Source organism: Sturnira hondurensis, unplaced genomic scaffold (assembly GCF_014824575.4).
Source record: "Sturnira hondurensis isolate 20B ecotype Veracruz unplaced genomic scaffold, ASM1482457v3 Scaffold0006805, whole genome shotgun sequence".
Taxonomy (NCBI): domain Eukaryota; kingdom Metazoa; phylum Chordata; class Mammalia; order Chiroptera; family Phyllostomidae; genus Sturnira; species Sturnira hondurensis.
In genome coordinates this window covers 254344-325778 of record NW_028079436.1, presented here as the reverse complement: position 1 = coordinate 325778, position 71435 = coordinate 254344, and the positions used below count along the sequence as shown (strand labels likewise).

Below are 71435 nucleotides of genomic sequence, written 5' to 3'. Positions count from 1 at the left end.
AAAATTCTTTTTTCTTTTTGTTGTTCTGATTGGGTGTTTTTTTTTTTTTGCTTCCTTATGTTCCAAATCATTGATTTGATTCTCAGCTTTATTCAGTGTATCCTTTGTTTCTGACCAGTTCTTTTTTATGCTGCTGAGATCCTCACTAAGTTCCTGGAGTATCCTTATAACAAATGTTTTGAACTCTGTACCTGGTAGATTGCTTATCTCCATTTTGTTTAGTTCTTTTTCTGGAGCTTTGTTCTGTTCATTCATTTGGGCCATGTTTCTTTGTCCCCTCATTTTGGCAGCCTCCCTGTGTTTATTTCTATGTATTAGGTAGAGCTATGTCTCTCTGTCTTGGTATCGTGGACTAATGTTGTAGGTGTCTTATAGGGTACTATGGCACAGCCTCCCCTATCACCCAAACTGAGTACTTGATGTGTGTGTGCCTTTTGTGGGGGCTGAGTACACCCTCCTCTTGTAGTTGAGCCTTAGTTGCTATTGGCAGGTCAAAGGAAGGGATTTATCCAGGCCAGCCAGTTGCCAGAATTGGCTGTTACCACCGACCACCAGCCTCTGCCCTCCATGGAGGATCAGCAGGGCCAGAGTGGCAGTGTTCTGACATGGTCGGTAGTTGTCTACTGGGTGCACAGGTCCTGGGGGTTCCCAGGTGGCATGGTCCAAGGTCATCCCCAGCCTGTATTTTGCCTGGGGCACCCTGCCTGAGTTATAAAGCAATCTGATATGGCTGTTGTTAATGGCTATAAGTTGGGTGGGCTAGAGTCTCAGGAGATCTGCAGGGCAGGGTCAAACAGTGTTAGCCAGTCTAATAGTCTCAGATATGGCATCTACCTGCCAGCTCTGTGGCTCTGTCTGCCTTTCTGTCTGGAATAAAGCTGCCTCTCATATTGATGCCAGCCACTTCGGTTCCTCCCTGTATGCCACTGGTGCCTTTCAAGCTGCTACCCAAGTGTTGGAGCTTAGAGGGAGTGAGTCTGAGTAAGTTTGTGTGTGAGTTCTTTAAGAGGAACTGCTTGGGACTCCAGAAGTTTCTTCCACTGACTCATCCCTGCTGGGTTTTACAGCCAGAAGTTGTGGGGACTTATGTTTCTGGCACTGGTACCCTGCGTTGAGGGGCCTGGTATGGGGTTGGGACTCCTCACTCCCAAGATATTCTTCCCAAATTTTTATCAGCCACATTTGTATGTGGGACCAGCCCATTCCGAATCTCCACTTCCTACCAGTCTGGATGGATGTGGTTTTTGTAATTCTGGAGTTATCAGACTCCCATTCAACTCAATTTCTGCTGGTTCTAAATGATGGTTGTTCTATAATTTATTTATAATTTGGATGTGGTTGTGTGAGGAGGCAAGCCATTTTTGCCTATGCTGCCATTTTGACCAGAAGTCAGAAACATAAATATCTACATATATATTTGGTTAGGAAAGGTCTATGAGTATATAAATATAATCCAAAATGTTAAAAGTAATTTTTTCTGGATTATGGGAGTTAGGAAAATCTTAACTTATCTTTTTTGTTTATCATGTATTTCTACTTTTTCTATAATCATTGTGTATTGTTTATATAATGAAAATTATGAAATAAAGAAAAGGAATTAAACTGAAAATATAGTAAACAAATCTGATCCTTAATAAACTCTAGTTCTCTCCAGGTACCAATAAAATATTTTTTTCCCTCAAGAATAGTCTTTAGATATTATGTATCATATGTTCAAGTTTATCTAAATAACAGCAAAGACAATTAACACGAACAGCTTATTAAGGCCCCGTGCTCTGAACATTGCCTCATTTAATTCTCCAGCCCCAGAAAATAAATATTGTTAAATGTTGTTTTAGCCCTGACCGATGTGTCTCAGTTGGTTGAGTCTCCTCACCCTGCAAAGTAAGAGGTCACCAGTTTGATTCCCAGTCAAGGCACATCCCTGAGTTGCAGGCTGGTTCCCAGCTGGGAACATGTGCAACTGATTGATATTTCTCTCCCCGTCTTTCTCCCTTTCTTTCCCTCTCTTTAAAAATAAATAAATAAATAATCTTTAAAAAATCAATGTAAAAAATATTGTATAGCCCAGTGGACTGAGGCACTGAGGTTAAGTGACTTGGCCAAGTTTACAGAGCTATTAGTGGGAAAGCTAGGTTTTAAATGTAGTCTTTGGGATTCTGGAGTCCCTTCTTACAAACACTACAGTATATTTGATTTGTAATTTAGGTAACCACTTTTTTTAAGTGCTATATATTAGAAATAAGACAGCTTAGTTGATGCTGGGAAATTGGCTGGACAGAATGAACAGGAACAGCTACTTTTCATAGTAAAGTCTCTTATCTTTCGTATTTTGTACTAAGTGTATTCGTATATTTATTACCTAGTTTAAAATGAAGTTTAAATTTTGAAATAATTTAAAATTACTATAAAATGTGTTTTTTCCTCTCCAATTGAAGGTGCACATGTATTTTGGCATTGGCATGTCTCCAAGCAATGTTACAACTGCAGGTACCAACACCTGTAGATACCTGAGGATGCCACTGTACACGGGACAGATCCCTAACTTGGGGAGAGTGATTACTAAAAGGTGGTGATAAACAAGTAAGTCCTTAGCATTTTCCCAGTTTATCACTAATTATCATTAAAATTGAGGTAAACTAAAAATAATAAACAAGATTATACTAGAGGGCTTTCAGTTCTAATAGTCTATGAATTTTACTTTCTCTGAGCTAACCACAAAGACAAATACCATTACTCTACAAATCCTTTTAGAATTTCATTGAAGTAATACTCTAAAACTACATTATAATTTATGCAAATTTCCCAGAAATAAGTCCTTAATCTCGTAACATACATGAACAGCATCTGCCAACAATCCATTTAACTTTGGGTACTTTTTTCTTGCATTTTTGGGGTGTTGAACTTGCGGAAGGATCACTCCAGCAAAAACTGGACTCTTGGAAAAGATATTCTGCAAATGAGGTGTCAAATTGCCTGAAAAGAGAAAAATATATGAGAGAAATTAGCCTACAATAAAAATAATCAACCCTAACTGGTATGGCTCCATTGGTTGGGCACTGTTCCTTAAGGCAAAAAACCACCGGTTTGATTCCTGGTTGGGGCACATGCCTTGGTTGCAGGTGCATCCCCAGTGGGGCCACATATGGGAGGCAACCAATCAACGTTTCTCTCTCATATCGATGTTTCTTTCCCTCTTTTTCCCTCCCTTCCCCTCTCCCTAAAAATAAATAAATAGTATCTTCAAAATAATAATCAAATTGCTATGTGTTGTGTATTAAGTTACTAAAAAGAAAGAATAACATTTACACTTTTTTAATTTTTTAAAGTTGAACAAGAAACTATCTTAATATAGCATAAAAAATTGAAGTTTCCCCAGTAATCTGTTGGTAGCACACAGGCACTAGAAAAATGTAAAACAACCAAGCTTATTTTCCTTTCCCAAAATATAATACATAATATATAATGCTATCAGGAAAATAAAATACAAACCTTTACATATTTCCATATGAGTATCTAAATGGCTTAACTAGCAAGCATTCATCAACAAAGCCTTATTCAGAATAGCTAACATATTAAAATTATTTAGAAACAGAAATACTGCAAAGAAAAAACAAGGCTAAATATTAGTAGCAGAATGGAAAGGATTATAAATAGGAGTGAAGAGAGCTAAGTTCTAGTACTAGTTAGTACTAGTTTTGCCATACAACTAGTTTTGTGACCTTGGGCAAATCTCCTCCCTGTCTGTGCCATGGTTTCTTCATCTTTAAAATAAAAAAAGAATGATCCCACCATCTCTATGTTTTCTTCTAACATTAATCTTATAACCAAAACTTTAAAGATGACACAAAAAATGTGATGCTTTAAGGCTCTGAACTATATCCTTAATCAATATTTATCCAGATTTCAGCCCTATCTGGTATGGCTCAGTGGATTGAGTGCTGGATTGCAAAGCAAAGAGTCATCAGTTTGATTCCCAGTCAGGGCACATGCCTGGGTTGCAGGTCAGATCCCCAGTAGGAGTGCATGAGAGGCGACCACACATTGATGTTTCTCTCCTCTTTCTCCCTCCCTTATCCTCTCTCTAAAAATAAATAAATAAACTCTTTAAAAGAAATATTTATCCATATTTCACAGTTTTTGTAGTTGTTTACAGTACTTTCCTCATGATCCTGTAATTATGTGTTTATGTATAGCTTCCCCACCACAGAAAGGGCTCCTCCAGCTCCTCACTCATATATATAGGTACACATTGTATTTAAGCTGTGTGTGTGTATATATATGTATACATGTATATATAGACATGGTATATACACACAATGTGTATACATATATTATATACATACAATGTGTGTATACACATACACACAAATTCCATGAGCAAGGCTATCCATCAAAATGTTTGGGTAGTCAAAGCAGATAATCAATTTCAGCTTTCATTGAATATATTTTTGAATAGGTTATTTAGCTATTTGCTTATCTACTATGATAAAAAAGTTTTTTGCAGCAAATAATTGACTTTCTATGTCCATGTTATTTTAAAAAGCATAATAAAAGACACATAGATCAATGGCACAGAATGGAGAGCCCAGAAATAAACCCACACCTTTATAGTCAATTAATATTCAACAGAGGAAGCAAGCACATACAATGGGCTAAGGATAGTTTATCCAATAAATGGTGGTGGGAAAACTGGACAGATAGATGCAGGAAAATGAAACTAGACCACATTCTTACATCATACACAAGAATAAATTCGAAATGAATCAAAGACTTAAATATTAGACCTGAAACCATAAAAATCCTAGAAGGAAACATAGGCAGCAAAATCTCAGACATTACTTGCAGCAAATTTTTATTAGATATACCTCCCCAGGCAAGGGAAACAAAAGAAAAAATAAACAAATGGGACTACATCAAACTAAAAAGTTTTTACACAGCAAAGGAAATCATCAACAATATAAAAACACAACTCACAGAATGGGAGAGCATATTCACCAACACATCTGAGAAGGGGTTAATATCCAAAATTTATAAAGTACTTATAAAACGCAACACCAAACAAAAATACACCACAATTAAAAAATGGACAAAGGACCTGAATAGACTCTAGGCTCTACTCCAAGGAGGACATACAGATGGCCAATTGCCATATGAGAAGATGCTCAATGTCACTAATCATCAGAGAAGTGCAAATTAAAACCACAGTGAGATACCATCTCACATCTGTCAGTATGGTTAGTGCCAATAAATCAACAAGCAACAAGTGCTGGCAAGGATGTGGAGAAGGGGGACCACTTTTGCACTGTTGGTGGGAATGCAGTCTAGTGCAGCCACTCTGGTGGAAAGCAGTATGGAGATACCTCAAAAAATTAAAAATGGATTTGGCTTTGACCCTGCGATCTTGCCGCTTCTGGGAATATATCTGAGGGAACCCCAAACACTAATTCGAAAGAACGTAAGTGCCCTTATGTTCATTGCAGTGTTATTTACAGTCACCAAGATATGGAAGCAGCCCAAGTGTCCATCAATAGATGAGTAGATAAAACAACTATGGGACATTTACACAACAGAATTCTACCTGACCATAAAAAAAGGAAAAGTTTACCCTTTGTGACAGTATGGATGGACCTGGAGAACATTATGCTAAGTGAAATAAGCCACTTAGCAGAGAAAGACCAGTACCATATGATGTCACTCGTATGTAGAACCTAATGAACAAATTCAACTAACAAGACAAACAGAGACACTCAGATGGAGAGCAGACGACAGCTAGTGGGGTGGGGTTAGGTGGTGGACAGATTGAGCAAAAAGGAAAAAGGGCTCATTGACACGGACAACAGTGTGGTGATTGCTGGGGGCATGGAAGTATAAGGGGACTAAAGGGTAATGGAAAAAATACAATAAAGATGAAATAAAATACAAAAATCCATAAATTAAATATATAATTTAAAAGTCTTCTTTGAGTATGCAAATATTAGTAGAAGCCAAAATTTTAAAGCAACTTTCAGATCAGTTGAAGAGGATTCCTACTGTACCATTTTTTCTTATTATCATCCATCAACATATGGCTTAGCTATTTGCATCCTGGCGAGGAAAATATTATTTGTAAAAACAGAAGAGAATTTTCTGCTTTCTTTATCAGATCAAGGCTTCCATCTGCTGCCATCTATCCAAACAAGATGCTTCCCTATTCTTATAATGAGAAAACCAAAGTTGAAAGTCAAGTAAAATTGATCTGGAAACATTTGTTTTAGGCACTTCACACTGTATTTTAGTAATACCTACCTACTTTTAAAACAATTTTATGAAGTAAGTCCAAATCAGAGCTGCTAGGAAGAAAGGGATTTCCAGTGGCCATCTCAATGATCATACAGCCCAAAGCCCAGATATCCACAGGCCTGAAATAGGTGAGAATAAACCACTTTTTCATGGAGAGATACATAAAATATATTGTCTAAGAGAACTTTTAAAATACAATTAAGGACAAAGAGACAGGAATGGCTAAGTAGTATTATTTATAAATTTTCACCATAGTATATCATATGCAAACTTTAGGATATACACATATATTAACTATTTTCACATGTAGCAATTGAGATAAAAAGTAACTATAATTATAAAACCATTTCAGATACTTACATAAGAACATTATGGTAAATAGTTTATGAATTAGAATAATTGAACACTAAAATCATCTTATATTTAAAAAGTATATATTAAAAATCTCAAACATTAATCACTTACATTTTATTTATTTATCTTAACACATTGTGAGTCACCCATGATTCAAACGTTTTTCCTATGTAATTAGTTTTTTAAAAATATTTTATTTCTTTATTTTTAGAGAGAGGGGAAGGGAAGGAGAAAGAGAGAGAGAGAAACATCAGTGTGTGGTTGCCTCTCACATGGCACCCACTGGGGATCTGGCCCACAACCCAGGTATGTGCCCTGACTGGAAATCGAACCACAACCCTCTGGTTCACAGCCCATGCTCAATCCACTGAGCTACACCAGCCAGGGTTCATAATTAGTTCTTTTTTTTAAGATTTATTTATTTATTTATCTTTAGAGGGGAAGGGAAGGAGAGAGAAGGAGAGAAATATCAATATATGGTTGCCTCTCGTGAGTCCCCTGCTGGGAACTGGCCTGCAACCCAGGCATGTACCCTGACTGGGAATCGAACTGCGATCATGTGGTTCGCAGGCCCGCACTCAATCCACTGAGCTACACCAGCCAGGGCGCTAGTTTTTAAAAGATAGTTTATATCACTGGGGCCTTTAAGTAGATTAAAAACAATCTACTTTTGTTTGGAGATGGAGATATGATTTAGGGGCAAGGAATAGGGATTGGGGATGCCCTACTTTTGGATGGCTAGGGAAACAAATACTAGCTTAATTCCAGTGATATATATAAAGAAAAGTTATTCCTATATTAACTCTAACCTGTTTCCCTTTTCTGTGGTATTTTTGCTGTACATAGTATATCTATTTGTTATAAACCAAACAATACATTGTTACAATTATTACTTCATAATCTATGATATGTTACTTATATTTCCTGAGCCAAATATAATTCAGCTCGTCCCTACATTCTTTTTGCTGTTATTGGCAGATATACATATAAAATATACATTTATATACTTATATGTTTATAGGCCCAACAATATACTGTGTGTGTACTATTTCATATAATTGCCCTCAAAATTAAACAAGAGAATAAGGGATAAAGATATGAACATATGCTACCATATTTTGCCATGTATAATGTGCTCCAGTGTATAATACACACCCTCATTTTTGGCCCAAACTTTCAGGAAAAATATCTTTCATTTTAATTTTTTAATTTATTTATATTTAGTAACAAAACCAATTACCATATTCCAGGGCATTGGACTTTTGCATACAGATATCATTATTGCTTTCTGGAATTACACTTTTATGTTTTAATGCATAAACATAAATAAAATAATTAAAAACATGTGTAAAGATACAGAATTAGTACTACCCATGTATAATGCGCACCCTTAAAATTTTGGCAAAAAAAGTGCTCATTATACATGGCAAAATATAGTGTCTTTTATAGTAACATAAGTACCTTTACCTGTGCTCATTGCTTTTCTTGTGGATTCAAATTACTCTGTGGGGTTACTTGTTTTCAGCCTGAAGCACTTCCTTTGGGAACTCCTGTTAGGCAGGAGTGCTAGCAACAAATTCTGTTTTTGTTTATTTGGGAAAGTCCTTATTTCACCTTCGTTCTGTAAGATAAGTTTGCTGGATATAGAAGTTTGGGGTAGTAATTTTTTTCTTTACCTATTTTGAATATGTTGTACCACTACTTTCTGGCCTACATTGTTTCTACTGAGAAGTTAGCTGTTATTCCTATGGAAGTGCCATTGTAAATGATGAATCACTCTTCTCTTGCTGTTTTTAAGATTTTCTTCTTGTTTTTAACTTTTGGCATTTTTACGATGCTATGTCTGTGGGTCTCTCTGACTTTATCTTACTTGGAGTTTGTTGAGCTTCTTGGTTATTGCTTTTCAATAAATTCTGGTCCTTTTTCATTCATTATACCTTCTAATATTTTTTCTTCTCCTTTCTCTCCTCTCCTTCTGGTACTCACAGCAGAGAGGTGGTCCAGTAGGACATCAGTGGTAAGTACAGTAGAAAAGGTACTATAGAGTGACTTCCAGCAAATTGGCTTACCTTTCTGTGCCTCAGGGTCTTATTTAGAGTGAGGATAACAACAGCACCACTTTCATCATAGGGTTATTGTGAACATGAAATGATTTAATGCATATAAAGCATTTAGAACAATTTCTGACACAAAGTACTCTTTAATATTAGAAATTCATATATATAAACAGAATAATGATTTCTAGAAAAAGCATGCAAAAATCATCCCTCCTCCATTACTTTCTAAAATTTAAAACAAATTTTATTTATTTATTTTTAGAGAGAGGGGAAGGGAGAGAGAAAAAGAGGAAGAGAAATATTGATGTGGGAGATAAACACTGATTGGTTGCCTCTTGCACACCTCCACCTGGGGACCCAGCACACCACCCAGGCATGTGCCATGACCAGGAATCCAACTGGTGACCTTTCACTTTGAAGGACGATGCCCAGGCCACTGAGCCAAGCTGGTCAGGGCACCCCCTTCCATTTCTTGTATTATCTGTACAATGTGATCCCTTCATGTTCTTTCAGACTTGTTATTTGTATACGAGGTTGCTGTTTCATGTACTGTACTGTCCAGTGCTCATCTACTGTTTCACAATAAACTGAGACCACGCTACTTTTTGAGGCACCCGTAACAGTATAATTTAACAATTATTACTTGCCAGTCTTTGCAAAGAGAATGCTATATTCCAGAAAATGGGGAACTTGACAGTCTCTATAGTAACACTGGCAGAGAGGTAAATTATTTCTTTAATTTTTATTTATTTTTTAGAGAGGGGAAGGGAAGGAGAAAGAGAAGGAGAGATACATCAATGTGTGATTGCCTCTTACACACCCGCTACTGGGGACCCGGCCTGTAACCCAGGCATGTGTCCTGAGTGGGAATTGAACCAGCAACCCTTTGGTTTGCAGTCCAGTGCTCAGTCTACTGAGCAATGCCAGCCAGGACAGAGTGAGGTAAATGATTTTTAAATTCTTTGCAGAATGTAGAGGCTCAAGATAAGCAGAGAAGGCAACTCTGCCAAGGATGGAGCATTAAAGCAAGCATGGATACAGCCTGAGGGGTGTCTCCATAGATCTCCGGGAGATGGGGCCATTCAGCCCCAAAGAGCAAGCACAGGAATGTCTACAGCGAGCGGGGCAAGTGCCTATGGGGCTTCTCTGTTCTATGTGGAGGTATCTCTTTCTTAACTCCAATTCAGATGCAGATGGCAGAGGGTGTCCGTAGTAGGGGTGACAGATTCACCGAAGGAAAAATAGAGATTGATAGGAAAGGCCAGGGACATCCCAAAATATACATACTTTCCATAACAGGTATCTTTTAATACTAGTTCTGGAGCTCTATACCAGCGTGTGGCCACATAGTCTGTATAAATGTCCCCAGGAGCTGCTAGCGTTCGTGCAAATCCAAAATCACAGAGTTTAGTAATTCCTGACTGGGATACTAAAATATTCTCAGGTTTTATATCCCGATGAATGATCTAAAAAACAAACAGAAGATGCAATACATTAAAATGAGGTTTCATTACCCAGAGAATCTCACAAGTTATACAGAGAAAATCCAGCTAATTAAGACAGCAAAGCTATTTTCTTACCACATACAAAGAATTAGCCACACAATGCAAAACCTAAAATTGTACATTTTCAATTCTTGCCCCATTCAGCCTCTTGTGATGAAAGAAAATCAAGAAAACAAGTATAGACCCTGGCTGGTCAGCTCAGTTGGTTAGAGCATCATCCTGATATGCCAAGGTTCTGGGTTTGATTCCCTGTCAGGGCACATAAAAGAATCAATAAATAAATGCGTAAATAAGAGGAATAACAAATCTCTCTCTCAAAAAATGAAAAATTTAAAAAGAAAACAAGTATAATGCTAAAAAGGTAAATCACATTCCTCAAAGGAAAAGTAGACAAAAGAGCTTAACAAAAAAAGTTGAACTTTTCCTTCAGCCCATGTTGCAGCCCAGCCCTCCCTCCGCAGCTAAGCCTCTTGCGGTCATCACCGTCATCCATTCTTCACCTCACGTCCACTCGTTCACTTCTCAAAGTAATGTAATCTGTTTTCTGCAGCAATGTTCTGTTAACTGGCCTGAGCTAATGTCGACAACTTAATTGTTGCTGTAGCAACAATTAAGAGATATCCCTCAACACAAGTATAATGCTACCTTACTTAATATTTTAGTGTCAAAGTACTGCCAACCACTCCCCCGTAACTGATTCCAGTCTCAGGCTCTCTCCTCTCATACATCATGCTTCCTGAACAATCTCTCCTGCTTTTTTCTTTATTTTTTGGACCACTTTCTTCACTTGATTATGGGGTCACCATACTCTCTCGGGCTTCTTCTCACCCATCGGCTACTCCATCTCAATCTCATCTGGTTTTATAACTTTAGTAACTATCCATATGCTTATGATTTCCAAATTTCTATGCCTAATTTCTATTTCTAGACATCACCCTTGGTTTCTTCAAGGAGTGGAATTTCATAAGAAATCCCACTCAGCAGATCCAAAGCTAAACACATCATCTCCTCCAAACTTACTTGTGATTGATAGTCCTTTAGTTCAGTGAATGGAACCAACAATGACCCGTGTCCATGTCTCAAGACAGAAACCAAGGTACTTTTCTGTCTCATCTCCCATCTACTCTTAACCTATCTCCTTCTCCCCCCAGTTCAAATCCCCTCAGCTCTCTCACTGCAAATTACAAGACTGCTAACTGGCCTCCAATCCACAGTCCATAATGAAGTCACAGTACTATTTTAAAATCACACGTGGTCAAGTTACTTCTCTGTTTAACATCCTTCTAGGATTCCCTACACAACAAATTTGAAACTCTTTAAAATGGTTTGTAAAGCCCTGTGGGATGTGAACCCAGTTCACCTTCTCAACTTCCTCAGCCTCTTTCCCTAGAATATTAGTTTCCCAATTTTCTAGAGTTTGTCTCATCTGTGCATTTGCTGATGCTGCTTCAACTGCCTGGTCAACTATTTCCTCAGGTCTCAGCTTAGATGTTCTTTCTATTTGTTTTCACATCGTCCTGTACTGCCCCTATCACAGTATTTGTTTTGCTATATTATTAATTGCCTGTTTACTTGTTTGTGATTCCCACCAGACTATAAGCTGCATGAGGGCAAGATGGCATATTTTGCTGTATATAATGTGCACTTTTTGCCCAAATTTTTGAGGGAAAAATAGGGATGTGCATTATACACGGGAACTGGTGCCAAAGCAGGGTTACACATTGTATACGGGAATGCATCATATGCAGCGAAATATGGTATGTCTTGTTTAAGCTATATTCCCACTGTCCAGTACAGTGCTTAACACAAAGAAGGCATTTTAAAACTTTATCAGATGAATGAAGATTCATCTGATTTGTCATTACTGAAAAAGTATCATAGCACAAGCAAAAATAGTTCAGCGACGGAAATTCTGAGCTCTTTCCTTGTTTAACTTACTGCTATGGCTTTGGGATTGGCTCTTGTTCTGCCTCAGTGTCCCTCCACAAATGGCCAAAATTTAACTTAGGGTAACGAGCCATGTTACAGGTGCCATCTGTACAACTACATGGATCTATTTTTACTTCCAAAATTTTTACTGAGTGATTACTACATGCCAGTGACTATTCCAAAATCCGAGGATGTAATGTGAACAAAAGTAGACCTGAACAAGCACATTAGGATAACGCGGCACACACTCTGACCACCACACACCCACCTCCCTTCTCCTCAGTGCTCTGGGCGGACAGCAGAAGGAGCCACCAAGCTGATGCCCTAACATTCTCACTCCTTCCAACAACTAACAGCACGACACATGCGGAATTGTGCTATCCTTGAGAACCACGCATTCTCTGAATCGCAACTTCTAAAATTCTATGTTCTGACAACATCCTCCTTGGTCTTCCAAGGTCACAGTGAGACCTCCGTAACAGAATATTTTGTATTTGTTTAGGTCTTCTTTCACTTCTCTCGTCAATGTTTAGAGAGGTTGGAAGTGGCACATCCATAAAGGGCCGGCAAAACTCTAGCACAGTACTGAGAATCAAGGCCACGTGCAGAGCTGAGCACATGCTGGGAAAGACCCAAGATGGTCCTAAACCCTCGCCTCTGGCTGACTTTAAGGGCCTACAAAAGCAGGAAGGTAAGGCTGAGGCAAAGTTTTAAACTGTCTGCCTGAACACTGAAGGCACGTCCCAACACACAGAAAGAGTCCCTCAGTAAATAAGGCTGAGAGACTTACTGGTTTTTGGCATTTCAATAAACCTATGTCCAGCCATCAGCTAACCACTAAGGTAGCTGAGTAGAGATTTCACATGATGAATATAGACTTCACAGAATTAGTTCAGGAAGGTAACTAAACAAACAACCATCCCCCCAAACAGCAACAACAAACCCTGAGAGACAGGAAGCTGATTTTCAGAGTGAATACCACATTAAAGTTATTCTAAGAAACAAGTATAGCCCATACACAGGAAAGAAAAGCTGTCAATAAGAAACTTTTCCTGAGGAAACCTAGACATTGAACTTACCAAAGACTCTAATCAGCTATTTTAAATTTGTTCAAAGCTAAAGGAAACCATGTTCAAAGAATGCAAGAAAAGTATGAACACAATGTCTCACCAAATCAAGAATATCAATTATAGAAAGAAATTATTAAAAATAATTAAATAAAACACTAAATATCAAGAAAGCAAAAAGAGCCCTCCCTGGGTGGCTCATTTTGCTGGAGTATCATCCCCTGCACCAAAAGGTTGCAGGTTCAATCCTCAGTTGGGGCGTGTACAGGAAGCAACTGATGTTTCTCACTCACATCAATGTTTCTCCCTTTCTCCCTCCCTTCCTCTCTCACTAAAAACAGGAAACATATCCTTGGGTAAGGATTTTTTTTAAAAGCAAGAAGACAACCCACAGAATGAGAGAAAATATTTGCAAGTCATATATCTACCTGATAATCCCCAGTATCCAAACCATATTGTATAAAATACAGCTCAACAATAAAAATAACCCAATTTTAAAATAGGCAAAGGACTTAAATAAACATTTCTCCAAAGAAGATATACAAATATGAACTTACCTGTTCTGGAGATTTCATTTAAATGGCATTTACACTGCGTAGTCTTTTGCATCTGACTGCTTTCATTTAACATTAAGTTTTCAAGGTTCATTCATGCAGTAGCACGTGTCAGTACTTAATTTCTTTTTGTGGCTGAATAAATTCCATGGCATGGAGTTACCTTATTCATCAGCTGCTATACACTTTAGTTGTCTCTGCATTTTGGCTGTTAGGAAAAGGCTGCTATGAACATTCCCGTGCAGGGTCTTAGTGAATATGTGTTTTCAGTTCTCTTGGGTGGATACCTAGGAGTGGAATCCCTGGGTCATATGGTAATTCTACATTTAACTTTTTGAGGAGCTGTCAAACACTTTTCCATACCAGCTACATCACTTTACATTCCCCCCAGCAGAATGTGAGGGTTCCAATCTCTCCACTTCCTTGCCAATGTTTGTTGTGTTTTCTAAATTACAACCAGCCTCGTGCGTCTGAGTAGTGTCTCATTTTGATTTTAATTTGCATTTCCATAATGACTAATGATATTGAGCATCATTTCACGTGCTATCAGCCATTTCTGTATCTTCTTTGGAGAAATTTCTATTCAAGTCCTTTGCCCACTTTTAAATTGGGTTGACTTTTATTTTGAGTTGTATTCTATATATCTTAAATACTAGATGCTCATCAGCTACAGTATGATTTGCAAATATTTTCTTCCCTTCTTTAAACTGTCTTTTGATTTTCTTGATGGTCCTTTGGTGCACAAAAATTTTTAATTTTAATGAAGGATTTGTCTATTTTGACTTTGACTGCCTTTGGTGTTATCTCTAAGGAACTACTGGCTAATGCATGGTCATACAGATTTTTACCTATGTTTTCTTCTAAGAGTTTTATAGTTTTAGCTCTTACTTTAGATCTTTGATCCATTTTGAGTTAATCTTTTATAGTGCATTAACTATCACTACTTGGATTGAAACAATGAGTTGGATTCTCCTTTACTTAGTAGTGAAATGCTCCAGAACCTTGTAAAACTCTACTTAGCAATCTGATTTACAGTACCTCTGCTCTGTATATCCCTATGTGCTTGAATTTAAACAGCCATTTCAGAATAAAGCTTGAACTTCCATATCCTTTAATGGCCTCAGAGAGCCTGGTTCTAAATCACTAAGAGCTTCAATTTAATAAACTTTCCAATTGAATGTTACACAGTTAAATGCTAATGTCTATGTGAAAAAAATAAGCCAACAGCTTCCAGAAAGAGGATGAATAAGGATGTTTGAAGTAGACTGCAAGAGTGGGAATTCCCTACTCACCCTAAAAATCACAAAAAATGGAGTTCTTGATTGGATCCTGATTTTAATAAATTTACAATGTGAAAATGTAAAAAACATTTTAGGAATAACTGGCTAAATTTTAATACAAGTTTGATATTAAATGACTTAGGGAATTATTGTTAGTTGTGAAGATGCAGTATAATGACTGTGAATTTATAGAAAAATATGCTTTTTTAAAGAGATATATAGTGAAGTATCTGGGGATAAAAGTCAGTTTGCCTATAATGTAAAATACTTCAAAAAGCAAAATAGAGGAAGCACATATACCCAAATATTAACAACACATTAAACTATATTAGGTAGTATTTTAGTGACACTAACTTTATTTTAGTTGGGCTCTGATAACCCACTACCATCAGACCAGCCTATATTAGGTAATATTGAAATGTTAACAATATTATTCAAAGAATAATTCCTCGTTTGAAAGACTATGAATTAAAAATCCAAAAGAAGAGTTAAGAAAATATGCAAAAATGACCTGAATTTAGGGAAGCAGAGCTTCGTGAAGTAGGAGGTGGGGTTGGAGCGAGGTAAGATTAACAGTCCTTAGTTATTAATCAGAATTACTTATAATTAATAAAGTTTACTGAAAATTAGATAGAATTTAATAAGCTCCATAAAAGTGGGAACCAAGTCTCTTACTCAAGACTGTGTCCTCAGCACCTAGCATAATCAACATTACCACAAAATGTTCAATAAATACTTGAATTAATAAATGAGGGAATCATCACCTCTCCCCCGTAAGGGACCAACTATTTTCATTTACACTCTGACTGCTTCTAAATGGTTTTGAAGAGGCTTATATTAAGAACCAGATAAAAATTTTAAATTACCAAAACCAGCCCTGGCTGGTGTAGCTCAGTGGTTGAGCGCGGGCCTGCGAACCACACGATCGCGGTTCGATTTCCAGTCAGGGCACATGCCTGGGTTGCAGGCCAGTTCCCGGTTCCTGGTGGGGGACGCACGGGAGACAACCATACATTGATATTTCTCTCTCTCTCTTTCTCTCTCTTAAAAAAAAAATTACCAAAACCACCAAAAGGAAAGAGATAAACTAGGTTCCTATAGTTAGTTACTGCAACTGAATGTTAAATTTCTGTCGGAGCTCCCTAGAAACCAATGTAAAAAAATCTTCCCATTATTAAATAAAAGAAGGTAAATAAATACTTCCTGACAAAAAAAAACTTTTACTGTTGCTGAACTGTATCTGACTTCATGGATTCTTTTTTTTTTTAAGATTTTATTTATTTATTTATCTTTAGAGGGGAAGGAGAGAGGGAGAGAAACATCAATGTATGGTTGCCTTTCGTGCATCCCCTGCTGGGAGTTGGCCTGCAGGGAACAGGCCTGCAACCCAGGCATGTGCCCTGACTGGGAATCGGACCGCAATCCTCTGGTTCGCAGGCCCAAGCTCAATCCACTGAGCTACACCAGCCAGGGCCTCTTTTTTTTTTTTTTTTAAGATTTTATTTATTTATCCTTAGAGGGGAAGGGAAGGAGAGAAGGAGAGAACTATCAATGTATGGTTGCCTCTCATGAGTGCCCTGCTGGGAACTGGCCTGCAACCCAGGCATGTGCCCTGACTGGACTGGCAACTGCCAACCCAGGCAACTGCCCTGAATGGATCCACAATCGTGTGGTTCGCAGGTCCGAGCTCAATCCACTGAGCTACACCAGCCAGGGCTGACTTCATGGATTCTTATTGAGGGGGACATGGGGTATCACTGCAGAGAATGTCTCCGACATTTCGGTTATATAAAATCCAATCACCTTAAATTTGGAGATATTAGGAAAATAACTATTTCTTTTCTTGATTTTTGTCAGTGTGAAGATAGCCTTAAATCACCAGGGCGAGAATCAAGATATCCAGATAAAAAGTATAATATTTATTCTAATGAGCCACTGCCTTAATTCTGTTCTCATTCTGTGGGGTGAGGGACAGGGATAATTTTACTCCAGGTCCTAGATGAAACATGAGAATGTGGGGGCTTCCATCCAGACCTCTTTCCCTGCTGCCCCCGCACGCGCTCACAGATGTTCTTTCAGACTTGGGGCCAAGGGCCACCTTTCCCTTTTCTTTGTCCCTTCGAGAGTAACCCACCTTCTTCCTCTCAGTCTCCAGAGGAAGATTCCCAAGTCTGTATATCCAATTCTGGCAACTTCCTGAGGCCATGTTATACAATTGGTTAAGCATTATTTTTACTTAGAAATTCTCATTGTCCTTTAAAATATATCAATACATCTGAAAGCAATTCCTCTTTCTAAAATCAGTTACTGCCAACGGCACAATTCTCCGGCTCTCAAATTAAAAATCTTGGAATTATCTTTGATTTCTCCCTTTTTGTATCCCTCTCATATCTAAGTCATCCCCAAATCCTGTCATTTCTCTCTCACAGTCTTTCCAGCCCCTACCACTGCCATTCTTCCTCCCCTTCCCACTGCCCGAGCCCTTATGACTTCATTTCTGAGCTGTCACTGTAGCCTCTCCCCTGATCTCGTCTCTCTCTGTACTTACTCTCCATTCTTGCCAAAATAATGTTTTGTTTTTATCCTATTAAAGCAATACTGAAAACTTTCCATGGTTTCCCAGTATCCTCAAGAAAAAGTTCAAACTCCTCAGGACGATTTCAAAGCCCTGAAAACCTCTCCCCAGGTCACCTGTGCAATCTCATCTCCCCTCACCTGGTCTCTGCAAGTGCACACATCCCCACTCTCTGCAGCCCCCTGCCCAGGCCGACCTCTATTCTCAGAGTGGTGTGCCCTATCTGATTGTATTTCTTTTCCTTGTGAAATCATAGTTACAGTTCAAAATTGTACTTACTTTAGTTTTAGCTCTTTTTCAAAGTTTTCTACTCTCGGTCTAGCACATACTGGTAAGTTCCTTTATTCAAGAAACATTTTTAAAGTCTATGATAGACAAGGCAGGTTAGGAATACAGATAACATCACTATTCTGGACTCCCTACCAACACTATTACTGAGCACTTAAAATGTGCCTCACAAGCTGCTAAATACTTTATGCCTACTACCTAATTTGATCTTTACAACAAATCTGTGAAGTACAACAGTATCACTTCACAGGTAAAGACACCTTTCCTGGGGCCACAGAGCGATGGGGCTGCCACCTTGCACCATGCAGGCTGTAAACCGCAAAAGCCGTGTGTTTACCCACAGATTAAGCTGGTGGGTGGAAACCCAAGGTAGTCTGATTCCCAAGACTGGGTGCTCTTAACTTTCCTATTTTGCTGCCTCCCATTGATCTACCTGGCAAGGAAATTACGATCTGAATTCCAGTTGCTATCACAACCATACTTTTTCAAAGCAGCAAAACGTGATGCACTATTAGCAAGAGAGAAAATTAGAAATTAGGATGTCTGAAAAAGTCTGGGGTATATAGATGTTATAACTATATCACTTACTAATAAAACTACTTTGGAGGCTTTTACTGTCATTTCCTGAATAACATCTAACATTCCAGAAAGCGGAGCTCATGGTGGGGACAAAGTATCTCCATAAAAACCCACTAAATACATACTAGGCAACGCTAGAGGCAACACCAAAAATCAGAAGAGTTGCTCTTCTTTCCCTTCTTGACTTCCCATAAGTTAAACAAGGCTTTGTATCTCTCAGCTACTGTATTTCTCTCGTCTTCCTCGAAAGGCATTCATTCCCATTCACTTGCCATTCCCCTTGCCTAGTTTCCAGTTCCTCCTTAAACTTCCCTTCACTTGAACCAGCATAGCCTTCAACATTTTTAATGTACTTTCTCTAATAAAAGATGCCCCAGTTGACTCTGTACCAAACTTATTAACACCTCTTTTAGCATCCCTATAATTAATTGTCTGCCCTATAATTATAAATATTGGGTGCTCAATATGTATTTTGAGTCTGCAACTAATTGTAAGGTAGTGACCCTATTTTCAGGATGTCAATATTGTACAGAAAAATGATTTTAACAATCGTAATATGAACAGAGGCATGTTTAAAGGGCACTTATCATTCATATACACCCTATAGTTTGGCTTATTCTAAGGTACTTACATTATTATTGTGAAGATATTCAATTGCTCGAATGATCTGGAAGAGGTATTTTTTAAGTCGTTTACTCTCTAGTCCATGACAATAATGTTGTAACTCATCTAATATTGTGTGGTCAATAAATTCAAACACCAAATGAATTTTCTTTTTCTGTCTAAACACTTCAATTAGGTTGACCAAATTTTCGTGATGGAATTGCTATTGACAAAAGAAAGAGAATTTTAATAAATTATTTCATGCACAATAATTTGTATATATAATACCTATATCATATTAAAAAGTAGACATATTCTCAGCTTTGTTTCCTCCATGCATTGCAACAGATTTCTCAACTGATTTGCTTACATTCCTATTTTAAGAAAATTAACTATTTCATAATTAATTTTTATAGAACAAAGGGAAATATATTTTCTTACTTTGTTAGCATTTGATTGCTTATTAAAATAATTTGAAGTTAATGTACTATAATGCAACTTGGTATGCTGCTAAGAGATGTCTTCCTACTTTTTAGTTTGATTTGTGGTTAAACTAAAAAAAATTTTTAATCCTAAACCAAGGCTATGTTTATTGATTTCAAAGAGAAGGGGTGAGAGGGAGAAGATGCGGGGGGAGGGAGGGAGGGAGGGAGGGAGGGAGGGAGAGAGAGAGAGAGAGAGAGAAACATGATCCGTTGCCTCCCATACATATCCCTGACTGGTGATCTAACCCACAACCTAGGTATATGCTCTGAACTGGAATAAAACTCCCAACCCTTTGGTGCACAGGACAGCGGAACAAAGTTCCAAGCAACTGAGCCCCCTGGCCAGGATGATTTGTGATTAAATTTAACATCTGAAATTTTAAAAGTCCTTATGTTTTCAAACAAGCAGGGATTTCAATACTACTGATTATGTAATCTGAATATACATGAGTTAATCATTCTCTAAGTTTGGTCCTAAACTCTTGAGAGTAAAATCTAAGTTCCAGGTGTAACAAAAGATATCACACTATAACAAGAGAGTATCAAAACATCTCAAAACTTTTCAAATATATGAACTATCAACTTACAGCCATAAGGACTTTTCATAAATATACACCTATTTGTGGGTACATTTTTGTTCTATTCTATCAAGCATTTTTGTTCTATTCTATTTCCCCTTTACTCTTTTTCCCCTTTATTCTATTAGAATAAAATAATAGTCCATTATTCTATTGAACAACATGACACCCTTTTAGACTGGAATTAATCACAGTTAAAATAATCTCAAAATATAAAAAGTGATATGTATCACCTTAGGAAACAAATGACATTTTAATATTTTATGCTGCTTATTCTACTTTGAAACACACTGATTTAACTATAACCAGCTCTCAAGTTCTTAATTTTTAAAAATCACCAAAAATATCTATTCATTTGGCTAAAAATTAAATGGTATATTTTCAATGTAGGATTCATTAAAAAACCATACTTTTATGAAAATTATTTGCCTTTATTCCCATGGGACAATATCAATTTTTCTACTTATCTGTATTAATACAAAAACCAGTCTTTAAAACATGACTAATAGAAACACGTGCCAAAATGCAATGCCAGACGCCTTTCCTATTTTGGCTCCCAATTTCCCTAGGGGGCCAGATGCCGGAGTGCTGCAGTGACAACATGCTGGCAGTAGCGAAAGAAATGACTGCTTTTGGACACTTCAATATTAATCTTTTAACTAAGGAAAAGTACCGGTTTCCTAGCCAGTATTTATTCTAAAGGCAAAAGCAGTAAAGGGAAGATCCACTGAGAAGTAAGGAATCAGGTACACTCTCAAGTAAACCAAGAAACTCCTAGAAATGCTCCATTACCCCTTTTCAAGTGGTTTACTCTTTTTCCCCTTCATCACTAGATAACTTTTATACAGATATTCTCACTAATCACTGTCATTTATTTAGTGAAATTCCAGAAGATAAAAATTTAGTTCAAATTAAGTCATTATGACCATCCTTTTAGACTAAGAATGTTAACTAATCCCAGACAACTCTCTTGTGGAATTAAACTAAAAACTCTGTAAGAAATAAACCAATACAAATAGTTAAGGTGTCTCAAAATAGTTTGCATAATAATTATAACAGTTAAGTACATTTTCAAATTCATCTCTGTGTTTTTGCTACATAAGTGGCTTTTAAAAATGGCTAAATAGCCCTGACCAGTAGAGCTCAGTTGGTCGAGTGTTGTCCTGACTAGCTAAGGGTTGCTGGTTTGATTCCTGGTCCAAGCACATGCCTGAGCTGCAGTCCCCATTTGCGTCCTGTGTGAGAGGCAACCCACCCACGTTGCTCTCACACATCGGTATTTCTCTCCCTCTTCTCCTCTGTCTAAAAATAAATAAATAAACCTTAAATGATTAAATAAAAAACCAATCACTTTAAATGCAACAGAGTTGAAGAAAGGGAAAGATATTGGCTGGGAAAAGTTCTTCTAATCTGATTTTTCACTTATGGTGAATAACAGTTTGCCTTACAGTATTATTATGTTTTAGATCATCTGGATAAGGACTGGTATCTTTCACAAAATTATAACATCTTTACTGATTTTTACTTTCCTTTTCATCGCCTGGAAATAGAGCAGTTCCTACAATCCACAGATGCCTAATGTATTTCTTCTGTTTAGAAAGCAAACTGATCCATCATATCAAAGAGAATACTACTTTTGCATCAGATAAAAATGAGCAAGAAGAGTATCATTTTTCTTCATTACATAAAACATCTAGAATACATTGTCAAAGTTATAAACCTTAAAGCATCTAGATGAATTCCAATATATAAACTACATATGTATTTAAATATATGTAGTTTTGAATCCAAATCACTAGTTTTGAACCCAATTCCCAAGGGATGTCAATGCTCCCTTCTTCCCACTCCTGACTGAGTTCTTTCCCCAGGGTTGACCTTGTCAGACCCACACAAAAATTTATTTTTTTCCTTGATCTCTCTTGATATGGTTCCCCAGCTCTTAGGAGCCCACTGGTCATCTCTATTTAAATGTACTCCTGTTACCTGAAATTCAACATTTCTAAAACTGAACTAGTTCCCAAACTATGTCTCTTTGAGGTCTTTCAAATTTCCATCAATGACAGCACTCACTGAATCTCAAAGATACTCTTGATTTCTTCTGTTCTACTTCCTTCCACACTCTTTAGTGTCTTCTTTTGCAATATATTACATTTTACTTTCCATTCAAATTGCTGCATTCCAGCTGGGGCCCTCACATTTACACATCCTGAATTAAACAATATTCAGTATTTGCAAACTGAATTAAACTCATATAACAGGCCTCCCTATTTCTACTCTCTGAGTTCTCCAATCTATTCTAAAAAATAGTGCCAGATTTGCATTTATAGAATTGCTTTACTCTGAGTTTAAAAAGTTCATCCTCTTAGAAACTCAGATTTTAATTCTTTAGCCCAAAAGACAAGACTGCAAAACCTACCTCCAATTTACTTCTCTAATCCCACCTCTTTCTATTTCGCTACAGGAAATATTACAGGGAAATACCTCTGCTCTGTCCTTCATCCTGCTTTAGCCTCTCTGAGCCTATGCTGTTCTGTTAACCTGTAATACAACAGTTCTCTCTCTTACGTAAATTCTACGTAAGAGAATTTCTTCCAGTTCTTCCAAGTTCTTCCAAGTCCCAGTTCTTCCAAGAAACCTTCCCTACCCAATACAGCTTTGTCTTAATCACTTGGCATTTATTATGAACCACTTTTTATTCAGTATTATTTTACATGCCCTATTGTCTTTCTGATTAAATAATTAAAGTCCTGAGAGCAGTTACTGTCTTTTAGCTCATTTTAGTCTCAGCATCTGGCACAATGCCTTGCACAAAGCAGACATTTTTATCAAGCATTATACCTGGATACTTCTGAATAATTATTTCACAATATTTGGCATACCTTTTGTTACATAAGCACATATATCTTGTATCACTATAAAATTACAAAACGCAATTAGGTAGAGGGTCACACTTGTTTTTCTACTGCCTGTCTTAATGCAAGTGTTAACTGAAATATTCCTTATATAATTTCTTCCCATAACTATTTCTCTTTTCACTTACGAAGAGCAATTTAGGCAAAAGAAGCAAACCTTCAGAAACTTTATTTCTCTCATTGCAATTTTGTTGACAGATTTTTCTGGCTTCTCATAAAATATCTTAATGGCCACTATCTGCCCGGTATCCTTATGTTTACACTTCATAACTGTTCCATAACTTCCCTCTCCCACTTTTCCAAGGGTTTCATACATCTCCATTCTTAAGCCCGGCTTCTTCTTCATAGAAACAAAGAAAGGAAATGTTAAACATTTTTATTTTATTTATTCAAGCTGGATAATGCATTTCCACAATAAACCCATACTTTCAAATACAGAAACATAGGAAAAACAGGAATCGTTTCTACAGACACCGTTTGTCTTTGGAAACTGCCAGCTCGGCAGTAAGGTGTCCTTGTGAGGCCCGGGCCCTCACCAGAACTTAGGGAGCCTCCGTTGTCTCGTTTATTATCATCAACACTAAGTTTTAAGATTCCTTCACTACCTGTCAACTTCCGTCATTGGGGCGGGGGTTGTTCTTCCCACTTCCTGTCATGCTTGTGCCAAATAGGAGGTTCCCGCAATACTGCAGTCGCCCACAGATCAGTCCCCGAGACCCAAGAAAACCTCGGTACCGCCCGCTCCTCAAACCAGATGTCTTAAGGTCCCAGACCAGTGTCGCAAGCCTCGCCAGCAGCGACCTCGTCTGGGCAGCCGCCACCGCCTCAGCCCATTCTGCTGTCCGACGGGCCGACCCGCGCAGTCCCAGCCCTACTTATGCGGCTGGCCCCGCAAGCTCCGGGTCACCCATTACTATGGCAACGGTGCCGCGGGCCTCGCGCTTGAGGCCGACTGCGCAAGACCGGAACACAGACCCGGCCTTCCTGACCCGGAAGAGAAAATGAGGAGAAGCGAGGACTAGCTCTCCGTCCCCGTGAAGTGGAAGTTCGCTTGCTGTTGCGGGCAGGAGTTAGTGGTTGCAAAAGGCCCATACTGGGACCTCCTCACAAAGTTGGTTTGGAGCGGAGGTGGGGAAGGATCGGCGTCCTGAATGCAGTGTGAGAGACTGCAAATACTCCAGGGAAGGGGACAGCGACACAGGTTTGTCCAGCCCGCCTTGCCTCTGTCCCCAGGCCAGAGAACACCTGTGGCTTGTGCTGGGTCCTAAAAGGATGGCTGGTGTCATTAAGAACGTAAGTCGAAAATCATCAACTGGGTTTCCAAAACAATTATAAATTGCTTGTAAAAGCATTTGACTTGTAAAAGAAGACTCCCAAGCAAGCCTAGTGTAATTGTAGTCTTCTGAGTTACCTAGTCAGTCATATTCCATATGTCTGAGTGCACTTTTCATCCTTAAACTGCGAAGAAGATGCTCCTTGATTTAAATCAAGAACCTTTCTTGAACACCTGATGCATTTATTTTTTTTCAAGCTCATAGTAATCCTTAAAACAAACAAACAAAAAAAAACCCTTCCTCTTTGGAAAAACAACGCATTCAGTGGGTTCTACTACACACTTAGATGGACATATAAAGGCAGGGTGAGGAGAAGCTCTTATCTAATTGTTTAAGAATTACACTCAGCGTTCTGCTGGCATTCCAGCCTCCGATGAATAACAAGGATATCACTTGTGCAAGTTCCCAGGGAATACCCACTTTCTTGGGGCTTTAATTTATTACTTTTTTGTGAGTACTTTTAAATGTTAAAAGGCCAACTCTCACTTTCCCTAAATGAGAAAACATCATTAGTGTCCAATAAATTCTAGTCCAGTTGGTCTCACTCTACCATGAACATTAAAATTACATCGGGTGAGTTTTTTAAAAGGCCCTACCCGCAGAGACCCTAATATAAAGATGGGTATTTTAAAAACTTCCCAAGTGTTTCTGTGCTGTTAAAGTCTATTAAATTTGTGGATTTAAAGTATGTGCAAGGGGCAAACCATGAGTCAGAGTCCCTGCCCTCTGTGACCTCACAATCTAGAGCTACAGAATTACGGTATAAAATTACAACTTTAAAACTACTAAACCATAGGCCCCAAATGGCATCACTTGTGCTAAAAACCCATGATACCAAACCTACACTTAATATCGAATCTAATTGCTTTTTCAACCTCTCCCAAAAACAACCTAGACCAGAAAATTCCAGACTGGTTACCTGGAATTTCCTGGTCAACGCCAATGAAGTAATCTGTCCCATGGTCCCTGTCCACCCTTATAAAGAATAGACCATTTGCATGATAAAAAACCCTTTTTCTTCCCCCAACCTCCAAGAAATTGTCCCTGCCCAAAAATAATCCTTCCTGTTCTTTTGTTGATAGCTGCTTTGTCTCCCCTTCCTACAAAACCTTTCGTTTTGTGAAATTTAAAGTGTGGTTTTATAGTTGCTAAATGAGATGCTGCTCAATTCATGAATGGCTTAATTGAAGCCAATCAGATCTTCAAATTTACTCTATTGAAGTTTGTTTTTTTAACACTACAAATAGGTTATGGCAGGCCTGGTAACCTCAACCGCCAATGATTCTTGCTTATACACTGGTGTTTTTAAGGCTTTAATAAAACACCTTCACTGATTTTGTCAGAAGTGTTATTTCATGTTCGAAAATCATCAACTGGGTTTCCAAAACAATTATAAATTGCTAGAAAAATGACATAATGGATTTTTGATACATTATGATCCAAAATACTAATATCTTTAGTATTTTATTGTATGTGACTCTACCAGTGTACCTTCATCCTTAGCTGTTAGGAGGTTAGGATTGCTATAGCAGGAAGGCAAAAGAGTTAAAAATAACGTTCAGCTTATGATTTCAAATATCACATTTATGGATGAACAGCCAGTTAAGCCTGGCACCCTAGCTGGTGTAGCTCGGTGGAGTGAGTATGAGCTGTGAACCAAAGGGTGGCCAGTTCAATCCCCAGTCAAAGCACATGCCTGGGTTGTGGGCCAGTTCCCCAAGAGGAGGTGTGGGAGGCGCAACCACACACTGATATTTCTCCCCCTTTCTTTCTCCTTCCCTTCCCCTCTCTCTAAAAATAAATAAAATCTTACCCCCCAAAAAGGAAAAGAGTTAGACCTGGCTAACTTGATCACAAAGGCAGTTACCAATAACAAGAGATAGAATTCTGAGTTTGAAGGAAGGGAGCGTTGATGTAAGAAACATCCAAACCCGTACAGAATTTTTTAGTTTATTTGAGCCAAAGTGATGAGTGTGCTGGGAAGCAAAATCTCAACGATTAAGAAAATGCTCTGGAAAAATGGCAGCTCTACCATTCACTTTATACATTAGAACCAAAAGAGAAGATGTAAGGAGTTCCATGAAATTCACTATTGATTAGGGAGGCAGAAGGCGGCAAAGTAGGGAACCTCTCAGATTGGATAAAAAGGAAGACTCATGCTTCTTGTACATTGGTGAGTATAGGATAGGCAACATTTACGGTAAAGATGGTATGCAAACAAGAAAACAATGAGGGATTCAGTATTCCCATGTTCTAGGGGGAGACTATGCCCCAGGGGTCTGGAAAAAGGGATTACTCTGACATTCCAAATGTTATAGACGCAAGAAAGATAATAGTCAAGTCTGGGTAGGACCTACCTTCCATGATTCACTTTTAGTTTAGGAGGTTTTAATTTCAGACCATCCCAGGAGGCTACTTTAGGTGTCTGAAATTGTAAGGCCCACCATGCCTCCGGTGCTTGTGAGGTTTAGTATGTGGTCATTTTTCAACCACAGAAGATACCAGGAAAGGGGGGAACTTAACCCTCTCTGATTCCATTTAACCATAGGCAGCTTGGGGCAAAGCTAAGGCTCATTCTACCCTCCCATTCTGCTTTGGGCTGAAGAACTGTTCAGAGTCCTCTACAACAGTCAATACCTCTGATCTACCCCTCCACTAGTGTGTGTGTATTTCTGGTGCAACTGCACCTAACTTGCTGGTGTAGAAGACCTGAAATGAGTTATCCAGCTTAGATATGGAATCCTCACTCACGACTTTATGTCCCCCAGATCTGAATCCTACATCGGTTCCTTTGACAACCAGCCCCCACCAATATACTGCTCTCTAGAGATCTCATCCCCACACTTCTTGACAAAAACAACAGTACCCCATAATAGCCAAATCCATGGATTGTGACACAAATCCTCACAGGGGAGCAGACCCATTGGGAAAAACAAACTTTGTCATTCCTAGGGAGTGTGAACAACGAACGCTTGGACAGTCTACACCATTCTTTGATATTTGCCCAGAATTCCCAAGCCTGAAAACCCCACTGTAAGGCCCATGCAGGCAATTTGGACCCAAGGAAGCACATCAGGGGTTTTTACTTCATAGGGGCCTCGGCATTAGACACCTCACTCACTAGAAAAAGTGGAGGTCTCATCACTTTTTCTTCCCTATGACCAGATTTGATAGGCCCTTGAACCAACCAGAGGGGAGTTTAAATCCAAATAATTTTCAGCTTTGTTTTAAAGACTTAAGCAGAACAAACTTTGCTTTCCGTGACCTCTTCCACTTCTATTGCCCTTCCTGTTCTTGGCACCTAATGCTTGGAAAACTGAGGGTGTTCGCCCATCCTCAGTCCAGTCTACCTAACTACCAGTTTCATTTACCTGGTTGGGAATCAGATAGAGCGGACGCTCTCACGGGACTAGTTCTAATCGCAGAGGCACGTCACAGAGGCACGTGGTTCTAGATACTTCGCCACCTCCCCCTGAAGGGTGGATTGTTGACAACGCCGCCAGCGGTCACGTGGTCTTACGTCATCCCACCGCCTTTCCCTGAAATCTCTGGCCCCTCTTGCGTCCTTCTTTTCCCCACTCGGTCGGACCTAAGTCAGTGAAAGGGGGAGAGACAGGATGATATTTCGGTTTCAGTGTCTCTTAGTCCACAAAGTCTAGTCTGAACACAGAGAATACTAATTTTTCAATTACTTGAAGAAGCTAAAATAGATAAGGCCTCGCTGCAAGGCCCCCACAGGAGCTCTAAAACGCTCCTTCCCAAATTTCTACCCCCCTCACTCTGTGGTACTGGCGGAGGGCGGAGGGATCTGGAGGCGGCGGAGGGAGACGTCATTGCAGGGTTGTTTGTGCAGCCTCGGTGGCGGTGACCCGCAGTGATTCGGCCGCCGCGCCGGGGGGTGGGGGGGCTGCGCGGGACTCTTTTCTTTCTTACGGACCGCGGGGCAGTTGTGGAGCATGTCGACCCCCGCCCGAAGGAGGCTTATGCGGGATTTCAAGCGGTAAGGCCCTTCCCCTTCGCCTGGGGTGACGGTTGCTCCCCATAGCTACGGGCCTACAGGGCGGGGATCCGGGACACCTTCCCCTCGCGATCCTCCAGGCTGGCCGTGGGCCTCGAGCGAGCGGCCGGAGGCCAGTTCTAACGCCTATTCGCACTCCCTCTTCCTTTCTGCTCACCCCTCTGACGGAAGGAATTTCGATATGCATCCACCTCAAAAGTGGAAAAATGGTTATGGGCTCCAAGGACTCCCCGCTGCCCGCTTGGGCCAGTTGCCTGAGGGTCGAACCTTGTCCCCCAAGCCCCTGACCCTCGCCCTGCGGTGCCCCTCCCTGAACCCGCAAGGCGAGCGCTGGCAGCAGTGCGTTCCCCGCTCGCTGCGCCAATCAGCTTTGTTCTCCGGGCCTGCGGTCTGCTCGGAGGGGGAGCGTCGGGGCGAACGGCGCCCCCCCCCCCCGCAGTGAGGGTGGGGTCTGCAGCGCGAGGCCCGGAGGTGGTTAACCCGGCCCCCGAAACCCGACTCCGCCCGCCCGCCCGCCCGGGAGGACCTTGAGAACTGGCTTAGGGATCTGGGCGCGGGCCGCGACGCCAGCTGCCAGGGCCTCCCCGGAGTGAGCCCCGGGCCGGGCGCGCGAGGCCCCGTCTGCAGCCCCGGGGTCTGGCCGAGGGCCTTCCCGGGCGGGCGCTCACCCGGGCCTCTCTGCGACGCGGGATTTGGCGAGGAGGAAGTGACTTTCTTTGGTTGTTNGGGGTCTGCAGCGCGAGGCCCGGAGGTGGTTAACCCGGCCCCCGAAACCCGACTCCGCCCGCCCGCCCGGGAGGACCTTGAGAACTGGCTTAGGGATCTGGGCGCGGGCCGCGCCGCCAGCTGCCAGGGCCTCCCCGGAATGAGCCCCGGGCCGGGCGCGCGAGGCCCCGTCTGCAGCCCCGGGGTCTGGCCGAGGGCCTTCCCGGGCGGGCGCTCACCCGGGCCTCTCTGCGACGCGGGATTTGGCGAGGAGGAAGTGACTTTCTTTGGTTGTTTACCTTTTCTGTGGAGGTGCGGGGGGGAAAGGGACAAAACGTAGCGCTGCGGTCCTCTGCACGTTTTTCCAAGGTTTTTCTGAGGGGGCCCGCCCCGATGCAAAGTATATGGTCTGAAAACTTCGATTGGCCGCTCAGGAAGTCCCTCGCAGCTTCGCCGTGGCCAGGCCGTCGGTGAGGCCTTCGGAAGCCATTGTTTTGGGCTTTGGCCAATGTATCATTGAATTTGTTCGTAACTTCTCTTCACCGGCCACCTTCGGTGGGCGTCGGGCAGCATACTTCCTGGAAGGCTTCTTCTGCCCAGGGCGGCTCAATCTTGAGGATGACTAAAAAAAAAACAAAAACACAAAACAAAAAACAAAACCATTTTTATGGGGATTAATTTCAGAGTGTCCTACCGCCTGACAATCTCGGCATTTGTATATGTACAGAGATAAAATGTAGCGTTTACTCTTCAATGAGTCTTTGAAAGGGGATGTCGTATTTCGTGTAAAATCCTCTTGTAAATCTTGAAATCGGTAGATTATAGGTTAGCTGAAATTCGGATGAGTGAAATTGCAATAATAAAACTACCAGATCTTAACTGCTATTCTTTGCTTTATTCTATTGTATTGTATGTGTGTTACATCTTTCTCTCTGCTTTATTCCAAATTGGACACACGGTACCAATGGTAGTTTTCCAAGGGTCTTCAGGTTACAAGAATTTGTGACAGATGTTGGAAGGGAGCTTTGTGTTGAGTCTCCTGATCTGTGAGGTAGATTTAGTGTCAGTGCAGAGCCTCTAAAATGGGAAGGGACAGAAAACCTAATTGAACCTTCCATTACTCTAAAGCCATTGCTAATTGAAGCAAATGGAACAAAGAAACTTGCGTGCCTAAAACTGGTTTCCTATCCAAATTGAATGTAAGTGGTGGTTACACTGAGGATTTTTTTGTGTTTGAGGGGAAGGGGCTAGTGGCCTTTTTGCACAAATAGCCTTGGTTAGGGCTCACAGACTCTGCATTACATTAGCAAAATTGATGGTTCTATAAACATGTTTTTGGCACTTGAGGTATTTATTTATTTTTTGGTCGAGGGCAGCCTGTAAACATTCGTTCTTGGAAGATATCTTCACCTTGATGATATTTGAAGAGGGATACTCCCAAGCCCTTTGGAAAGTTAGATAATTTGGAGCTGTATCTGATAAGTTTATAACTGGTCGATTTTCATTTTCTTTTTGTCAGATGGTTTATTCCAGCTCATCACAAGAACAGGGAAATAGATTTAGATTTATCTCTGTGTCTCAAGATAGATAGTATAGAGTTTATAGGTGTTATGTTTGGACTTTTTAGTGACTCAAATGTTCAAATTTTAAAATTACTACGATGGATTTTTAGATTGCAAGAGGACCCGCCGGTGGGTGTCAGTGGCGCACCATCTGAAAACAACATCATGCAGTGGAATGCAGTTATATTTGGGTGAGTTTAGAGATAAAACAACTAATAGATGTGGTGATTCTTTAAGGAAAAATACGCAGCTAGGAAAAGAGGTTGAGGTGGAATGAGGACCTTACTGAAACTGCAAGATAGAATAAAACATTCCCATTAACTTGTAGCAGTTACACAAAATTTATTTGCATCTTAGTGTTAAAATGTATGATTTTAAAAGGACTTGGGGATTTAATTTTGTACAAACTGTACCAAGCAGGTGTTTCTGCAAAAGGCTAGGAACCAAAAAATACTGAGATCTTACTGTGGCGAGAATTTAAATGAAAACTTTCACAGTGTGAAAACACAGGCAGACCTCAGAGTTACTGCAGGTTTGCTTCCAGACCACCACAATAAAGGAAACCTTTTTTTTTGGCTAGTGGAGAGCCTTACTACATTCAATTCATTTAAAAAGGTTGCCTGTGAAGCACAAAGAAGCAAAGCTGGATACAAACAAATGCTGGTAGCTTAAAGGCGTCTTTGAATAGCAGTCTTACATTTTACATGTCATATATAGCATAAATGTTTTCTAATTTAAAATTTCCAAAATTTTGGTTTTCTCAGACTTGATCTTTCACTTTTTTTAAACTAGGGTTTTGCACTAGAACTTTGATGGGAAAGTCTTTCATGAACAATTCTGATTTGTCTCTGAATTAGTTAAAAGAGTCTACCTTAAAAACTAGTGGGAAAATGAGCATAGTTCCTGTTCTAAAGTGATTATATTAAATCCAGGCTAACTTGCTTTGGAATCCTGAATATGCCTTGCAAGTAACAAGCTTCTGCTGCTGCTCAGGAAAGATGAAATTGACATATGGAGGCAAGAAGATGATGGGAGCAAAAGAAAATGGCTTTCTTGATGACTTCAGTCATGTCTATCCAGTTTGAACAAGAAATTGTTCTGTTGAAAAGCAGAATACTCTGATTTGGTGTCATAATTATCTTAAACTAAAGCATATTGCTTTTTGTTTTACTGATGTAATGTAAGATAGGACCTTGTAAGAATACACATTTACAAAATGACTGGTTGGTATTTATGAACTGAATTTTTGTGCTAAAATTACAGATTTTTGTAAAAGGAAAATTCATAAAAAATTACTTTTTATGCCTACATCTATGAAAATCTAGGGCTGAGATGATATTAAACCTAAAAACTCCACAAATCATCAGAATGAGCCCCTACTTTCTGTGTTGAGTTTTCACTCTTGAAAATCAGAAAAAAAGCAGAACGAAGGAAGGAAAACCTTTTTTAATCAGAATTCTTCTTGTTTTCAGACCAGAAGGGACACCCTTTGAAGATGGTAAGTCACTCTCCTTATGTTTTCTTTAGTATTACGAGGTTTTTTAAAGTAGGAAATTGTGATACCAGTGTATCTACTTAAATCTATTGTCTGTTAATAGGTTAAATTAAAACTAAATACTGCTACTGAGAATTTTAGTTTACAGGACTTGCTTTGCTTTCCCCATCAGCTTGACTAGCTTTGGTTGCCAGTTACTCTATTACTTTGATATTTGGCTATAAAACTGGAAGCCCAGCTGGCAGAGTCCATGTTGAGAGTAGTTTTCATTTCAGGGCTTTGTAGCATGCTAACATGTACCTGAGATAAACACCAGGAGGATAATCATGCTTTTTTTTCTTTCTATTACCTATATTGGTAGAGATGTTGAGCTGAAATTGTCATTAAATATACATAGCTGCCAGTAGATTCACATTCAGCTGGCATTCAACACTCGAAAATAGCATTTTGCATAATCTTTTGCATCTTAAATTCAGCATTTTCACCAAGAGCCAGGGAAATGGAAAACTCGTCATAATATATATTTATAATGGAGCTTATCAAATTGATTTTAACCAGATACTCATATTTTCCCTAATTACAGCATTTTTATTTATTTATTTTTCAAGATCTTATTTGTCTTTAGATGGAAGGGAAGGAGAAAGAGGGAGAGAAACATCAATGTGCAGTTGCCTCTTATGCGCCCCCCACTGGGGATCTGGCCTGCAACCCAGGCGTGTGTTCTGACTGGAAATCCAACTGGCGACCCTTTGGTTCCCAGCCCACACTCAATCCACTGAGCTACAGGAGCTAGGGCATATTTTTATTTTTTAAAAAAATTCTTTTAAATGTTTGTTTTAGTTATCAGAATGGCTTCAGCATTAATGCAGCAAGGATATCTGCACAACAATTGATTGCAGCATCATTTTTAAGGAGATAACCTGAATGCCCAGAAGAGGAAACAGCAGATTATGATAGAGCTAGACTGTGTCATATTCTGTACTACTTTTTGTTTTAAAAAGGCATATTTTGCAATCCCCCCCATTTTTAGGATTTTATTTATTAATTTTTGGTGTGGGGAAAGAAGGGAGGGAGAGAAATACTGTCCTATGTACAGGCCCCATCCTGGAACTGAATTTGCACCCCAGGCAAGTGCCCTGACTGGGAATCAAATCAGCGACCTTGGTGACCTTTGGTTTTGTGGGATGACACCCAACCTAGCCACTCCAGTCAGGGCAATATAATAAACTTCTTAAGGAATAAGGCAGACTGGACAAAACAACATTATAGGATAATGTATGTTGTGGTATCACGCTTTTACTAAGTACATACATGCAAGAGTGTGGGTATATTAAAGGGTTGTGCACCACACTTATCTTTAAAGAATTAAAGAGAGGGACTTAAGGACTTAAGCTTTTTACTCTATACCTGGTCTCAAGGTGGTCCATAAACCCCTTAAGGTCCCTGAGACCCTTTCAGGGGTTTCATGTGATCAAAACTGTCTCCATAGCAATACAGAGACATTGTTTGCTTCACTATATTGGCATTTGCACTGATGGTACGAAATCATTAGTGATTAAAACCAGACCCAAGCAGTTTAGTGTCTTTGTGCAAATCAAGACAGTGGCGGCAAACGGTACTAATAGTCTTCATGCTTTCTGCATTTTAAAAGATGCCAGTTTTCACTTAAAAATGTCTTGATGAAAAGTGGAAGTTACTAATATTTATTAAATTCTGATCCTTGAGTATACATCTTTTTCATAATACTCTGTGATGAAGTGGGAAGTATGCGTATAGCACTTCCTGTGTACCAGAGTATGGTGACTGTCTTGAGGAAAAGCACTTCTGCAATTGTTTTTGGGTTGCAACTTAGAACTTTCACTTTTCATGGAACGTTTTTACTTGAAAGAATGACTTCACAGGGAAACTGATTCTTTAGGTTTGAGTACTTGGCAGACATATTCTCAAAAATGACCTAAATGAGCTATTAGGTCATGGAAGGCAGCTCCCAGTACTTGTTGCTGCTGATAAAATGACAGCTTCCCAAGATTTCTCTGATGAGAGGTCAGTAGGTAGTATTAGCTACTGTGATTTTTTTTGGATGGTGTCTAATGGAATATGGTGACATTTGGAAAAGTAGTATAACAATGAACCAATATTTTCCAAATACAAGTGATACAAAAGGTTTAATTATATGGTTTCAGATTTTACATTGTGACTAACCTTTAAAAAACCTATCAGTTCTTTGGTGTAATATCAAAAAGTCATCTGCAATTATCTGGAAAGGCTATGAAAATACTGTATTTTGCCATGTATAATGCACCCCTGTGTATATTGCATACCCACATTTTTGGCCCAAACTTCAGGAAAACAGTCTTCTAATTTTTTAATTCAATTATTTATTTATATTTAGATATTTGTTTTTGTGTTATAAAGGAATTTTAGCATTTACTTCAGAACATATTATGGTACAAGAAATTTTATGTAATAAATAATTATAAAACAAGAACAGATACAAAGTATTTCAGGTTCTACCCATGTATAATGCATATTCTTATTTCTCAAAAATTTGGGCAAAATGTGTGTATTATACCCGGCAAAATACAGTACTTTTACATTTATGTAATTGTGTGATGCCTGATTTTCATGTTCCTCAACCAAAACAGCATATTGCAACAGATTGAATGCAGAAGCAGCTAACAGAATCCAGCTGTCTTCTGTTAAGGCAGCCATTAAAGAAATTTGCAAAAATGTAAAACAGTACTTCACTTCTCGCAAACTTTGGGGGAAGATGATATTTTTTCATTAAGTGTTACTTAGGCAAATGTGTAATGAGTCTGTAGTTACTAATGATATATATTTTAAGGTTTTCTGCTTATAATTTCTAATACAGTGTTTATTGATAGTTACGGCCAATGGTATACTGGAGGCACCTTGTGGGGATTTGTTGCAAGCTAGTTATTAGAGAGCCAGTATTTAAAAATGAAACTACCTTTATTTTTGGTGGAGATACCATAAAATAATATGCTATTACATGCATCTCTTTCCAGCTTCACATTCAGGTGCCTTCACATTGAAAACTCGGTGATTGTTGGGAATAAGAGTGTACAAGGGAATCTGAGACCCCACAATGTGAAAAAAAGCTTAAAAATAACTTTTATATTTGTGTTTGTTTAAAATTTTTACATGTACAGTTTTGTAATTAAAGAAAATTAACATGTAATCTTTAAAAATACATAATTAGGTATAAGGCTGTCTTTGCTAATTAACGATATATTTCATAGTACCTCTATTAATGTATCAAAATATGAAGTAGATATCACCTTTGAGTTTGCTTATATCTTAGAAAGACAAACCCAAAACCAGTAGTAGTGTTATTTCTGTGGAGTGGATTTGGAATCAAGAGTTATTTGTTCACTATGAACAGATTTACTTTGCTGCAAATGCATGATTTGGGGAAAATGAGTATGTTTGTCTTGATCAGAAAGTACTGATACAGACTGACCAAAATGTACCATGTTGGTCTATAACCAACAAAAGTTGGCAGTTACCCTAATGCTTACTGATTCCTGACATCCTGGAGTGAAGGGATTGTCAGGGACAAAAGGGACCTTTCACATTAGCGCCATGCCTTCAGTCTAAGCTCTGTCGTGTGATAGTCTCCCCTCGCAGAATCTTCTGGGCTCGCCCCTTCTATACTGTAAACTACAGCCTCGTCACTTAACTACCTGTATTTCTCCTGATGTACATTTTACGTTCTGGTAGCTTAAAAGGGCCAAATTGCCTCTTAAAACGATGACAGATTAGTTTCCCAAGTTTTATAATTATTAGTTTCCCTTGTTTTATAATTATTTCCCAAGCATTAGCTTACCAATGCTGGGTGTTAACAGTTCGACAGAAGTATGAGTATATTAGTATGTTTTATGTACTGACCCAAAATTCATGGTAATTTTTATGTGGTGCAAAAACTAGTATGGGTTGAGTAATCATTGATGAAGAGGTTTAAAAATAATGGTTATCTTTACTGTAATTATTTTGGTTTGTTTTCTATCTAGGTACTTTTAAACTAGTAATAGAATTTTCGGAAGAATATCCAAATAAACCGCCAACTGTTAGGTTTTTATCCAAAATGTTTCATCCAAATGGTAAGTAGCAATTTATTAGACTTTGCAAATAATCAGGGGTGGGGTTGTTTCCTTACTCTTCAGTCTTACCCCATACTTCTCACTCTCAGAGCCCACTTCTAGATGCGGCTTCCACATCAGTGCTAGCCACGTTTTTGCAATCTGGACTATTACCCAGGTTCCAAATTTGAGATAAAGTTGTTTTGTTTTAATGATTTCTGATTTTAAAGTAATTTATTTGTAGAAATGTGAAAGGTGGTGAAAAGAATTTGTCAGTGAAAATTCAGCTTTTAAAATTTCAAATAAATGCTTGCACAAAATTGGTATGTTTTATGTCAAGTAATTTTTATATACTATGAACATTTTTCTTTTTTAAAAAGATTTTACTTATTTTTATAGGGGAAGGAGAAAGAGGGAGAGAAACATCAGTATGTGGTTGCTTCTCGGGCGCACCACATTTGTTAGCAGTTACTCCCCATTTCTCCCAACCCCTCCAGCCCGAAGCAACCACTGATTTATTTTCTGTTTCTACAGATTTGCCTTTTCTGGAGTTTTCGTGTAAATGGAATCATATAATAGATGTGGTTCTTTGTGACTAACTTAAGCTAGTAAGCATAGCTTTCAGAGTTCATCTACATTATAACACGTATCTGTACTTAGGTTCCTTTTTATTCCTGAATGATAATCCATTATATGGATATATAGAGTATTTTGTTTCTTCATCAGTCCATAGATGTTTGGTTTCTTGTTTACTACTTTGTGATTACTTCTCAAAAATAGTTACTAATTCAAAACTTTAAAATCATTTTATGCTTTTAAGAGATTTACAGAGGTGATGGTTTTTACTTTAGGCTTCCTAAATTTGGTATCCCTGTGGATCACAATGGTAGTTGACTGTGCTTTTTTTAAGCTGGGAGTTAGAATCTGGTCTAAAGCTAACAAGTGGAAATACCTAGCAAGTGGATAGTGATCGAGGCCACGGGAGTGAATAGCACTGCCCACAGCATATGTAAAGGGTAAGAAGGAAAAGGAGGACTGAGCACAGAGTCCTGTGGAATGACAGTATTTAAGTTTAATTTTTGCCTCCGGTCCCCCCCAAAGCTGCATTGCTATTTTTATGTGGAATGATCTGGCTTGCTCCATGAAGCTTTCTACAAGCTGGTTGTATCTGTAACATTTACATTCATTTACCCTTTGTCAACATAGCAGCAGTTCTATTTCTGGAAATTTAGTATACAGATGTATAGTCTTGTAGATGGAGAAGTATTTATTATGTTCATTGTATTTTCACATAATGAGTTTAAGAGATGAGGGGAAATACCACCCAAGTGTTAGACTTATTTAATTAAATAATTAAAATTATTTAATTTTTATTTTTAAAATTCTGTTTATACATTCCTTATAAGGAATGCATACTCAATACAAAAATAAATCACAAAATACAAGAAAAAATAAAGAAAATAAGATCCTTCATAATCCTATCTGCAGGTATCTTACTTACTTTTTGTCATTTAGTCTTATAAATATTTGTGTAACTGCATCTACCTCAAATGAAAATACTTGTATGTAATTCTTTATAAAAAATGGAATTATATAAATAAGTGGAGAATTGAGGTACTATATTATAAATGTCTTTCTACATTAGTTAATATAGGGTAGACGTAGATCATTTCTGGTGGCTGTAAGGGTGTTGGGGTTATACCCAGTCCCCTCTTTATGGACCACAAGGTAGTTTCCAATTTTTAGCTTTTATAAATAGTACTGTAGTGAACATGTGTAAATAAAACTTTGCATGTCCATTTTTATTTCTTTTAAAGTAGTATCTGAAAGTAGAATTGCTGTATTAAAGAAGAAATTGCTTTCTCTTTTCATTTTTTAAGAACTTTCAAGAGTTTTATTTAAGAATGTTTAGAAATATGAAAGTTTTCATTCATTAAAAAAATTATATTTTATTGATTCTGTTATTACAGTTGTCCCAATTTTTCCCCCTTCACCACCCTCTCCATCCAGCATCCCCCAGTGCCTCAGGCAGTCCACACACCATTGTTCATGGGTCATGTGTAGAAGTTCTTTGGCTACTCCATTTCCTATGCTGTACTTTACATCCCCGTGGCTCTTCTGTAACTACCTATTTGTACTTCTTCATCCCTTTACCACTTCACCCATTCCCCCATATCCCTCTCCCAGCTGGCAGCCATCAAAACATTCCGTATCCATGACTCTGTCTCTGTTCTTGTTTGCTTAGTTTTTTAGATTCAGTTGTTCATAGATATGTATACATTGTCATTTTATTGCTCATGGTTTTGATCTTCTTAAAGAAGTCCCTTTAACATTTCATATAATGGTTTCGTTATGATGAACTCTTTTAGTTTTTCCTTGACTGGGAAGCTCTTTATCTGCCCTTTGATTCTAAATGATATTTTTGCTGGGTAGAGCAATCTTGGCTGTAGGTCCCTGCTTTTCATGACTTTGAATATTTTTTACCAATCCCTTCTAGCCTGCAAGTTTCTTTTGAGAAATCAGCTGACAGTCTTATAGAAATACGGAATTTAAACAGATTTGCTATATGGTGTGTTGGAAAAGTTTAGTCTCACTCAGCCTCCTGATGAAAAGGTACAAAATAAGAGACCTTAGTTTTATGACTGGTTTTCCTATGAGACAAAAGGGGGTTTAGCTGTTGCCTGATGTTCAAAACTTCTGTCTGTGCCAAGCATTGTTTATAGTAGAGTCTTATCTTTTAGATATGACAGTTAATGTGTAACCAGTTTTAGTGTTGTCTTTGCAGTGTATGCTGACGGTAGCATATGTTTAGATATCCTTCAGAATCGATGGAGTCCAACATACGATGTATCTTCTATTTTAACGTCAATTCAGGTGAGTGTGTGTTAAGATGCATCATAATTTTTCAAGGCTGTGTATGGGATCCGTTTGGCTCCTTTAGGTGTAAAGAGCAAGTGAGCAAACAGACCTTCCCAGCACCCACCCAGGTCACCAATGTCAGAGCTCAGACAAAAACCCACAATTCTTAAGACGACTGGTCTGCTTTTTAATTAGTGACCACCTTATATCAAATCCACCATTACTTTCCTGTTCATATGTAAGTAAATGTTGCAAGAGCTGAAGGTTATTTATGCATGGTTATTCATGGTATGAATAACCATAGATTACAGCCATAGATTGTGGAGGAGAATGAGAAATCTTAGGGGCAGATGTAGATGGTTGCTTAGAAAACCATAGGGACCTCAAGAAACTGTCAAGTGCAGAGAAGCATTGAGTGTGTGCCTCCTCCAAGAAATTCTGTGCCACTCTGGCAGAGTAGTTCATAGTTGTGTTTTAGTTATGTGGATTTGAGGGGAACAGAAGTAACATTTTGGTTTGTGATCTTTCTAAAGCTTTTCTATCGTACCTGCTTTAATTGGGGTCATCTTATAAATATTCTTTATAACCTTCCTATTGCTTTGCTGTTAGATGTATTTTATTGATTGAAGGAAACAAGATTAACTTTCCAAATTGTTGTATATTAACCAAATCAAACTGCTTATTTCCTAGCTTAATGTGTTAGTATGCTGAAGATTATTCTTTCCCGGTCTGATTGAAATTAGAGGTCTTAAGGCATTTGAGAGTGGTTTATTTTAGAAGCTTGAGTTCTTTAGCAGCAGAAATCTTAACTGTAGTTATCAAGCCATTTCTGAAAAGTGGCTTTAGGTCTTTTAGACCTAAAAATATTTAAGACATACTAATTTCTGCCATTTTGTATAAGTTCTGTGCTCGTTAGCTGACCCATGTTAATACAAAGAATAACTGCAAATCTGTTTTTCTTCTCTCTTTCCTAGTCTCTGCTGGATGAGCCCAATCCAAACAGTCCAGCCAATAGCCAGGCAGCACAACTTTATCAGGAAAACAAACGAGAATATGAGAAAAGAGTTTCAGCCATTGTTGAACAAAGCTGGAATGATTCATAATAGACAACTGGTCTGTTAATCTTTTTCATCATTGTTGTGTATAATTTACCTCTCAGTAGAAAGGCTAACAAATTTTAAGTGCCACAGGTTTTAAGGATTCTGCAGAAAGAAAAAAAGTCCTTCAGTTTAGAACCTACAAAAGCTTGTGTATCTTGATTAATGTACTTTTTATTGCATGGTGTGAACTAAGTTATTGCTTACATAAATTTGTAATATATCCTGTTTGTATTTTTTTCCAAGTGTATAATGTTGGTGTGGAGTTTTCATGACAGAATATACACATTTTGTAAATCTGTACTTTTTTCAAATATTGAATGCCTTATTTTTGAATTCTTTAGATTTTTAAATTGGAGAAAAGCACTTACAGTTTTTTATATATATTACATGTAAAGCTGTTAAAATACATAACTTCAGTGCAAGAGACTTTGTCACTTATTTCCTTATCTGTGTAGGATGGGTTAATAAGTCTCTAGCTCTCTATCAATTGGTAGTTCATTTCCAGTTTCAAAAGAACAGATTTATATTTTACCAAGAAATTCTTCAAATTTGATTCTAAACATCAGTAATAATCTCAAACTTTATTTTGAACACATCTATGTTAGTTTTGGTCAAGCAGTTTATAGACATTAGTGGTTTGGTTCTGTCCAGCTCTGTACTTAAGCCACTTGTTACTGTTTCTTCCCGCCCTGCTCAGTGTTGAACTGTACCGTCTGTGATTTCACAGTTCGCACCTCTACCGTGAGGAGTTAGTATCTTTTACCATGAGCAGAGCTGATGCAACTTATTTTGCTGCTTGATAACACTTTAAAAGATTTTTGATAATGAAGAAAGTAAAACCTAACGTTTACCAAAAATCCATGCCCCCATTATTACCAGTGAATAAGAGTTAGTTGCATTGGCTGAACAAGGTGTATATTTGGAAGGAATCTTGGTATAATTTAAATATTCAAAAACTGCCTTTTAATGTGATTGCTTATCTGTTTATTCTGGGAAAAATGTTTTCATACCAGGGCCCACTGAGTTGCTTTCTCTTGTGGAGATTTTTTTTATCTCCTAAGTTGTATAAAAGTTGTACTGCATCTTAGTTTACTGGATAAATTTAAAACACAGTATTGTAGAAAGCTAATACAAAGCTATCCTATGCCTTTAAGTAGTATAGAAAATGGAAAATATAAGTATAAATTCTGTTAAATCACTTGTGTAGTCTTTCTAGTAGTTAAAACAGCTATTTCAGTAATTCCAAGAATGTCTTGTCATATTCCCACTAGCTGAGTAAGCCAAGAGCCTCTTCTCTATTGGAAGACTGTAAGATGGCAACATCTACAGCTTCTGTTAAGCAAAATTTAACACTGGAAGAATTAGTGCCTTTAAAGGTTATTATTTGGCAATCTGGAGGGTAGGTGTATATGATCTATTAGAATATTGCTTCAAAACCTATTTTTATCCTTAATTTGTTTTCCTTTTGTATTTAAAATGGAAACATTTCAAGTATTGATAGAAAATTATAGGGGGAAATACATCGTACTTTGCGAGGTGTCAACCCTTAACTCCTAAGTTCATCACATACGTAAAACTCAGACCTAGTCACATTCCCATTGGAGAAAAATCTTTGGAACATTCTCTGAATTACTCCTCAGTTTTTTTCCTTTAGCTTTGGAAGAGATTCCTGTTTGGCTGACTAAAACCTTCAATTTATAAGATTATATCATATGAAAAGAATTTACTTTTAAACTCTACAAATTTTATAAATAGTATGTCAAGAGGCTAGAACTAAGTTACTTATTTAGATATGAAGGTGGATTCTGTTTAAATGCATTTGTGATGCAATTTCTCTGTAACAATACTCGTAACATACAAGTGCTCTCTCTGTGCAAGGCACTATTCTAAGCACCTATCGAATTTCAGACTCAGAGTAATCCTATGAGGTAGGTATCATACATGGGCATACTAGGAACAAAGAGATTAAGTGACTAGCTCAAGGTCAGCTAGCTAGAAAGTGACAGAGCTGGGATTTGAACCCAGGCAGTCCAGTTTTTAGCCAGTAACTCTACTATCCCATAATATAAGGGATTGTGTTTAGTTTTAGAAATTGTACTGAACTTACATATTCATCCCAAGTTATGAAAATACTTCAGTTGATTGAAGTTGTGTGTAGACTAGTTTCTATGCGATGAAAGGTTTTCTTGATCACCATTATCCACCTCTTCTCTTCAGTGTGCAGTGTGGATGTATAGGAACACTTTCAGGTCTTTGCTATATCAAGATCTCTGACTTAATCACTAGACCAAAAATTTTCCCCTTCCTGCAAACCCCCATCCCCCAAAAATAAGTTCCTTGGATATGATCAACTTCTAGAGCTGATCTAAAAATTTGTACATATAGGTGGAAATATGGGATGCTATTCAGTAACAGTCTCTTGCATTCAGTAAATAAGGTACCTGTTTGCTTAGTTTACTCACTAAGTATGCCTAGAGAACTCGGCTAATAGCACAATTAGAATTACATATAAGGTATTTTGATCTCTCAATTACCCCAAGTTTTAAGAGACCAAGACCAAATTCCTAGGTCTTGGTAGTCCTTATTTTACAATTCTTTTCTGTTGCATTCAGCAATGCAAAGTCCCAAAGGAATATATGTTGTGTGGGGATTGTGTATGTTAATAGAAAAATGGACGTTGGAAAGCTACTTAAAGGTCAGTGAAGTTGTGCGTGGGACAGGCCTTATGCCAAATGTGCCCTCTTTCTTGAGTTCCCATTTAGTCAGGAAAAACCTGAGCTGCTATCAGATCAGGGGAAAGATTTGTTATCTTCAGTTATTCTAGTATATGAGAGAGCAAAGATACCAGAAACAAAATCTTGTTAAAAGTTTTCCCCTATCCTTTCAAAAGTAATACAGGATTATGTACCATTCTTTCAGTAATTTCTGCCCACCATTGCTACACATTTTTAAAGCAATTTTTTTAGCAGTGTCTTGAGTTTTTAGGTTTTCCTGTTCATAGCATAAACTAGGGTTTTTAGTTGGGCCAAAAAGATGAATTAGCCCTTTACAAACCTTGTTAGGTATGGGACTGACTCCGCAACTTGACCTCCTTGCTGGATGAATTCAAGAACCCTGAAAGGAGGAAGGGCTCCAGGCTTCCTCTTAGGCGCATGGAGGATTCAGACCTGGGTGAGAACCCTGCATGCATTTCAGGAACTCTGTCATTGAGTGCTAAGGCTTGGCCACGAGATGCTTGTTTATCAGTCACTTCTGATAAAAGGAATAATAAGTTTGTGAGGACTCTAGTATATAGAGAGTGTATTCTCCTGAGTGAAAGTAAGTAACTTTTTACCTGGTATGGAGGTCTTTATATGGTAATGATGGTCTTGGTTACAGGTATGATGCTTCTGTAGTCTGGGAGGGGGGGTTAGCTGGTATCAGGTCTTACTTGGAAGACTGGAATCCCTAAAGTGGCACTGGCTTGGGAACTTGTGTAGAGGGGACCAGAGCCTATCTGAAAAGATCCTCAGGCTCCATCAACCTGAACCATTTAGCTGTCATTCTTCCTAGAATGCAGGAGGGGTTCTATGGTGTCTTGAAAGCTGCTAAAATGCAGCTAGGACCACTTAAGGCAGACCTCTTAATAGTGCTTCCTGCCTGAAGCCCAAAGGATAGTTGCCCTGCAGAGTGGCTTGCTGCTTTTTGGCTGGCCTCTATATAACAATCTTTTTACAAAAGTGATTTGGGAGATTCAGTGTTTTTGCATCGGTGCTGGTACAAAGACGACAAGAAACTGGAATGCTCTCAGCCTGATAACCGTCCTGGGCAGAGAACAGGAAAGAATTGAAGCCTACCTACATCATTGGCTTTAGCTCAAGTGTAGAAAAGCTAGATTAGTAACCTTGCTGTGTTTTAGTGGGCTTCGTTCAGGTTATAGGCACAGGTACATAAGGCTGTGGTTTCAAGTGGACACGCCCCATGGCATCAGGAGGGGGAAAGAGTTTTCGTCCTGGGGGTAGGGGTGGGTACAGCAGTCTTTTGCAAGCCAGGAGAGTCAGTGAGGGCAGTACTGGGACCTGCTGCTGGTGTGAGGTTGATGAACTCGTCTGTTCAGGAAAATGCCCTGGCTTTTGTTAGTCCTTAACGTGTGTTGGTTCTTTGACAGGGGTTAGTGTTCTGTATGGAGCAGCTTCAGACCAGTCACTATGGCACCCTCTGAAAACTAAGTCTTGAGAGGTCAGGCTATAAGAGCAACATTCTAACTACCAAAGATTGGAACTTAAAACCAAAAAGTGGGGACTGCTTTTCATACAGCCTCTGGCAGGCAGTACATGGACAGACCTAGGCAAGAGGCCAGCCAGTAGGGCACAGGACCTCCAGGGTCCAAGCTTCAAATTCTCTGGGGACACTTTTTAATCAGCAGTTTATTTTTTCTTGTAATAAAAGTAGCACATAGTCGAAGCAAATTTGGTAAACAGAAAGGTAGGAGGAGGCAGGAGTCATTGACTCACCACCTGAGGAGTTGGAAACAACTAGTTATACACAGTCCATGCCAGGTGGCTGGGTTCATTGGAGTGGTGTCCTGAACCTGCTCAGGCACGTGTTTAAGGTTGCAGTTTCAATCCCCAGTCTAGGTGCATATCAGTGTTTCTTGCCTTCCTCTCACTAAAATCAATGGACATATCCTGGGGTGATGATTTAAAAGAAAAAAAAAGCTGGTTTAAGACCAAGTGAGACCACAGGTTTCAGGTGATCCAAGCCCAACTGTTCCGTCATCTGAGGCCTACAATTCACACCGAGTGATAAGCAGTCTAGCCAGAGCTACAGCAGAGACTGTGTTCACAGAAAGCAAAACCTACAGTCTTCGCAAGCCCCTGGACCCACACGGTACAGGAATACCAGGGCACCCAGTGTGGGGGGAGAACCGCAGTGGGCGCACGAGCTCTGGGCAAGGCTGGCCTCTCCGTTCTGGAGGTTGTGCTTCTGCTCCCCCCCACCCCACCCCAGAACAGCTTGACTTTGACTGGTGCTGCATTGCTCAGTGCCTGCTGCTGTTCACTGTCAACATACCAGTAGTGCCTGATAGGTGACACAGTAGACCCTGCTCCACAACTTGAAAGGGCACACACTTTGCCAGCCCTGGGAATGGAGCCTGGTCTGGTGGGGTGATTGTGTGTGCTCATTTTTCTTTCATGTAAGTTTAAGTTAGTTGAAACATTGTATCTTCCCAGTTTGGCCTCAGAGGGAAAGGGGGGGGGGGGGATGAAGACAGACATTAGTTTTTCCATTAAATCCTCTAGTAAAGATGTAAGTAGAATCATCCCCACCTTGCAGATCCCTACCCTCAAGTGAAGTAACCAGGAAGAAACAGCTACCAGCTCACATTTACCAGGTTCTATATAAACAACTCTTAACAGAAGAAAATGTCAAAGGGAAAGGGAAATGCAGCCCTGAGAGGAGGTGGTTTTGGTGCTGGCATTCACATCAAAGCATGGGCTTTAGGCCTGCACAGTTCAGGGTTGACCTTACTCCCCTTCACTAAAACAGGAGTACCAAGATTCACCTCAGGCCCCTAACAGTTTCTTTGTCCCTCAAGCAAATAGGTTGGAGAGCCATTATCAAAGGTATTTTTGGTTCATTAATCTACTTTTCCTAGGCAGGGAAAGGTGGGACTTGGGCTGCAACTGCCAGGGGTGTATTTTGAAGAGGCACGCTTCTCTGATGGCACTGTTGGAAAAAAGCTCTGGTTCACGTGGTGGGGACAGATGAGAATTAGCTCCATCCAATGGGAGCTTAAGTCTCAATTTTTGCTATTTGATTTCCAAAGGCATCTGTTCAGATGATGTTACCCCACCTCCACGTGTGATGGGAACACATGCAAAGGACACTGCCACCCCTAGCCCTGGAAGTCATACTTTGAAGGGACGGAGTAATTTTTTTTTGCTTCTCACTTAAACAGGTGTCGCTTGCTACTGATTTTTGAAAAGCAAGCCATTCGAGATTGTTCTCCCCTAAAGAATTAGTAGTGTATTTGTGTTTAAGTTAAAAAACTCTTGCCTCTTAAGATTTGTGTTTACTCATTCCTACAGAACCAAAAGGTGTCCCTAAACTGGTCCCATGACTAGATGACAGACCCAGAAGTTGATGTTCTCCTCCCAGACATAAGGGTGCCCAGCAGAGACTTTAGAGCTGGACAGCTGGGAAACACTGATTTACCTGACATACGGGGTAGTAGAAATCTCATTTCAGATGCAACGCAGTATATGCATGGCCATTTACGAGAAAGCAAAGTATCAGAGGCAGCGATAGTGCCATTCCTCCCAGTGCCGGTGGAATAGCAAGCCATGAATCTAGATGGACCTGGAGAAGTTTAGAGGGACTCTCCCCTGCGAAGGTAGAGGATTGATCCGGGGGCCATAGGGTCTGAGGAATGTTTCAAAGAACAATTTTCTGGACAATATAAAAGGGTATCACTGTTAACTAAGCACCCTCAACTAAACTGTTAGTACTGACACTTGCTTCTCACAAGGTATTAAGACTTCAAGTCTTTCACAGAAGAAACTCCATTCCTAGTCATATTGGAAGATAATATTTCATGTTCCCCTCCTAAGATTTCGCTTGACCCGCACCCCCTCTTGGGCACGGCTGTATAAAGGAGCAGCCTGCACCTTGTAGCTTAGTTACAGCTGGTGTGAGCTCCCATTTGAGAACTCAGAGTGGCCCATTTTACCTGCACCACAAGGAGTGCCGCTATGCAAAAAATTAGACTTCTATTCCAGAAAAACAGGATGAAATGATGAAATACTGGCTACTTTTATGGGTCAGATAGCCATAGAGACTGTAAAGATGAGAAGAAAAAGCTGCTTAAACTGAAGAAAAAATGAAACCCATCAGAAAACTTGATTTTGTTTAATTAGAGAAGTCTTCAAAAATAAACTGAAGGAGATGGGGGGTAATTAGTTCACAATTTAAGTTTGCTGTACACAAGGATACATTCATGATGGTATTAATTTATTGGGACATTATAGAGAAAATAAGAGTCAATCATGAGAAACTTGCAGAAAATGCATTTTTAAAAGAATAACCACGCTCTGATTTTTCCAACTTTATCATTTGTGTTTTTTTTTTTAAGCCTCACAGATTTGTGTAGATAAGCAGCAAGAGGTTGAGGCTCAGGCTCATTCAGCACATGCTTGGCTCTAACACCCTGACCCTGGCCACATCTCTTGGTGGTAGATACTTCTAAGAACTCCATTTTTTGGGTAAGAGTCGGGGAGAAAAGTGGCTTGTCCAAGGGCATAGATCAGAGATCCTGTTTCTTCCCTTGGTCCACCCTGGTGGTCACTACAGATTAGAGCTAAAAGCTGCCCAGAGATTTGGCCAATCCAAGGTGGCCTTAGCTTTGGGCCATGGGCAATTCATTCCACTTCCCTGCCCAGACACACCCTGCTCCCACAGCCAGCTTTCAGGTTAAGCTAGGGCAGGACCCCACTGTCTTACTCACCTGCGCCCCCAGGACAATGCACCAGGATGACAACCATACTGAGTGACTGTTACATTGCTGCCCCTAAATGAAGTCCTTCTCTCAGTATTTATGTCTGGAGATAAGTAGTTAATGGTGGATACTAAATAAGAGGAACAGGGAGGGGGTAGAGAACAGATGCATTAACTAAGAGGGGGAAATTAGTGCCAGCATTTCGGAGCAGAGCAGCACTGCAATAAAGAATTTCTCATGCTTGGCAAGTCCTCAAGTCTAACAGAAGACAAGAGCCTCAGGCTCCCTCCAGAAAAAGAAAATGTGGGCTTTACTCAGCAGCTGGGAGACCTAGAGAGTCTACAGACCAACTGGCTGCCTGGACCAAACTGGAATCTCAAGTCAGTTTTAAAATAAGGTCAGATACATTTTTGTAGGCTGCCTCTTTGCATGAGCAGATGGGTACCTGAGGCCTATGCTTTGATTCTTACTCCTCTCTTTAAAAAAAGATGAGTGTGGCCCTGGCTGGGGTGGTTCAGTGGACTGAGTGCCAGTCTACAATCCTAAAGGTTGCCAGTTCAATTCCCAGCCTGGGCACATGCCTGGATTGCAGGCCAGGTCCCCAGTTAGGGGGGATGAGCAGGAGACAACTAATGGATGTACCTCACACATTGATGTTTCCCTCCCTCCCTCCCTCCCTCCCTCCCTCCCTCTCTTCCTCCTCTCTAAAGTACAGTGTTGAGAAATTCAAAGTGTAAAGTCCATTACCTACCATTATTATATCAACATAGAAAAATAAACATTTAAACAAAAAGTCTGATATTCAAAAACTAAAAAAGGGCGTGACTTATAAATACATAAATACCTACGAATACTTTTAGAATGGTAGGTACTGAAAGAATGAGACCTTTTAAAATACCCCTTTCATTCCAACTGCCTCTTTCCTTTGTGTTGGTAACGCCAGGAGTTTTAAAAGAGCTTCTGTGGTCAAAGTCACATTTGTCCCGTCCTCCTCTCTAGCCTGTAGCTGATAATGCAAATGTGATGAATCTTCTGCCTTAGTTTTGATGCTGGGGAGAAAAAAAGAAAAGGATATATAGCCATGTGTCAGATTCATAGAGCAGGGATGCAATATTTATGTCCTACCCAGATAGTAAGTAGACTTGGAAATTAATATTTTACCACATTCAGAAAATTCAGAACTCTGACCATACCATCCATTTGGAAGCCAGAACCTCATTTTTTTGTCATCTGTGATCTGTAAATGTTCACAATTTAATGTGATGATGAAACACTTTTTTTCCTGGCTTGTTTTGCAATGAAAGGTTCTAAAAGCAGAATCACACAAACACTGTTGTAAATTAAAATCAGCTGGATCCAGGTAGTAATTCATAACATTTCGCATTCAGTTGGGACATTCAGGAGATGTGACGGTTATGTACTTCTGGATTTCACACTGTTAGAAACTGTAAACTTCAAATAGTGACGAAATGAAGCAAATACATTCTTTCTGGGTACTCACTAGCACCTTTGGTAAATTTAAACTTGGCTTTAGACAACTTTTAAGCATGGTGTGAAGAAATCATTTTGGCTGTCACCTTGTATTTGAATAGATTTCCTAAACATTTAGCAGTGTGAGTGAATCAGAGTCTTTTTAGTATCAGAGTTTTCAGGGTATGACCTATTTCCTGCTAAGCCTATTAGTCCAGTCTTTCTGAAAAATGAAAAGGCAAAATTCCTCAGCAAAAACAAAATAAGGTTTTTTTAATCTTTATTCAAGGACATTTTTTGCCCATTGCTTTTTAGAGAGAGATGAAGGGGGAGATAAACATTAATTCGAGAGAGAAACATTGATTGGTTGCCTCCCGTATGCATCCAGACTGGGAATAGAATCTGCAGTCTAGGTATGTGCACTGACTGGGAATCAAACCCGCAACCTTTTGGTGTACAGGGCAGTGCTCCAACCAATTGAGCCATACAATCCAGGGCCTTTCTCCTTTTAGAAGAATGTAGTATCACCTAAAGAAACCGTCTTCAGTCCAAAGGGAAGGAGGTTCACTAAGCTGTCTCTCAGATTTCTGATAAAACAGACCAAGACCACAGGAGCACAAGAGTTGCCACTGGCTTTGGCTGCTGCAAGTATGTTCGCTGACACACGGTGTTGGCTGGCAGGTGAGTGACTCATCCTGGGCACCTGGCAACAGACAGGCCTATGGGGTCGCACAGACCTTTTCTGGCTTCTAGTGCACAAAGGGGAAAAAAAGGTAGCTTTACTGCCCTGAGTGGTGTAGCTCAGTGGATTGAGCGCGGGCCTGTGAACCAGACGATCGCGGTTCAGTTCGATTCCCAGTCAGGGCACATGCCTGGGTTGTGGGCCAGGTCCCCAGTATGGGGCATGGGAGAGATAACCATACATTGTTGTTTTCCCCTCTTTCTCTCACCCTTCCTCTCTAAAAATAAATAAATAAAATCTTTTTAAAAACCCTCTTGAAATAAACATATTTTTCTAACTTCTTTCACTTTTCCATTCTGCCATTTTTCCTCATGGATAAAAATGTTTTCAGGGAAAATGGACAACTAATTAAGTTGACAAATTCTTTCTGTGAGCCAATAATGACAGCTTCCTAGTCAATCACTCCTCTTCCTCAAGACGATGCCTTGGAAATGTTAACTGACAGTCGTAGTGATGACAGCCTTCCAAAGTATGCTGCTGCTCATTTGTTAATTACTGCTCATTAATGGGCAAAGCTGGTCAACCACAAAGGCTGCTGGTAGTGTTAGATATATCTGAGATTGTTCGATCAACATATTTCTTTGACACTCTTTCAAAAGAAAAATCATACAATGTAACTGCTTGACAAATATCACCAGTCAGAGACCAATGCTCATTTCTTTTGTCAGACCAAAAAACAAACAAACAAAAAAACTAGACTGCAGAGATGTACTTGTCTCAAAACTGCAGAATAGCCATGAAGAATTTTTATTTTTTAATTTTTAATTTATTTATCTTTAGAGGGGAAGGAGAGAAACATCAATGTGTGGTTGCCTCTCCTGAGTCCTCCCCCCCCCCCCCCGCTGGGAACTGGCCTGTAACCCAGGCATGTGCCCTGACTGGCAATCGAACCTTGATTGTGTGGTTCGCAGGCCTGCGCTCAATCCACTGAGCTATACCAGTCACAGCTCTATGAAGTACTTTTATTTATTTATTTATTTTTATTTTTTTAAAAATATATTTTATTGATTATACCATTACAGTTGTTCTATTCCCCCCTTCATTCCCCTCCACCTGCACACTCCCTCCCCCACCCTTCTCCCCCCCTTAGTTTATAACCACGTGTCTCAAGTTCTTTGGATTCTATATTTCCCCCACTATTCTCACCCTCCCCACTACCTATTTTCTACCTACCATCTATGCTATTTTCTGTGCCTTCTCCCCCCTTCTCCTCCTCCCACTCCCCTGTTGCTAACCCTCCATGTGTTCTTCATTTCTATGGTTCCACTCCTGATCTAGCTGTCCTCTTGGTTTGCTTTTGTTTTAGGTGTGGTTGTTAATAACTGTGTGTTTGCTGTCCTTTCACTGTTCATATTTTTCATCTTCTTTTTCTTATATAAGTCCCTTTAGCATTTCATATAATAAGGGCTTGGTGATGATGAACTCCTTGAACTTGACCTTATCTGAGAAGCACTTTATCTGTCCTTCCATTCTAAATGAAAGTTTTGCTGGATAAAGCAATCTTGGCTGTAGGTCTTTGGATTTCATGACTTGGAATACTTCTTTCCAGCCCCTTCTTGCCTGTAAGGTCTCTTTTGAGAAATCCGCTGACAGTCTGATGGGTACTCCTTTGTAGGTGACTGTCCCCTTATCCCTTGCTGCTTCTAGGATTCTCTCCTTCATTTTAGTCTTGGCTAATGTAATTATGATGTGCCTTGGTGTGTTCCTTCTTGGGTCCAACTTCTTTGGCACTCTCTGAGCTTCCTGGATTTCCTGGAAGTCTATTTCCTTTGCCAGACTGGGGAAGTTCTCCTTTATTATTTGTTCAAATAAGTTTTCCACTCGTGGCTGTTTCTTTCCCCCTTCTGGTACCCCTATAATCCGGATGTTGGAACGTTTAAAGATGTCCTGGAGGTTCCTAAGCCTCTCCTCATTTTTTTGAATTCTCATTTCTTCATTCCTTTCTGGTGGGATGTTTTGTTCTTCCTTCTGGTCCATTCCATTGATTTGAGTCCCAGTTTCCTTTCCATCGCTATTGGTTTCCTGGACATCTCCCTTCATTTCAATTAGTTTAGCCTTCATATGTTCCTCCAATTTGTGACTGTACTCTACCAATTCTGTGAGCATCCTGATAAATAGTGTCTTAAATTGGGCTTCTGAGAGGCTGGCAATCTGTTGGTCGCTTAGAGTTATTGGCTCTGGGACTTTGAGTTCTTCTTGAGCCATCCTTTGGGTTGTTCGTGCCTGTTAAGTAGCAGGATCAGAGCCCTAGGTTTTCACCAGAGCAGGGCAACTCAGTCGCTGGGTTGTGACGTTGTATGTGGGGGCGGGGTCAAAGAGGGACAATGGCTTCCCTCCGGCGCCCGCCGCCGCCGCGACCCCCACCAGCACCGCAGCCACCACCATCACCAGGGCCACGCACCCCGCTCCACTGCACGTGAGTGTGCCACCGCTGTCAGCCCTCCACCACTGGGTTCGCCCCCTGGAGCCTGTGTGGTCCGTCTCACTGCGCGCGAATGTGCGACCTTGGTCAGTCTGTCCCGCACCCCGACTAGGTCCGGGCTGCCTGCGCTCCTAGGTCTGTCCTTCCCAACCCTGCTCCACTGCTGGCTTTGCGTCTCTTACCGTCCCCGTTGAACGGTTTGTAGCTGTCGGACTTCCGTATAATTCGGTTTTCTGGCCTCTGGGTGTGTGTTAGTTCTCCAAAACTTTTGTTGTATCCAAACTTGGTTGTGGGAGAAGGCACAGTGTTTCCACCTATGCCTCCATCTTGGCGGAAGTCTATGAAGTACTTTTAAAATCCGACTTTAAAGGGCTTATGTCCCTAAGTCATCATCACTGTCCAGTCCTAAGATATCGACAATGCCAGGTGATTAATTTCCACTTGCTAGCTAGCTTTAAAACCCAACTAAACTCATTTTAGATATGAGGGTCAATTCTGGGCAGAACTACTACAACGTGTTTTTAGGTGCATGGCTCAATGTCAAGGGTTTTTTTTTGTTTTGTTTGGTTTGGTTTGGTTTGGTTTTGTCTCTGGGCTAGCAATGTTGCTTAAAGTTTGCCAGCCTCTACACAGCTCTTTCCAGTGGACTCTCGAGGCAGCCTGAGTGGAGCGGGGACAGCCTCCAATGCCTCATAAGCCTGTCCTGGCACACACATCAGACGGCTTGTTCGCAGGGTGGGCTGTTCTAGAAGAGTCTCAACAACTGGCTACTCTACTACATATCCTCTGAGTACCTCGCTTTTCAGGATCAACTGAGTTCCAATTTTCAGTGGCATCAAGAGACTAAATAAACTTGGGCTCTGGCTGGTGTGGCCCAAGTTTAATTGGGCCACACCAGCCCAATTAAACAGGTTGAGCACCCACCTGCAAACCGAAAGGGTGGGGGCTCAATTCCCAGCCAGAGCACAGGACTGGGCTGCCCACCAGGTCCCTAGTTGGGGTACATGTGAGAGGCAACTGATCAATGTGTGTGAACACTTGTTTCCCTCCCTCTCTTCCTCCTCTCTTTCCCCTCTAAAAAATAAAACCCTTTTTAAAAATTTTTTAAAAGTAAAATTGAACTTGGTTAATAAGAAAACATAAGTTATATTCAAAGGAAGTTGAAAAATATGTAATTGAAAAGTGCTACAGAAGTATAGGCTTCTTCCAGGTAGCCAGGTGCTAATGATTAGTCTGATGGCAAAGGCAGTTTCCTGCTTGAGGACTATTCTCTAGAGGCTACTGACATTGTGTGATGACAGGGTCAAAAACGGACATCCCAGGGCAGAGAAACTTGAGGTTCAATTTCCATTTAACAGCATGTAACAGTTTAGAAAGACCCTTCCCCAACACACGCCCATGCGCTTCACACTGGTCCATGGGTGGTGTAAGGGACGTGCACGTCAATTACAAAACCTCCCTGATCTGTCCTGGAGGCCACCGCCCAAATGCCACAGAGAGATTGGATCTCCAACAGTCTGGCATGACTGGAAAGCACAGCTGCAGATGAGAGGGAAAAGTGTACTATAAACCAGAAAGGTGATATGGAAGCTCTTAGGAAGGGCAGAATACCTCCTAGGAGCAAGGAAAGAATCTGCCACAAGCAGTGAGCAGAAAAGGTTCAGCCCTGACCATGTAGCTCAGCTGGTTAGAGCATCCTGATGAGCTAAGGCTGCGGGTTCAATCCCCAGTCAAGGCGCATACAAGAATCAAGAATGAATGTGTAAACAAGTGGAACAACAAACTGATGTCTCTCTTCTTTCTAAAATCAATAACTTTTTAAAATTAGGAAAAGAAAAAGTAAAGGTCCACCCTATACCCTGCCTGCCCCTGCCTGGGCCCCAGGAACGTCACCACTCTGGGACACTGAAGGGTTTACTGTCAAGATTTTTTTTTAAAGTGCTACACGAGAGAATCCAAACAAATTCCCAATTCACAGAGTTCCCTGGCTAAAAACTGTAGCCCCCTGTTAATAGCCGATTTTAAAAACAAAGTAGCCTCCTGAACACCAACCTGAAGCTTTTGATACCAGGTTCAGATTTTAAAATACTTTTATGGGAAAACTATCTGAAATCAAATTGGAGTGTGCTGTTTGGGGCTAGAGTGCTCTCTGGGCAGTTGAGGATCAGATTCAGTTCCTGGTTGCCCACACAGAAGGGGGCATCTTTATATTTCCTGCAAGACCCTAACTAGGGAGAGGCAAGGGCTTACCTATAGTTCTGATGGTAGAACTAAAAAAAGGGCCAGCAGTCTTTTACTCTATTGCTTTAATCAATTTTGTAAGCATTTTCTGAGCACCTTCTCTGAGCTATGACAACTAGATATTGGAGTTAGAAAGACTAAGTCTTTAGATACCACCTCAGGAAACTTAAAATCTACTCTAAAACAGTCGTGGGTAAAGTGGCCCCCAAACAAACAAACTAACTTTGGGAGACCCAGGCAAATGAGTAAAGCACGTCTTGGGAGATTCTGAGAAGCTGGGTTCTCATCCCCTGAGCCTCTTTCTGCTCTAGTCTCCATGGCCCCAGCCCAAGGATCTAGAAACAGGCTCTGGAAGCAACAGCTCACTGTGTAGAAATACCATGGCCACCTGCCAGACTAAGCCCTGCAGAATATGGACCACGATGATATGTGGACATGACTCCACCTACATTCCTCTCAGTGAGTCGGAGAAGCCAAATAAGGCTGGTCAGGGCCTCACCTATTGGGTTAAGGATGAGCTAATGTTACCAACAAGATTTTTCAGTAAGTGAGAAAGTATAGCACTCTTCTAGCCAATGTTTCCTTTAAAAATCACAGAAAAAGCTTAAAACAATGTTCCTAGAGGAACTGAAAAGGCTGAGTTTGTTACTCCACCAACAATGCATAATTTATCATACTGTTGTTACCTAGATATGCAAAGGTTTATACCAATTTTAGAGAAACAAAAATAAAAGGGCTTAGATCGCTGGGATACTGAAGGAGCATTCAGAAAACAGTATAGCCCTGGCTGGTATAGCTCAGGTGATTGAGCAGGGACTGTGATCCAAAGGGTTGCCGGTTCGATTCCCAGTCAGGGCACATGCCTGGGTTGTGGGCCAGGACCCCAATGAAGGCCACATGAGAGGCAACCACACATTGATGTTTCTCGCCTTCTTCCTCCCCCCCTTTCCCTCTCTCTAAAAACAACTACATTAAAATCTTTAAAAAATAGTACATACTCTAATACATCACCATGAACACAAGGGCTGTTAACTCTACACTATTTCAACTTCACTTGGAAATCCTGTTTACCTTTTTCATTAGTTCACTTCTGGTAGTAAACTGCGGCAGGTCTTCCACTTCAATCCCATCAGCCATTTCCATCACCTTATCTAAAAGGTCTTTGTTGTAACTGCACAATAAAAAGTAGTAAGGTTAAAAACCTTGGAAGACTAACTTGTCATTATGGGGCTAACAAGAAACTGCAGGTAATGGGACTGCAGACTCAACTCTCAGAGGACTGATTTGATACCACAGGGGAAATCAATACATGTTCAGCAGCAAAGTCAGTTACCACTTCCTCCCACTTGGGGATACAGAAGTTGCTCCTGGAATGCCAATAGGGCAGGTATTTCAAATTTATGAAACAAACATTTACAAAACAGTATGCACAAAACTCTGCGTACATCTGGCAGCACCTATTTGTGGATATGGTATGAGGGCCAACAACTTTTTAGTTTTTGAACACATGGAATGATGGTCTAATGAAAATAACATTATTTATTCATTTATCCAATTTTCTGACATTTGCTGAATCTTGGAGCCTGTTAACCAGGATGTCCCAGGGGCACCTGGAAGGCAGAGAAAAGAGAGGGATGTGACTGACGCTGCTTCCCCAAATCTTGTTCTAATAATACACAACATCTGAAAGCAAAATCAAGTGGCTTAGGGCTAGAGGGACCATGTGACCAGAGTCAGGAAGCCAGAAGGAGCACAAAACCAGGACTAAACTGAGTCACTTTATTCCAACATAATTTCAGGAAATGCTAAAATAAAAAGATGACTTGCCACCTTCTTCGTGGTTGGGTGGAGGGAGGGATGCAGGGCATCTGTTATTTTCGTTAACAGGAAAGACAGCGAGGCCAAGGCTGGCTCTGGCTCAGGGTCCGGCAGACTGGGGAGTGGGACGAGCCAAGGCCCACAGATTACATCCTACCAGAAGCTGCAAGGGCCTAGGTACGTCACCTCCCCTTTCTCAGCTTCTTCATAGGTAAATTGGGGATCTCGGTTTCCTCCTCTGCATTGTCCAAGTGGGTGAAAGAAGCTAATGGGCTTGAAATGCACTCTGCAAAGGTGATGGTTTGAGATAATAGTAGCAATGCAAATAAAAATGGACATTATAGAATCCAGCCACGTACTGAGCTATGCTATATAGTAGCCTGTGCTAAGTGCTTTTCACCCTTTAATACTGTAATCGTCACAATTCATTTTCCAAATGAGGAAACTGAGGCTCAGAGAGGTCATTAGTATCTTCCCAGGCCGCTTGGCTAAGTGTGGGAATCAGACGTAGGCCTGACTAGCGCCGTTGGAAGTTGGGGGCGGGATTAGCCCGGGGCGAAGACTGCGGGTGGGAAGGCAGGGGACAGGTCAGCCAGCCGGCAGGGGTCCGCACCTGCAACCCAGGAAGAGGTGGTTGGCCCAGACCATGGAGAGGGACAGCAGCTGGTCCAGGCGGCCGCCGCCGTCGGGCGGATCGCGGTAGTCGGGTAGGTGGCGCAAGATGAATTCCATGCGGGCCTTCCATTGCTTCTCGCTCTCGGAGTAGGAGCGGAACTGCTCGGCAAAGTCGGTCGCCTGCCGTACCCCCGAAACCAGCTCCTCCACAGCTGCGACCGCCTCGCCACCCACCATGGCGCCCTCCGCCGCCGAGGGCCAGACCCGCCCGCAGCCTTCCCGACACGCACCGCGCCACCTCTCGGCGGCTAGAGGGGCGGTGCGCGACTGCTCCGCAAGGCTGGGCCGGAGCGCCCTCGCCGGGCGCGGAGGTCTGACCGCTCGGCCCTTAAAACCTCTGCAGCCCACGGCTCCCGGGCGCAGGGGCGATTCTCGGTGGACCCTGTGAGGAACGGGTAGGGAAACAGAACCCCCTCCTTCCAAGCACAGAGACCCGGCGCCCCTTTCATTCAGCAGCTGGATGCCAGCCAGCGCTGTGTCCTTGCCCCTTAGGGGGCACCCGGCTCGCAGACGAATTTCCTCAGTTCCGAAGACTTTTACGTGTATCTTCTGTGATTCCCAGAAGCCTCTATATCCCACCCAGGTTGTGTGTGGCCCACCTTTTCAGAGCGCGTCATCCATGCAACTAAATACCTGCCAGGCCCTTTGCCGAGTGCTGGGGTTGCAATGAGAGCAAACTTAGAACCCTGCTTCGATGAACTTTACCATCTCCTGAAGGAGGCAGACGTTAGTGAAATACTTAATTGGTCAAGTGAAATTTTTTTAACGTTGACATAGTTTAATAAGGAAGAGGCCCAGAGTGCTTGGAGCATAAATAAGCAAGGGACCTGATCCAGGCCCGGGGCGGGGGCGGGGGCGGGGGGGGTCAATGAAATGGTGCTGGAGAGCTGAGAGATGAGCAGGTATCAACTACATTAAGAGGAGCAGGCCATGGCAAGAGAGAGCATGCCTGGTCATAGAACATCAGGAGCAGTGTGACAGGGTCCTAGAGTGGGGGACAGCAGAGGAGGTGAGGCCAAGAGATCAACAAGGATCGTAGGCCATGGTAGGGACTGTGGTCTAGATCCTAAGAGGAATAGGGGACCACTGAAGGATTTTAACTAGAACAGGGACACCTGTGTTTCCAAAAGATGTTGGAAGGATCCAGGATAGATGTGTGCCGAGGAGATGAGCAGGTGAGCTGTCATGACTGCTTTTTGTCCTAGGGTCATGTTGCAGACCCCCTGAGAGACAGAAGAGCTTCCTCGCAACTGGTGAATTTCCCATCGCTGGAAGTGTTCATGTAAAGTAAACGAGGAAATCACTTGAGCCAGCATCAGCCTTGAGAGATTATTGCCCTAATAGGCTTTTCTATCATCCCCCATTAGATGTGGGGTCGGGCACTGAGCTGACCCTAGAATGCGGGATCCAGGGCTCCTGTAAAGGTCCTATGTTGTGAGTAAGGCCCAGGACCAGAGCTAACTATATGCTGTCTGCTGCTTCTGCAGCTTCTGGCGGCACAGTAGCTCCGCCCCTCCCCTCCCCGCACAAACCCCAAATGGAGTGGAAATACCTACCAGGCAGTCTTATGACTAGACTGTGCCTCCAGACCAAACACTAGGCTCAGTGACATCTCATTGTGGTTAGCAATAGGGAGGCATGCTGCACTCACCCTGGAGAGCAGGGAGAGCGGGAACAGGGCTGTGAGGCCAAAGACAGACTCAGTCTCTCCACAGCAATCAGACACAGGTGCCCAGAGCTTCGCTTCCCACACCGAGTGTAGGAGCTTGTTAAAACAGCAGGTTGCCTGGTCCATTACCAGATACCCAGAGTCAAGGCCCTAGGTAATTGATTCCACCTGTGACTGACCAAACTTTGAAAAATGCTTAACGTTGATAAGGGTTTGCTGAACCAAATTCTTTGTCATCTAATTTTAAGGTACACAGGCTGGTCCAGAAATAGCTACAGCGACACAGCTAACTGAGCCACTGGGGAGTGAAAAAGCTAAGGGGTCACCGAGTAACTAGCTGATTTAGCATCATCTTTGACAATGACGGGATATATGCTTGTATGTACCTACATACATACATAGACTTGCATGTAGGTTATAAGAACTCAAAAGTTCTTATAGGTGTCCTTTTTTAAAAATATGAAGTTGTTGAACTTACGGTTTCAAAATGTAAAGCATAAAAATTTTTTTAATGGGAAGTACTTTAAAAATGCTGTCATTTTTTTACTGGACCCTGTGGCAAGTCTGGTTACTGACCAGCTTATTGTTTCCACCTCATTTCTATGATTCATATTTTCTTAGAGTACCTACCCCCCTAGACGAGAACCAGTTTTCCTACCTTACTTGTTGAAAAGCCATCTTTATTGAGATACAATTCACCAACCATAAACGTCACCCATTTAAAGTTTTTAATTCAGTCATTTTAGTGTGTTCACAGATTTGTTCAACCATCATCCCAAGTCAAATATAGAATATTTCATCATCCCCCAAAAGAAACCCCACACCCATCAGCAATTGCTCCCCTTTTGCTCCAGCCCCTGGCAGCAGCCAATCTACTTTTTGTGTCTGTGGATTTCCTCCTGTGCACATTTAACATGGGAGGTGTCATACAATCTGTGGTCCTTTATGACCGGCTCTTTCCCTTATGTAATGCTTTCCAGCTCTCTCCATGGTGCACTATGTGTCAGTATTTCATTCCTTTTTGTGGTTGAATAACATTCCAGTCCATGGATGTACTTCGTTTTGTGTATTTATTTACTTGCTGGGCTTTGGGGTTATTTCTACCTTTGGGCTATTTAAATAATCCTGCTATGAACAATCACATGCACATTGTCGTTTGGACATGCATTTTTAGTTTTCTTGGCTACATAGTGGACTGCTGAGTGTATTTTAGCTTTCTGAGGATCTTACAGACTATTTTCCACGGGGTCTGTGCACTCTGCGTTCCCACCAGCAGTGCACAGAGACTCCAGCTTCCTCGCGTCCTCGTGACCGCGCTGTTTTCCCTTTTTTGATTATAGCCGTCTTAGTGGGTGCAAAGTAGTAATTCATTGTGGTTTGGCTCTGTGTTTTCCTAAGGACTAATTATGTTGAGCAGCTTTCATATGCTTATTGGTCATTTGTAAATCTTCTTTGGAGAAATGTTTATTCAGATCTCTTGCCCTATTTTAAAAATACAGACTTTGTTTTTTTAGAGCAGTTTAGGTTTACGGCCAAAGTGAGTGGAAAGTACAGAGAGTTTCCATACGTTACCCTTCCCGCCACATACACACACATACACAGCCTCCCCCACGACCAGCTTCCTGCACCAGGGGGTGTATTTGTTACCCTGATGCATCGTTACCATCCAAGTCCATAGTTTACATGACATGCAGGTTCCCTCTTGGTGTCGTACATTCTATGGGCTTTGACAAATGTGTAAGAACATGTGACTACCATTGTAGTAACGTACAGAATAGTTTTACTGCCCTGACAATTCTAAGTGTCTTTTGAAAATCAAAAGTTTTTATTTTGGTGAAATCCAATTTATTTTTTTCTTTTATGAGTCATGCTTTTTGGTCCTATCTAAGAAATCTTTCTCTAAACCAATGACATAAATATTTCCTGTTTTCTTCTGAAAGTTGTATAGTTTTAGGTTTTCCATTTAGGTCTATGATTCATTTCAAGTAAGTTTTTGTGTATGATACAAGGTATGGGTTGTCAAGAGCAGTGAAGGATATAAGATTTTGCCCTACTTGCACGTAAGTTAACAAGTCGCTCTGCCGCAATTTCAATGGATGCTCACAAAAGACCTAAAGCTCCTGAGGCAGAGAACTATTACAGCACAGCAAGCTATGTAAGCTTCATGTTTGCATTGGCTCCCCTTGTTCCCCAAGTCTCGGGGGCTATGGCGAAAGACCCAGGTGGATGAAGCACAAACAGGTGCTTCACACACAGAGGGTTTGTATCACAGCTCAGCAACACCACATTTAGGGAACATCATTTTTTTGTGAAGGACTGCAAGCAAACCTGCCTGACCTTTGCCCCAGAACAATACCTTCTCTTTTTTATCTGGACAGTAAACAGACTTGCCCTTTGCTTTGGAGGTAGACACTCTCCTCAGACTGTTTCATGGACAAACATCCTTGAAGACACAATCTGGAGCAAAAGGGGAGTTAGTGTCTAACTGTTAAGGTGTGAAGATACATGGGAGATCCATGGAGAATTGTCTCCCAGCATAGGTTGAGGCTCTCTCCTCTTTTTTTCTTCCTTTTTTCCCCTTCCCTCCCTTTCCCTTTTCTTTTCTTCCCTCCCTCCCTCCCTTCCTTCTTTCTTCTTTTGCATATGGTTGTCTAATTGACCTAGTGCCATTTATTGAAAAGACTATTCTTTTGCTCTTACCTTGATACTTTTGTCAAAAGTCAATTGACCATATATAATGTGTGAGTCTATTTCTGGTCTCTCTATTCTATTCCATTGATGTATGTGTCTATCCTTTTACAAACACTATACTGTCTTGAATACTATAGCTCAGGAGTTAGCAAACTTTTTCTGTGAATGGTCGGCTACATATAATTAATTCTTGTAGCATCTTTTGCTTCCTTTTTTTTAAATGTTTTTATCAGGTTTCTTTTTTTTTGAGAGAGAGAGAGAGAGAAAGAGAAAGAAACATTGGCTCATCGCTCTACCCATTTATGTATTCTTTGGTTGACTCTTGCATGTGCCTTGACCAGGGATCAAACCCATAACCTTGGCCTATCGGGATGGTGCTCCATCCAACTGAGCTACTCAGCCAGGGCTTCTTTGTTTCTTTCTTCAACCATCTTAAAATCTAAAATGTTTTTAGCTATTATGAATTACAAAGACAGGCCATAGTTTGCCACCCCTGCTGTTGCTTTATAGTAAGTCTTAAGATCAGATTGTTTGAGCCCTCCAACTGCATCCTTTTACAAATTGTTTTGGCTATTTTAGTCTATTGCTTTTTGAGGCACATTTTAACGTTAGTTTATCAATTTCTAGAAAATTCACTACTGGGATTTTAATTGGGATCATATTGAATCTAAGATCAACTTAGAAAGAATTAACATTTAATAATATCAAAACTTCCAATTCATAATAATGGTATATCTCTCCACATATTTAAATCTTATTGTTGTGATATATTTTATTTTAATTATATTTTATTGATTATGTTATTATAGTCATCCAAAGTTTTCCCTCTTTGCCCACCCCTGCACGCAGCACTCCCCACTCCCTCAGGCAGTCCACACCCCATTGTTCATGTCCATGGATCATACCCCATTTCCTATACTGTACTGTACAACCCCATGGCTATTCTGTACATTCCCATTTATATTTCTTGATCCCCTTACCTCTTTACCCATTCCCCCACAACCACTCCCATCTGGCAACCATCAAAACACTCTCTGTGTCCATGATTCTGTCTCTGTTCTTCTTGTTTGCTTAGTGTGTTTTTTAGATTCAATTGTTGATAGATCTGTATTTATTGCCATTTTATTGCTCACAGTTTTGATCTTTTTCTTGAATAATTCCCTTTAACATTTCATATAATAATGGCTTGGTGATGATGAACTCCTTTATTTTTTCTTGTCTGGGAAGCTCTTTATCTGACCTTCAGTTCTAAATGATAGCTTTGCTAGGTAGAGCAATCTTGGCTGTAGGTCCCTGCTTTTCATGACTTTGAATATCTCTTGACAATCCTTTCTGACGTGAAATGTGGTAGCCTGCAAAGTTTCTTTTGAGAAATCAGCTGACAGTCTTACGGGAACTCCTTGTAGTTAACTGCTTTTCTCTTGCTGCTTTTAAGATTCTGTCTTTATCTTCAACCTTTGGCATTTTAATTATGATGTGTCTTAGTGTGGTCCTCTTTGCATCCATGTTGTTTGGGACTCTCTGCGCCTCCTGGACTTGCATGTTTATTTCTTTCACGAAGTTAGGGAGGTTTTCTTTCATTATTTTTTCAAATAGAGCTCCAATTTCTTTCTTTTTCTCTTCTCCTTCTGGCACCCTTAGGATATGAATGTTGGACCCCTGAAGTTGTCTCAGAGGATGCTTAAAGCACTATCCTTATTTCTTTGGATTATTTTTTCTTCTTGTTATTCTGGTTGGTTGTTTTTCATTTACTATGTTCCAAATCATTGATTTGATTCTTGGCTTCATGTACTTTACTGTAATTTCCCTATAAATTGTTCTTTATGTCAATTAGTGTATCCTTCATTTCTGACTGGATCTTGTCTATGCTGCTGAGGTCCTCACTAAGTTCCTTGAGCATCCTTATAACCGATTTTTTTGTTTTAAAGATTTTATTTATTTAGGACTTCCGTCAAGATGGAGGCATAGGTGGAAACATTGTACCTTTCCCACAACCAAGTTTGAATACAACAAAGGTGTGGAGAACAAAGACACAGCAAAAAAACAGAAAATTGAGTTATACGGAAGTCCGACAACCACTAACCGTTCAACGGGGATGGTAAGAGGGGCGGAGCCAGCAGCGAGCAGGGTCGGGCAGGACAGATCCCCCGACCTAGGTGCGCAGGCAGCCCGGAACCAGTTGGGGTGCGGAGCAGACTGACCGCAGTCGCACATTCGCGCACAGTGAGACAGACCTCGAAGGCCCCAGCGGGTGAACCCAGTGGTGGAGGGCTGACAGCGGTGGCACACTCGAGTGCAGTGGGACAAAACACTCTGGCCTGGTAACAGTGGCAGCTGCAGCACCTGTGGGGGCCGAGGTGGGAGGTGGCAGACGGGACACCATAGTTCTTCCTTGACCCCATCCCCACATACAACGTCACAACCCAGCGACTGAGTTGCCCTGCTCTAGTGAACACCTAAGGCTCCGATCCTGCTACAGAACAGGCACGAACAGCCCGAAAGATGGCACAAGAAGAACTCAAAGTCCCAGAGCCAATAACTCTAAGTGACCAACAGATTGCCAGCCTCTCAAAAGCACAATTCAAAACACTGTTTATCAGGATGCTCACAGAACTGGTTGATTATAGTCACAAATTAGAGGAACATATGAAGGCTAAACTAATTGAAATGAAGGGAGATACACAGGAAACCAATAGCGATGGAAAGGAAACTGGGACTCAAATCAATGGAATGGACCAGAAGGCAGAACGAAAAATCCAACCAGAAAGGAATGAAGAAATGAGAATTCAAAAAAATGAGGAGAGGCTTAGGAACCTCCAGGACATCTTTAAATGTTCCAACATCTGGATTATAGGGGTACCAGAAGGGGGAAAGAAACAGCCACAAACAGAAAACTTATTTGAACAAATAATAAAGGAGAACTTCCCCAGTCTGGCAAAGGAAATAGACTTCCAGGAAATCCAGGAAGCTCAGAGAGTCCCCAAGAAGTAGGACCCAAGAAGGAACACACCAAGGCACATCATCATTACATTAGCCAAGACTAAAATGAAGGAGAGAATCCTAGAAGCAGCAAGAGATAAGGGGACAGTCACCTATAAAGAAGTACCCATCAGACTGTCAGAGGATTTCTCAAAAGAGACCTTACAGGCAAGAAGGGGCTGGAAAGAAGTATTCCAAGTCATGAAATCCAAAGACCTACAGCCAAGATTGCTTTATCCAGCAAAGCTTTCATTTAGAATGGAAGGACAGATAAAGTGCTTCTCAGACAAAGTCAAGTTCTAGGAGTTCATCATCACCAAGTCCTTATTATATGAAATGCTAAAGGGACTTATCTAAGAAAAAGAAGATGAAAAATATGAACAGTGAAAGGACAGCAAACTCACAGTTATTAACAACCACACCTAAAACAAAAGCAAACCAAGAGGACAGCTAGATCAGGAGTGGAACCATAGAAATGAAGAACACATGGAGGGTTAGTAACAGGGGAGTGGGAGGAGGAGAAGGGGGGAGAAGGCACAGAAAATAGCATAGATGGTAGGTAGAAAATAGATAGGGGGAGGGCAAGAATAGTGGGGGAAATATAGAATGTAAAGAACTTGAGACACATGGTTATAAACTAAGGGGGGGAGAATGGTGGGGGAGGGAGTGTGCAGGTAGAGGGGAATGAAGCTGGGGGAATAGAACAACTGTAATAGTATAATCAATAAAATATATTAAAAAAAGATTTTATTTATTTTTAGAGAGAAGGGAAGGGAAGGAGAAAGAGAGGGAGGGAAATATCGGTGTGTGGTTGCTTCTCATGTGTGCCCCCCAATGGGGACCTGGCCCACAACCCAGGCATATGCCCTAACTGGGAATTGAACCAGCGACATTTTGGTTCACAAACCGGCCCCCAGTCCACTGAGCCACACCAGCCAGGGTTATAACCAATGTTTTGAATGCTGCGTTGATAGATTGCTTATCTCCATTTTGTTTAGTTTTTTTTCTGGAGCTTTGATCTGTTCTTTCATTTGGGCCATGTTTCATTGTCTATTCATTTTGGCAGCCTTTCTGTGTTTCTTTGTATTAGGTAGAGTTGCTATGACTCTATGTCTTGGTATTATGGCCTAATGTAGCAGGTGTCCTATTGGGTCCAGTGGCACATCCTCCCCGATCACCCGAAGTGGGTACTCAAGGTTTCCTCTTCATGCAGACTGAGTATTCCCTCCTCTTATAGTTGAGCCACGGTCGCTGTTGGTAGGTCAGTGAAAAGGGTTTTCTGAAGCCAGTCAGCTGCACGAACTGGCTGTGATCACTGACCACCAACCTCCACCCTCCATGGAAGGTCAGCTGTACAGGGGGTAGGTTGGTGGTGTTCCAGTGTGGTCTATAGCTGTCCACTTGATGAGCAGGCCCTGGGGTTTCCCCGGTGGTATGGGCCAAGGTCAGCCCTGTCCCGTGTTCTTCCCTGAAACATCCCACATGAGCTATAAAACAATTTGAAATGGCTGCTACTTGCTTACACTGGGCTTGGAAATTCCCCGGTAAAGCCAAGCTGCGCATCTAGGCTGGTTGCTGCTAGTATCAGGCTTGGGGCCACATAGCAAGAGATACGGGGACTAGGGACTTACTGAGGCCAGCTGTTGCTTGTTTGATAAGATTTAGGAAGTTGTGAAGCATGAATCAAGACCATACATTCATATGGAAAGTCACAGTTCACAGCTTGGGTGGGACAGAGTCTCAGGGGATCTCCCGGGTGGGGAAAACAGCGTTAGCTAGTTTGATGGAGCCTCAGATATGGCACCTGCCTGCTGGTTCTGTGGCTCTGTGGCTGTGTTGGGGGAGAGCTCAGGAAAGGGACAGTGGCCTCTACCCACCTTTCTGTGTGGGAGAAAGCTGTCCCCTAGCTCCCACCTTGATGCAGGACACTTCAGTTCCTCCCTGATGTCACTGGTGCCTTTCAAGCTGCTTCGCCAGTGCTGGAGCTCAGAGAGAGTGAGTCTGAGTAAGTCTGTGTGTGGGTTCTTTAAGGGGAACTGCTGGGGACTCCATTAGTTTCTTCAACCGACTCAATCCCTGCTGGGTTTTGCCACCAGAAGTTATGGGGACTTATCTTCCTGGCACTAGAGCCCTGGACCTGGGCCTGGTGTGAGATTGGGACTCCTTGTTCCCAAGATATCCCTCCCAAATTTTTATCTACCACTTGTGGGTATAGGACCAGCCAGTTCCGCATCTCTAGCCCTCCTATCAGCCTGGATGGATGTGATTTCTTTAATGATTGGACTTCCATTCACCTCTGTATTTGATGGTTCCAAATGATGATTGTTGCATATTTTAATTGTAATTCTGATGTGTTTGTGTGAGGAGGCGAGTCGCATTTATCTATACTGCCATTTTGACTAGAAATTCCCATGGTATATTTTAAAATCTGATGAAACATTACTCTTCTACACATGTTTACCATTTTATTTGTTTCTCATTCCCTCTCTATCTCTAACTTCCCATCTGGTTTCCTTTTCCTTTTGCCTGAAAAATTTGTTTGCATTCCCTTTACTACAGGTCTGCAAGTGGTGTGCTCAGTTGTATCGTCAACCTGAAATGGCTTTACTTTGCCTTCTATTAGTTCAACCGCCTGCATAACAAATTACTTCAAAACTTAAGAACTTAGAACAATAAACATGATCTTACAGTTCCTGTGAGTTGGGAATGCAGGAGTTTAACTGGGTGCTTCTGGCTCAGCATCTCTGATGACATTTCAGAACATGTATTGATTGGCTGGTACCTCATGTATGGGAAGGCTTATTTAGGGCCAGAGGAGCCACCTCCGAGGTGGCTCGCTCACATGGCTGGTCACTGCAGGTCTCAGTTGCTCACTGTGAGGACCGCTCCACAGGACTGCTTGAGTGTCCTGACATGGCAGGGGTCTTCCTTCAGAATAAGCGAACCAAGAAAGAGCAAGGCAGAGGCCACAACATCTTTCGTGACGTGGACTCCTAGGTCAGACAGCATAAAGTCTAACTTAATCTACTCATTAGAAGTCAGTCACTAAGTCCAGTACACATTCAAGGCCAAGAGAATGAGGCTCCATGTTTTGGATGGAATGTCCAATGTATTTCAAATAACCACACCTTCCTCTTTTTCTTTTCTCTTAATTTTTCTTCTCCTTACTTCTCCTTCCTCTTCCTCCTATTTTTGCTCCTTCTCTTTCCTTCACCTCTTAAAAGTATCTTCTAGAACATTCCTCACTAATTCTTTTGGGCCTGGAAACCTTAAGAGAATTCTAGAGGGTATGTTGGAAAATAATCTGGAATATGTTCAATTCTTTTACCGTTAATTTACTTATCTCCTGTCTACATTGCACTGGTTACAAAGTCCAATACATCCTATATATCAGTGTCTCTAGTATTTCCCTGTAAGCAAAGCTTTGCTTTTCTGCTCAGAAGAAAAAAATGTATTTTTTCATTATGAGGAAGTATGCATTAATTCCCATTATACTAAATGTTTTAAATCAAGAGTATTTAATTTTGTCAAATGCATTTTCAGCATTTATAAAGATACACATGATTTTCTAATTAGAGTTATTAATATGATGCTTTATATTAGCAGATTTTCTAATATTGTACCTCATTCCATTCCTAGAATAAACTCCACATGGTCACAGTATAGTCTTCTTCCAGGGCGCTTTGGATTCTGTTCGCTAAAACTTTGTTTAGAATTTTTGCATTGATATTTTTAATGAGATTGGCCTATTTTTGTTTATCCTTACAATTGTTGTGATATTTTGGTATCTATGTAGTTATATTTTCTTTTGAAAATAATTTGTTGTCCTTTTTCTAGGCTATGGAGTATTTCAGAAATCACTGGAATCATCTGTCCTTTAAAGGTTAGTAGAGTCGTAGAATCTCATGTAAAACAACGAACCTGATGCTTCTTGGGTTTTGGGGAGGAGGAAAGAAGAGTAAGTATTTGACAAATGTTATCAAGTTATCTTGACAAAATTATTTATTAAAAGTTTTATTATAACTTGTATATCTATATGTTGTATTTGTGTATGATATTATTTATTATATTCAAATTATGTTTAAAATCTATGCATATGGATCTATTTTGGTTTTAAACCTTTTTTTTCTCATGAAATTGTACATTTCATGTAGGTTTTCAAGTTTCTCTGCATGAAATTTTATAAAGTATTCTCTCACTCTTTTTGCTTTGTTTTGTTCCTTTCTAATCTTTGTGTTACTATTTCCCATTTGTAATTTCTTATTTTGGGTTTTAGTACATTTTCTTTAAGTATATTTTATTGATTATGCTATTACAATTGTCCCATTTTCCCTCCCCTTTATCCCCCTGCACCCTGCACTCTCCCTCCCCTCCGCACTCCCCCATCTTAGTTCACGTCCATGGATCATGTATGTAAGTTCTTTGGCTTCTCCATTTCCCATACTATTCTTAACCTCCCCCTGTCTATTTTCTACCTATCATTTATGCTTCTTATTCCCTTAACCTTTTCCCCTACTCTCCCCCTCCTCTTCCCTGCTGATAACCCTCCGAGTGATCTCCATTTCTGCGGTTTGTTCCTGTTCTAGTCGTTTGCTTAGTTTGTTATTGTTTTTGTTTTTTCAGGTTCAGTTGTTGATAGTTGTGAGTTTGTTGTCATTTTACTGATCATAGTTTTGACCTTCTATTCCTTAGACCAGTCCTTTTAATATTTCATATAATAAAGGCTTGGTGATGATGAACTCCTTTAACTTGACCTTATCTCGGAAGCACTTTATCTGCCCACCCATTGTAAATGATAGCTTTGCCACATAGAGTAATCTTGGATTAATCTTCTTACCAGCCCCTTCTTGCCTATAAAGTTTCTTTTGAGAAATCAGCTGATAACCTAAATGAGAATTCCTTTGTAGGTAACTGTCTCCTTTTCTCTTGCTGCTTTTAAGATTCTCTCCTTATCTTTAATCTTGAGTAATGTAATTATGATATATTTTGGTGGTGTCTCCTTGGATCCAACTTCTTTGGGACTCTCTGAGCTTCCTGGACTTCCTGGAAGTCGATTTCCTTCACCAAATTGGGGAAGTTCTCCTTCATTATTTTTTTCAAGTAAGTTTTCAATTTTTTGCTGTTGTTCTGGCACTCCTATGATTGGAATGTTGGAAGGTTCAAAGTTGTCCCAGAGGTTCCTAAGCCTCTCTTCATTTTTTTGAATTTTTGTTTCTTCATTCTGTTCTGGTTTAATATTTATTTCTTCCTTCTCCTCCAAATCATTTATTTGACTCCCAATTTCCTTCCCTCCACTGTTGTTTCCCTGTATATTTTGCTTTATTTCCCTTTGTATAGCCTTTATTTATTCCTCTATTTTGTGGCTATACACAATAATTTCTGTGAGCATCCTGATTACCAGTGTTTTGAACTCTGCATCTGATAGGTTGGCTATCTCCTCATTGCTTAGTTCTTTTTGTGAAGTTTTGACCAATTCTTTCATTCTCTCAGCCCCCATGTTACATTGTAAGGGCAGAGCTTTGGTTATTAGAGGGGGGCAACCCACTTCACTGTGTTGTGAAGCTGTATATGGGGGAGGAGTCAGAGAGGGAACAATGCTGCTTACTTGGCTCTTGTCCAGCTTTCAGTCATTTCCTCAGCCACACACAAGGAAATTGGTCATCCTGGTGCTGATTCTCTGGTGGGTGCATTTGTGTGTTCTAGGATCCTGTGTGTCTCTCCAACAAACTCTCCTGTGAGGCTGGGGAGTTTCTCCTGCCACAACACCCACAGATTTTTACAGCCAGAGGTTTTGAGGCTTTATTTCTCTGTGCTGGAACTCTGAGTTGTGTAGTTTGTCTTGCTCCCCAGTTGTTCCTCCCAGCTTATCTGTACTTGAATGTGGGAATACCTCACCAACCCTGGTCCTCTAGCCACTGTCTTGCTGCAGGTCCTCTCTGCCCCGGCTGCCCATCTCCATCCCTCCTGCCAGTCTGGATGAGTGTCTTTTCTTTAACTTCTTGGTTGTCGGACTCCCATACAGTTTGATATTCTGGCAGTTCTGGTTGTTTATTTTTTATTTTTATTTTTTTAATTTAATTGTTGTTCAAGTACAGTTTTCTGTCTTGTACTCCCATCCCAGCCCACCCCCCTTTTTAAAAATATTTTATTTTATTTTATTATCATTTTTTTGAGTTTTGGTTGTTTTTTGCTTTGAAATTTGTTGTTGTCCTTCTTTTGGTTGTTCAAGAAAGCACAGTGTGTCTACCTATGCCTCCACCTTGGCTGGAAGTCTTCCATTTTCTCTTTATTTTGAGTAACTTACTTGTGGCTTACCTAATTTTTTTGAATTTTTCTAAGAACAAGCTTACTCATTTATAACTTCTACTGTATTTTGTTAGATTAACTGATTAATTGATTTATTTATCTTTATTAACTTTTCTGTTTGCTTTCCTCTGATTTATTTTGAAATTCCTTTTTTTATTTCTTAAGCTAGTAGTTCAATTAATTTATTTTTCTTTTATTTATGTTGATATAGTTATTTAAGGTGCCCTGGTCTGTGAGGCTCAGTTGGTTGGGCATTGTTCTACAAACCGAAGGGTCATAGGTTTGATTCCCTGTCAGGGCACATGCATAGGTTGTAGGTTCTGTCCCCAGTCAGGGTGCATATGAAAGGCAACTGATCACTGTTTCTCTCTCCCACCAATGTTTCTCTCCCTCCCGCCCCCTCTCTCTAAGTCCTCTCTCCCTAAAAGGGAAAAAGAAAGGGCTTAAATTAAAAAAATATATATTATTTAAGGCTATGAATTTTCCTTTGGGTACTACTTTAACTGTACTTCTATATCTTTCTATATATGTTCATTATTATTGTTTTTTTAGAAATTATGCAGTTTGAATCTGTATTTTCTCTTTGATTATGGAGTTATTTAATGTAGACCCCCACATGCATCTGAATAGAAGAGCACTCTTTGTTTTCTGAATATGTTATAAATGTCAATGTTTATTGTGTTGTTATTGTGGAATGCTATCTATAGCACTTTCTTTTTTT

At 40.5% G+C, this 71435-nt stretch overlaps 3 protein-coding genes across 10 annotated transcripts in view; 1 reads left to right on the top strand and 2 right to left on the bottom strand.

Annotated features, from left to right (window-relative positions):
* The window catches only part of CDKL3 (cyclin dependent kinase like 3), a 38629-nt gene extending 14657 nt beyond the window's left edge, over positions 1–23972 (bottom strand). For 3 of the 5 annotated variants that reach the window (XM_037050457.1, XM_037050453.1, XM_037050458.1), the window contains exons 1-6: positions 23822–23972; positions 23206–23388; positions 19102–19296; positions 9981–10159; positions 6289–6401; positions 2837–2976 (exon numbers count right to left, since the gene is read on the bottom strand). In XM_037050457.1, the coding sequence (XP_036906352.1) occupies positions 2837–2976; positions 6289–6401; positions 9981–10159; positions 19102–19296; positions 23206–23370 (792 nt within the window). In that variant the 5' untranslated portion in view covers positions 23371–23388; positions 23822–23972. Of the gene's footprint in view, positions 1–2836; positions 2977–6288; positions 6402–9980; positions 10160–19101; positions 19297–23205; positions 23389–23653 lie in introns of all 5 variants that reach the window. The other 2 variants (XM_037050454.1, XM_037050456.1) reach the window with 2 other exon arrangements.
* Positions 23973–28212: 4240 nt separating this feature from the next.
* On the top strand, positions 28213–41417 carry UBE2B (ubiquitin conjugating enzyme E2 B). Of its 2 annotated transcripts, none has more exons than XM_037050449.1 (6): positions 28213–28382; positions 30778–30858; positions 32140–32165; positions 36197–36286; positions 39051–39139; positions 40099–41417. In XM_037050449.1, the coding sequence occupies exons 1-6, from the start codon at positions 28339–28341 to the stop codon at positions 40225–40227; spliced, it is 459 nt and encodes a 152-aa protein (XP_036906344.1). In that variant the 5' UTR covers positions 28213–28338; the 3' UTR covers positions 40228–41417. The 2 variants fall into 2 exon arrangements, with proteins under 2 accessions (XP_036906344.1, XP_036906343.1); XM_037050448.1 differs by lacking the exon at positions 28213–28382 and adding an exon at positions 29407–29575.
* Positions 41418–48509: 7092 nt separating this feature from the next.
* On the bottom strand, positions 48510–57296 carry XTBD1 (XRN2 binding domain containing 1). 3 transcript variants are annotated; one of them, XM_037050451.1, is made up of 3 exons: positions 57008–57296; positions 55648–55747; positions 48510–48750 (listed from the first exon to the last, which is right to left on the bottom strand). In XM_037050451.1, exons 1-3 carry the CDS (start codon positions 57244–57246, stop codon positions 48739–48741), a joined length of 351 nt encoding a protein of 116 aa, XP_036906346.1. In that variant the 5' UTR covers positions 57247–57296; the 3' UTR covers positions 48510–48738. The 3 variants fall into 3 exon arrangements, with proteins under 3 accessions (XP_036906346.1, XP_036906347.1, XP_036906345.1); XM_037050452.1 differs by lacking the exons at positions 48510–48750; positions 55648–55747 and adding an exon at positions 56096–56186; XM_037050450.1 differs by lacking the exons at positions 48510–48750; positions 55648–55747 and adding an exon at positions 56341–56509.
* Positions 57297–71435: the final 14139 nt, after the last annotated feature.

Coding starts and splice junctions, on each gene's coding strand:
- UBE2B (XM_037050448.1), top strand. CDS start 29,499: ATGCAAAGTATATGGTCTGAAAACTTCGATTGGCCGCTCAGGAAGTCC. Junction 30,859..32,139: donor TGGAATGCAGTTATATTTGG/GTGAGTTTAGAG, acceptor TCTTGTTTTCAG/ACCAGAAGGGACACCCTTTG. Junction 36,287..39,050: donor CAAAATGTTTCATCCAAATG/GTAAGTAGCAAT, acceptor TTGTCTTTGCAG/TGTATGCTGACGGTAGCATA.
- XTBD1 (XM_037050450.1), bottom strand. CDS start 57,246: ATGGTGGGTGGCGAGGCGGTCGCAGCTGTGGAGGAGCTGGTTTCGGGG. Junction 56,510..57,007: donor CACCTCTTCCTGGGTTGCAG/GTGCGGACCCCT, acceptor CCCACTCCCCAG/TCTGCCGGACCCTGAGCCAG.